This window comes from Camellia sinensis, chromosome 9, assembly GCF_055761805.1.
Source record: "Camellia sinensis isolate YWXY chromosome 9, ASM5576180v1, whole genome shotgun sequence".
Taxonomy (NCBI): Eukaryota; Viridiplantae; Streptophyta; class Magnoliopsida; order Ericales; family Theaceae; genus Camellia; species Camellia sinensis.
The window spans coordinates 55,950,846-56,022,934 of NC_138969.1; the positions used below are offsets into that span (position 1 = coordinate 55,950,846).

At 34.2% G+C, this 72,089-nt stretch overlaps 2 protein-coding genes across 2 annotated transcripts; one reads left to right on the forward strand and one right to left on the reverse strand.

Annotated features, from left to right (window-relative positions):
* The first annotated feature begins 9,119 nt into the window (after positions 1–9,119).
* Positions 9,120–10,636, forward strand: LOC114261431 (small ribosomal subunit protein mS78 (rPPR3a)). The gene has a single exon (XM_028201707.2). It carries the CDS (start codon positions 9,232–9,234, stop codon positions 10,387–10,389), a length of 1,158 nt encoding a protein of 385 aa, XP_028057508.2. The 5' UTR covers positions 9,120–9,231; the 3' UTR covers positions 10,390–10,636.
* Positions 10,637–12,381: 1,745 nt separating this feature from the next.
* LOC114290333 ((3S,6E)-nerolidol synthase 1) lies at positions 12,382–59,727 on the reverse strand. Its single transcript, XM_082889024.1, has 10 exons — positions 59,636–59,727; positions 59,395–59,431; positions 51,130–51,189; positions 50,958–51,053; positions 18,458–18,668; positions 17,968–18,340; positions 17,500–17,718; positions 17,240–17,378; positions 15,333–15,581; positions 12,382–12,944 (listed from the first exon to the last, which is right to left on the reverse strand). The coding sequence occupies exons 1-10, from the start codon at positions 59,725–59,727 to the stop codon at positions 12,672–12,674; spliced, it is 1,749 nt and encodes a 582-aa protein (XP_082745150.1). The 3' UTR covers positions 12,382–12,671.
* Positions 59,728–72,089: the final 12,362 nt, after the last annotated feature.

Below are 72,089 nucleotides of genomic sequence, written 5' to 3' on the forward strand. Positions count from 1 at the left end.
ATAAATCTAGACCATCAAATTTTCTTGTAAGTTTTGTAACTGTGTAACCCTAATCTTCTCTTCTCTCACTCACTTGCAAGTAAACAAATTTTTTGCAGCTTGTTTTGCATTGCAAGTGTGGAAACCTAAAAATGCTGATGACTTGTAATAAAATTAGTAAAAAATCTTATTCATGGTTATGCTTCTTGTTTTTCACCAATTCGTAAGCTCAACAAATCCTAAAATCAATTTTTTCAAAGAGATGTATGTTCCATTTAATTAAAACAACTATGGGTTTGTTTAGCTTATACCTTTTTGCAAAATGAATGTGAGTCAATTGATTGATCATGGCCTGTGCTTATTGTTTGTTTACTTCTGGAAGTAAATTGGATAGATAGACTGTAATTTATTTGGGATAAATCATTTGGAAAATAATGATTTCATGATAAGAAATATGTGATTTTATGATTCAAAACAATATTTAAAAAATGGGGAGAAAAGGCCCAAAAAGAACATTTAAAAAATGGGAAAAAACAAACCCAAAAATAAATTTTTAAACGAAAAGCCCAATCTGTGAACCGTCTGTACATCCGCAAACTCTATCCGTACAAATCGCAATCTGCATTGCAGGCGGTTGTAGGTTCAAAATTTTTCAAACCGCAGACATGCGAGCAGGTCTAAACTGTAAACCGAACCGTCAAAAACCGATCTGCGAGCATCCCTACTTTGCACTATAAATCATCTTGAGACCGTGATGCGGCACTATATGAATCCGACACGATTATATTAACATAGAATATAGTCAACACTGCATGGAACACTCGTTGTGAGTAATTAATTGATCAAACAGTTGTGTCTAATCTGTAGTGGTGTGATCACAACCCTGGATTGAGTAAGCACAAAATCATTTTTACAATGCAATGGATCTAATACAATGCAATAGAGTTCCATCCTTGTAGATAGGTTAAGAAAGAACCTTTGGATCTAATATATCAATGCTTGCATCATGAATATTGATTGTTCTAATTATTTTCTTATTTGTTATGTTTCTTTCATTGAAGATTGTCTACTATAATACTTGTTATTATACAACCAACCAATTGTGTCGGAATGATATTTTTTACAGATCCATGCCATTCTTTGTAGTATACCTAACAAATCAGGAGGTGTAGCCACAATAGCACCATGTTTCTATTTGTCTATTGATCATTAGTAAATGAGAGATTAGAAATATATATATTAACTTGACAATGAGCATTCATTTGATCTTGGGTGTTTTGTGCAGTATATTATAAGTTAAAAACTGATAATCCAAAAGAAGAAGTCAAAAACATTCCTTATCGAGCTTCTAGAAATTAATTTTTTCAATTTATTTAAATTACTTTACCGAATATGCCACAATACATTATACTAAACAATCTACTACAAACTCTAACAATAAAATAAAATAAATTATAATCAAACAGTCCAAATGTCATTTTAGAAACCTAGGGTTCCTATAATTACCCTTTTATTTACAAGACTACCCATCTCTTTTTCCAAAACCCTAAACCTCTAGAAAACTTCCAAACAATAAACACCAATAGCCACAAACCCTCATTAGCTCCATACTTGTTCATTCACCATAATCATGTCTTCACTCTCTCGCCTCATCCACTGGACCTTCAACACTTCTCTCTCCTCATCCTCTACACCTTCCCAACTCAATCCCAACATCGTTAGATATCTCTCAAACGTCCTCTACAAAGAGCGCAACCTTAAGAAACTTGTTGAGAAATTCAAGAAATCCTCCAAGTCCGATCGCTTTCGAACCAAAATCGGCGTCTATGAATCCACCTTCCGCCGCCTGGCCTTCACCAAATGCTTTCGCTGGATTGAAGAAATCCTCGAGATCCAAAAGAAGTACAGAGACGTTTCCAAAGAGGTTTTCATTATTCAACTCATTTCACTTTATGGGAAATCGGGCATGTTCAAGCAAGCCTCTAAGGTGTTCGACGAAATGCCTGACTACAATGTGATCGCACTGTCAAATCTTTCAATGCCCTTTTGGGTGCTTGTGTCAATTCGAGGAAATTCAATATATTTTTTCTAAGAATTTCAAGGAGATCGGGACGCATGTTACTATAAGCACCCTTTATCACTATTCGGATACATTTATTTTAATCAATATCTTCTCTATTTTTTTAAAAAAAAATGAAATGAAAAAAGTTGGAGTACTTAATAAGGTATTCCATGAAATATTCCTTTAAATATAAATTATGAAGAAATATGTTAGCATACAATGTGGCGTTTTTTATGGTACAATTTATAGTATGCATCGGCTTGAGACTGTGATGTGGAATACAATCAACACAACATGGCACATCGATAGTAAGTAGTCAATCGATTGAACAATTATTGTGTCTAGTTTAGAGTGGTGTGATCCCAGTCGTGCATGAAGTACATAGATGCAATAGACTCTGGATTTATAACTTAAAGAGGTAATTATGGCTTATTATAATTTAGAAATCTGTGCTAGACTCACTACAGGAAATGACACATTCACCGACTAAAATATTAGTCGCCAAAGCCTCATATTTTGGTCGCCGAAAGTCAATGGCGACTAAAAATTTTTGTCACCCAAGTAGTCAGGAATAGCCTGTCGGCGATAGTATTGGCGATTAAATTATAATTTGGTCACAAATTTAAAACTTTAGGCTACTAAACTGTTATTTGTTGCCAAAGGTCACCTTTTGGAAACTAACATATTAGTCGCCGAAAGTTCTCACACAAAAATAATTCAACTATTAGAGACTAAAAGATTTAGTCGCCAATATAAATTTTTACCACAAATAATAATACATTTAGTCACTAAACATTTTAGTCAGTAATATAATAATACATTTAGCGACCAAATACTTTAGTCGTTGTTAGTTTTAATGACTACATATTTTAGTCGCCAAAAGGCTAGATATTTTCATTTCATTCTTTTTTACGACCAAACATTTTAGTTGTGGAAGGATGCCGTGTTTTTTCGTGACTAAATATTTAGTCAGCAATAGTTTCTTTTCTCATTCTGATTTTTTTTTTCCGCTACTAACTGTTTGGTCGCCAAAAGCCATTTTTTCTTTTTTGCTACTAAATATTTAGTCAGCAAAATCTTTGCTTGCATTTTTGGCTACCAACATATTTAGTCACCAAAAACTATATAATTTTTTTTTTAAATTTAATTTCTCAACCACCTGTATTTATTCTATTATTAGTGCAATCTGTACCCTATATAAACAAAATAATCCATGAATACTTATTATATTGTCAACCATTCGACAATATGCACATATTTCACTTCCAACCATCCAAAAAATTCATATTGGATGTCAAATTCTAAATGTAATAGAAATTCCACACAAACCAAGTATAATCCAACCTCAAAAATATAATTCAATACATAACAGGGGATTAACCAAATTTAATATCCAAAAGGAAATATGTACCATGCCAAAAGAGTAATCTGTACCATACCAAAAATTTATCCGTACTGCCCCAAAAACTAATTTGTACTATGACCAATGGTAATCTATACCACGCCAAATTTTAGATATGTATCATGCCAAAAACATAATTTTTACGAACAATTATAAGGACGGAGGTATAAAAATAATGTCTTTCGTACTTGTCAAAAAAAGTTGTATCTACAATTCCACGTCAAAAATCAAATATAAAAATAAAATTAATCATTAGTATTGTTTGATATAGCTTCTTAAGTAAAAATAACTTAACTAAGTTGAAAAAAATAATTATTTAAAAATTAGGAGAGAGGTGTTTTTAATTTGTACTTCCTAATTTTCACTTTTAAATTAGGTAGAAACCTAAGGGATCCTATAATTTACCCTTTTACTCTTATTAACAAAACTACCCATATACTAAAACTTTAAGGTAGCGTTTGGTTTACTTTCAAAACTCAACTCTATTTTTAAATCATGATTTAGATCAAAACTCATAACCAAATAAAATTTTAAAATACAATTCAAAATTAATTTAAAAACTTCTCTCTTCTCTTTTATTATTATTATTATTATTATTATTATTATTATTATTATTAATCAATCATTTTTCTCTCTCATCTCTCCTCTCACATCATCTCATATTCTATACATCAATCAATAAAAAAAAAAAAAATTATAAATCATTCCAAAACTATTTTCAAAACTCATAATCAAACAAATTTTGTTTTCAAATCATGATTCAAAAACTCAAAACTTAAAACACAACTGTACACTTAAATCATAATTTTAAAACTAAACCAAATGAACCCAAACCTCTACAAAACTCCCAAACAATAAACACTTGCAACCACAAACCTCATTAGCTCAATACCTCTTCATTGACTAGAATCATGTCTTCTCTCTTACGCCTTATCCACCGGACTTTCACCACTTCTCTCTCTCTCTCTCTCCACACCACCCCAACTCAATTCCAATGCCATCAGATCTCTTTTCTCTCTCCCTCTCTCCATACCACCCCAACTCAATTCCAATGCCATCAGATCTCTTTCCACCGACCTCTACAAAGAGCGCCGCCTCAAGGAATTCGTCGAGAAATTCAAGAAATCTTCATAAATACATTAATTAGAGAGTAATGCTACGTATACCTAATTTTTTACCTACTGTTTTAATCTTATGTAAAAAATTACATCAAGGAGATAGGGGCACATGTTACTATGTAAACACCCGTCTAACACTTGGATCCAATTGTTTTAAGGGAAAACAACAATATAGAGTAGGTTTAAAAAAAATTACAGATTAATGATAAAATTTATAACTTTTAATACTTAAATTGTTTAACTTTTTCGTGCAATTATAATTGTTTTAGAAGTTAGCACTGAATTCTAATTTCCCCTTATTTTAATCATTGCCTCCTCTAATTTGGGGTGGGGGGGGGGGGGAGATGGGGAAGTTAGAGCACTTAAAGATGGTGTTGCATGAAATATTCTCTTGAATGTGTAATTATGAAGGATGCAAGCAAGTACGTATTGTGGGATAATACGGCAATTTGATGGCGTACTTTGCACTATAAATCATCTTGAGACCATGATGTGGCACTACGTGAATCCAACATGATTGTATTGACATGGAATACAGTCAACACTGTATAGCACATTCGTTGTGAGTAGTTAATTCATCAAATGGGTATGGCTAATTTGTAGTAGTGTGATCACAACCGTGGATCGAGTAAGCACAAAATCATTTTTACAATGCAATGGATCTAATACAATGCAATAGAGTTCCATCCTTGTAGATAGGTTAAGAAAGAACCTTTGGATCTAATACAACAATGTGCTTGCATCACGAATATTGATTGTTCTAATTATTTTTTATTTGTTATGTTTCTTTCATCGAAGACTATTGACTATAATACGTGCTATTGTACAACTAACCAATTGTGCCAGAATGATATTTCCTACTGATCCATGCATTCTTCATCATATACCTAACCAATTGGGAGTTATAATCATAATAGCACTAGTTTTTACATGTTTGTTGATCATTAGTCAATGAGGGATTAAAAATATATATTTGCTTGACAAAAAGAGAATGAACATCCATTTGATCTTGGACGTTTTGTGCAATTTATTATAAATTAGAAAATAATCTAAAAGGATAAGTCAAAAACCACCCCTTAGCGAGCTTACATAAACAAATTTTTTTAATTTATTTAAATTATTCTACCGAATATGCTACAAACATACATTATACCAACTAGGGTTGGACATAGGCTTATTCGAACTGCCCAACCCGAACCGATCTGCATACAAATGGGCGATTTCGCAGACACAATGAGGATGGATGCGGTTTGGATTATGATATTATTGTGGGTTGCTGGTTTTACCCGCACCTGCAAGAACCTGCCCGTACTTAGACTTTTTATTTATTTATTCATTTTTTAACCTGGACCATTGATTTCATTCATCGCATCCTAGATATTTTTTATTTTTGAATTTTGAATGATTTTACATTAATTGTATTGTTGGGTAGTGAATGATTTTGATGATTTAGTATAGGATTTTGAAAAATGTGATTGTGTTAGTTTATGATTTTATTTAAAAGTTTAGGATTTTAAATGATTTGCTTGTGTTAAGAATTGATTTTGTTGTGTTTTTAATTTTATAAGTTTTAATTCATTAATTATTAATGTTGAGCATTTTAGAAAATGAGGGAAAATGATCCAAAATAAATATTTACAAAACGGGAAGAAAAAAAAAAGTCCAAAAAATAAATTTTTAAAGAAAAAAGTTCAATTCTCAAACCGACCGCACATTCGCGAATCCTATCCGCACAAACTGCAACCCGCACTATGGGCGGTTGTGGGTTCAATTTTTCCCAAACCGCACATATGCGGGCAGGTCCAAATTGCAAACCAAACCGTCCAAAACCGAACCGCGAACACCCTAATACCAACCAATCTAACACAAATGCTAACAATTAAAAAAAAAATTATAATCAAGTCTGATAAACTTCATCAAACAGTCCAAATGTGATTTCAGAAGAGTGCTGTTATTAGCTCCTCATACATTATTTTGAACCCCCCAATTTTTAACTTTTTTTTTATTAAAATAATAACCTCAAATAAAATAACTAAAAAGGACATCATTAATTTTGAGACATCTTATCTCACAATTAAACCTACACACTCATTATATCATGAAGTAGGAGTTATGAGAGCACCCACCTCCATCACCACTCATTCATCTTCCCTAAATCCCATCTTCAAAACCTACCCACTCTCAAAACCTTGAAAACCCTTTGACGGCAATATTTCGACAGTAACTGTGGCAACTATTTGACTACCTACATTTCTCCGACAATGACAATGAGTGGAAGTTTTTTTTGGGAACTACAACTCCATAAGACGAGAGGATTACAACAATAAAAGGTTAGAGGAGGTTCATAACTTTGATGTTGTTCTTAACTTAGAGAAGATTCATACCTTTGATGCTGTTCTTAGCTTAGAAGAGAATGGCCTTGCAAGGGTAAATTTCTTTAAAAAAAAAATGACAAAAACAATAAAATATGTTCATCATTTGTTCGGGACTAAACTCTCAAACATATCATTGAACTTCGAGAACACAGGCCCGAACATTGTTTATTTGTTCGGGAATCCTGAACAAATAAGTAATGTTTGGGAATGCAGATCCAAACATGAAAATTTTTTAATACATTGAACGGTCGAAATTGTTAATGCTTGTAAAAGTTTTCATTTTTTCAAGTTCGAGAATACAAGCCCGAACATTACTTAGTTGTTCGGGAAGGCATTCCCGAACAAATAAGTAATATTCGAGAATGCAGGTCTGAACATGAAAATTTTATAACATATCGAACGGTCAAAATTTTTAACGCTTGCAGAAGTTTTCATACTTTCAAGTTCGGGAATACAAGCCCAAACATAAAAATTTTTTAACACGTTGAATGGTCAAAATTTTTAACACTTGCCGAAGTTATCAAAAATAGCCCAAATCTATTATCAGGTTCAAAATTTATTCATTCATCGCATGTGTTGCTGCGTAATTCTCTGCTAAACTCACAAATTTATAACATCCATAAACAAAACCAACCAAACCAATTATTATAATTTTTTTTCTTGTAAGAGAAGAAATTATTACTAGAAAATTAAAAAATTATGTATATATATAGAGAGAGAGCATACCAACTATGAAAATAGTGGATGAGACAGTAGAGATAGTAATCACAATGGCTCTTCTTCTTCTTGATAGGTTTTGTTAGAGTTTTTGGAAGAAGATTTTTTTAGGGTGTGGGAGTGTGCATTCAATGAGTGAAATGTTTTCACAAATATAATTTTGATATTATTTGAAAGGAAAAAGAAATTTTAAAAATTTCAAAATTTATAAATAAAGACCTAAAACTATAAAGGATTCACGAATTGCTAATAACACCACACCACGCTTTCAGAAACGTAGGCTCCGTTTGGTAGAGCTTTGTAACTATGATTTGAGAATATGAGTTGTATTTTGAGTTTGTGTGTTTTAGAATTATGATTTGAGTGTAGAAAATTTATTTGGTTATGGTTTTTGAATAAAGTGTTGAATTGAGTGTGGAATTGAGTGTAGAATTGAGTTTTGAAAGTTTGATTTGACATGTGAAGTAAGAAAATTTGTTTGGTTATGAGTTTTGAAAAGAGTTTTCAAAACTTAATTCAAATTGCTATAACCCATAACAAAACATATTACTTTCACATTATTGAAAATTTTGATCAATACTCAAAACCAAACTCTTTTTAAAATTCAATTAAAAAAATTTATTATTAACAAAAAATAACATTAATCAATTTTTTAATTGAAAATACTACAAAGGAAATAATTTTTTTTCAAAATAAATATTCAAAAAATTTAAATAATAAATATTTAAATAATTTAAATAATCTAACAAATTTAATAAGTAAAAAATTAAAATAAATATTCAAAAATTTTAAATCGTAAAAATTTAAATAATTTAAATATTCAAAAAATTAAAATAATTTAAAATTTTAATATTTTAAATTTAAAAACAACTCTACATTCAAATCGTAACCAAACACATAAAACAAAACTCAATTAAAAAATTATTTTTAAAACTCATAACCAAACACATAACTCGAAACTCCATGCTACTTTCACAACTCTACACTCAAATCGTAACCAAATACATAACAAAAAAATTAAAATATTTAAAAATATTTTTATAAAATAGAGTTTGAATTTATTTTTATAAAATATTTTAAAATTTAAAAAATTAAAATCGTAATATTTAAAAATTAAAATATTTAAAAATATTCAAAAAATTAAAAATATTCAAAAAATTAAAAAAATTAAAAAATTAAAAAAATCGTAACATATTTAAATATTAAAATATTTAAAATCTTAACAAAATTAAAATATTTTTAAAATATTGATTTGAATGGAGTTTTGAAAAGAGTTTTGAATTATGTGTTTGGTTATGAGTTTTGAAAAGTAATGATTATGTTTTGAATTGAGTTTTGAAAAATGAATGTAGAATTATGATTTGAAAATCCTAAACAAACATCATACTCAAAAGTGAGTGTGGAACTAGATTTTGAAAACTCCACCAAACGGAGCCGTAGGTTCCTATAATTACTCTTTTATTTACATGACTACCCATCTCTTATGCCAAAACCCTAAACCTCCGCAAAACTTTCAAACAATAAACACCTGCAGCCATAAACCCTCGTTAGCTCCATACCTCTTCATTGACTACAATCATGTCTTCTCTCTCTCGCCTCATCCACAGGACCTTCGCCACTTCTTTCTCCTCCACACCTCCCCAACTCAATCCCAACGCCGTCAGATCTCTCTCCAACGACCTCTACAAAGAGCGCAACCTCAAGAAACTCGTCGAGAAATTCAAGAAATCCTCCGAGTCCGATCGCTTCCGAACCAAAACCGGCGTCTACGAATCCACTGTTCGCCGCCTCGCCTCCGCCAAACGCTTCCGCTGGATCGAAGAAATCCTCGAGGACCAAAAGAAGTACAGAGACATTTCCAAAGAGGGTTTCGCTGTTCGACTCATTTCACTTTATGGGAAATCGGGCATGTTCGACCAAGCCTCTAAGGTGTTCGACGAAATGCCTGACTATAAATGTGATCGCACTGTCAAATCTTTCAATGCCCTTTTGGGTGCTTGTGTCAATTCGAGGAAATTCGATAAGGTTGATGGGTTTTTTCGTGAATTGCCGGAGACTTTAGCCGTTAAACCTGATGTTGTTTCGTATAATACGGTGATTAAGGCGTTTTGTGAGATGGGTTCGTTGGATTCGGCTGTTTTGATGGTTGATGAGATGGAGAAGAATGGTTTGGAGCCTGATTTGATTACATTTAATACACTTCTTGATGCATTTTATGGGAATGATCGGTTTTCAGATGGCGAGAAGATTTGGGCTCGGATGGAGAAGAAAAGTTTGGTTCCTGATATTAGAAGTTACAATGCTAAGTTGGTTGGATTGGTTTCTGAGAAGAAAATGTTGGAAGCAGTTGAGTTAGTTAGAGAATTTGAGACGAAGGGGTTGAAACCTGATGTATTCAGTTATAATGCTTTGATTAAGGGCTTCTGTGAGGATGGAAATTTGGAGGAGGTTAAGAGGTGGTATGGAGAATTGGAAAAAAGTGAGTGTGTTCGAGATAGAGCCACTTACGGGACCCTTCTTCCGTTTCTCTGTGAAAAGGGAGATCTTGATTGGGCTTTCGAACTCTGCAAGGACATCTTTGAACGGCGAAGCCTTGTTGTCAATGGGGCAGTGTTGCAGCTTGTGGTAGATGGGTTGGTTAAGGAATCCAAGATTGAAGAAGCCAAGAAGCTTGTGCAGATGGGGAAGTCGAATAATTATTCTCGCTATAAACTACAATTACCTTCAGACAAGTAGTGTTATTATTGCCTCCTTGTTTGATCTTTGTATGTTATATCCTTCCTGCTAGTTGTTTTCATTTGGACAAATGCTATTGCCTTTTATATTTCTTGTTTGATCTTTCTATGCTAGTTAAAACGAATGTCTTTCCTGTGGTGTTTGAATGATGGTTGAAGAGGCAAGGAATTTTTCTTAGCTGTGAAGGTTTAATAATTATTATTTTTCTCAAGTTAATTCAAAATTTAGATGAATGCCTTTCCTGGAATATATTATAGTGAGGGTTTTTTTTTTTTTTTTTTTCATTGCAGTTATCTTGTTAAATGTGATATATTTTTCTTTTATTTGTCTTTGACACTAAACCAAATTAAGAATACAGTCCAAGGATATGTATTATGTCACAAGCTACTGTATATATTGTAAATTGACTTATAGTTGTTGTCACGTATTGCATGGTATCACTTTGTTTGGATGTCAACAAATTTGGGTGTTCTCCTTATTTTTTATGTATGACATTTATTTATTTATTTATTTTGTTAAGAGTTTGAATAAAAGAAATAAAATATTTACATACAAGGGGCATACATGCCCTAGCCTTACAAACAATGAGCAACAGACACCTGACAAGAACATCCCTAATAAAATATATGATCAAGTATATCCTAAAACCCCAATAAATGACCTATTATCTAATCAGGAACCAACGGAGGTTCCAAAATAAACTAAATACGTAGTTGATACCAATCAACATACAATCAATCTATAACACTCAAATTTCCTCAAACAAAACACATTACAATTGAATTTCTAACTTGATACCATTCTAGGATTTCAACAAGAAGATTGCATGACTAGAGATTTTCTTCAATGCAATCTTTAAGAATGTCTCTGAATCTGCCCACGTTCGCCACCTTGGCCTCAAAGCTTATCAGAAACACACTTAGCCGCCTCCTTGCTGCACAAAAGTTCTCCTGCATTTGAAGACTTCTTCAAATGAGGAGATACCCCAATTGAATTGTGAACACAGTCAAATCTTTAAATGCCCTCCTCGCAGTGTGCATGAATTTGAAATTAGTAAAGCTTCTGATAGAATTATTAGAGAAGTTGTTGGTTAAGCCCGACAGTGTTTATTAAAGCATTTTTTTGAAATGTGTTCCTTTGGTTTCATTCTTACAATGATTGATGAGATGGAGAAGAATGGATTTAGAGCCTAATTTGAGCATCTCTAAGGTCCTCTTTAAATGAAGCATGTTAGCTATTATAACTGGCTGGCATTAGCATATTTTAGTCACTCCTATGGGCTAGCTATCACAATAGTTATATTAACAAAATTCTTCAAGGCTAGCTACATTTGAAGAGCGAGCCTAATTTGATTAGCTTATATGCAATAGATATTTTTGAATATGGATTGACAAATATACTCCAGAGCATTTTAATATTAAAATGCAAAATGCACCTAACACCCATCTCTTGATTTTATTTATTTGTTTTTATTTTTATTTTTTTATGGGAGTGATAGGTGCTTGGATGATTATGGTACTTCCCAAGAATCAAAATTCTTGATCAATAGAGGAACAATATGACCAGTTTTGATTACACAGATTCCTTTCTCAATGATGCAGAGAAGGTGAAGGGAGAAGGTGATTGTGTGGGCATATTGATGGAATAAAAGATTGTTGTGCCTAATGTGAGAAGTAATGATGATTTTCGTATCTTTTGGCCTCCTTGTCTGAAAATTTGTTTAGTTAGCAATTTAGGTGATTGGGTGAGGATTGATGGAAGAAAAGATTGTTGTGCCCAATGTGAGAAGTCACAATGAGTGATTTTATATCTTTTGGCATACTTGACTGAAAAATTGTTTAGATAGCAATTCTGTTACCTAGTTATAATGTTATCATTTTCTCTAGTTGAAATATTCTAATGGTGTCATTTTTCTTTGCATTTTGAATCCAAGACTTAAATTTAAGCCATGATACAAATAGACTGTGCTTGAATCTTGGATTTGAGAAGAGATTTATGAATAGAAAAGAAAAGTGAATGAAATAAAAGCTTCACACTTTCCTCCACAAATTCTTTTTCAAATCCTAGATTCAAACACTACTAAGAACCTTAGTAGATTGGAAGTAACAACATCTTTTACCTTGTAACATAACTACTACATTTTTCTTGCATCTTGTTGGATTATACACTTATTCCTCACCAAACAACTAGTTTATGAGCATTACAGGTGCTAGCTTTGTGGCATCTACAGCGAAGAACGTGCAGAGCATCTAACCATGCTGACTCACCTAAGGTAATTTATCTTAGAACATAGACTTCATGTACTCCTCAAGGACTGGGAGGTTTTGTTTGTCATCATAACTATACATCAAAGGAACCATCCTTGCAATGTTAAGAGTACCCTTTGTGAAAGCTGGTGAGAATGGATTTGGAGATAGGCATTCCTTGTTGAGGCTCTTCCATGCTTGTGATATCATGTGAATGACTTGCTTTCTTGCAGTGTCAACTGAGGAGCAATTGTTCTCCTTCATGTAGCACTGTACATAGGACCCATCTTTGCCATCTTGATTCTCAACCTGTCATTTAAAGTAGTGGGACAAGCTTTATTACATCTGAAATAGACAATCACAGATGGCCCATCTTGACAGAAATAAAAAAGGAGGGTTGTACCTCTCTCAAGTTGGTCATCTCAATTTATTGGTCATCTCAATTTAAGAGATGGTTGGGGCTTAGTAAACTCGTTTGAGGATTGATTTTGATGATTTGAACCGTTCACTTTGTAAGACTCGTTGAGTAGAATATTCATACAAAAAATTAAGATAATCAGACATTGGTAACTATAAGTTTGAATTAAAATTTTGTTACAAAAAATGGATGGCTATTTTTAAAATTATATTTGTCATCCATTTTTGTAAAATAAATATGATTCAAATATATAACTATCGATATTCAATCATTTATTTTTTCCACATAAATATTCTGCAAAATGAGGCCTAAATAGTAAATGATCTGGATGACTAAAAAGGGTCTCAAAATGGGTTTAGTAATCAAAACGCTCTCTTAAATTAAGATGATAACTTGAAAAAAAGACTAAATCCGAGAAAGAAACTTGCATTTTTTTAGATTAATCTCGGAGTATAGACACATGGTATTTCATAGTATTATGATTGGTGGAGAATGTAGGTAATTGGGTATTGTGTGGGGTGATTAGAGAACATAAAAGGACATATTAGATGATAATTAATTAAGTTGGTTAGGGAATACAAACGTGTCGTACTCCGGGAATATTTAGTAATTTTCCACAAATAATTGACTTTATAAAATAAAGGTTGAATAAGTGAGGGGAACGATCTCATTGGTAGTGGGGTATGTATCATTGTCTGACATCTATGGTGCCCATTAATATAGAATTATTGATTATAAAATTTAAGACCAGTTTTGAAGAGAAGAGATGTTTTTTATTGATTACAAAATTTAGGACCAGTTTTGAAGAGCAGTTGTTTTTTGTTTTTTATTTTTTTCCAGTAATAATTCATATGGTCATGCATTTTTAGCTATGAAGATTAAAATTTAGATAAATTACATTCACCTCTTTTAAAGTTCAAAAAAATATAATTAATTTTATATTTTTGATATAAATACATTAGCTTCTCCTCTAGCATGGTTAAAATAAACGAAACTAATGTCAATGTTAAGTAGACACTAAAATAAATAAAGATAAATATATATTTTAGTATAAGGAATGATAATATTATCTTTTTACATTTAAATAACTAACGAATTATTGATAGAAAAAATAATGATGATGGGTTGGCAAATTTTCTTTCGTTTTTGGTTCACTTATTTGTTTCTAGTGGTTGTGGTGGTGTACGCAGCAGCAGCTCAATCAGACAATTAGATCTGGGTCCATAACCATTGGGCCATGTAGCCCAATGTGACGACCAGTGTCGGTGCTTGTTAGGGGCTCCTCACCACCCAATATCACTCAGTTAGGCCTAGAAAATTTATTTTAAAAAAAATATAATATGTAGTAGAGATTCATTTAAGTATAGGTTTCATTATACAAAAAATTAAATTTGAATCTAATGCTAAAATTACTTAATTTTCAACATAAACTTCATGACAATTTTTTTTTTTTTTTTTTTTTTTTTTTTTTGTGTGTATATTTTTATTGAAGGCTGAGCCAATACCTTTTGTTTTAGATACTTTTGGTCCTTGCTGGTGTAGATGCAAGCTGAACTAGATATGTTTTTTGGTAGCTTTGATTACAATGAAAATTTTTCATTTTATGGGTCCATGAAAAAAAAAATTTTAAAAACACAGAAAAATAGGCATAAAATTTTAATATCCTGTGAGTCATTTGAATCACATATATATATATATATATATATATATATATATATATATATTAATGTATTTAACTCATCCAAATCAAAATCAATTAGTTATTAATATAGTAACTTTTAACATGTGGAGGTAATAAAGAGAAGAGAGATGAGAGATGAGAGATGAGATAATAGACTAGGGCAGAGACTATCCAAGACCCAGCTTTGTACTATGTTAAAACATCTAACTCAAAATCAATTAACAATGAGTATATAGGCTAAGCTATTTTATTTATTTATTTATTTATTTATTATTATTATTATTATTATTATTATTATTATTATTATTATTATTATTATTATATGGCTTATGAATGCCACATAGGAGAAGTCTAACATTTTGTACAACCTTCATATGTTCCGAGTAGTTTTTATTTAGAATAATGGTTGAAGTTTCGTCTTAATCATTGAATACACATTTTTTTTTCTTTTTGAGCATATGTATCAAGTAATTGTGGTGAATAAAACTTATACGATTGATCAACTTAAAGTTCGAACATATGACATTGCATACGACATGACAAACTAGTGATAGACAATTCATAGAAATTAAAGAAAAAGGATAGAGATTGTTGATACCTTGGCACTTCCCAAATCATCCCAAAGACGAAGAATTGTAGCTGTAGAAGTCACAATGCCTGGATTGTCATTCACAAGATTGACATTTTGCTTGGTTATGTTGTGACCTAGTAGAAAGAACATGTGTGCTAATACCACATGTACCCCTGAACTAATCACACCATTCTTCAAGTACTCTTCTGGTTTTGGCAAGTGCCCTGAGGCAAACCACTTTGCTTCTACTAAGAAAGCATTGCATAAACTTGCCCACTGCAACAACAAACAATCAAGGACTTGTTATCAATTCTTAGATTTGTGAACGGATTTGTGTACCAAAAGGAGAAAAAAAAAAAAAAAAAGGAAAAATTACATATCAATATATTTTTTTAAAAAAAGTTATTTTCGAGTTCGCCAATCAAAAAAAAAAGTTATTTTTGAGTTTTTGAAAACGATTTCAAATAGAAAATGAAAATAGGAGTTTTTGAACATTTTATTACTTTCCTTTCCAAAACTTGAAAGATAAAAATAAATATAAAACAAATAAAAACAACAGCAACAATAACACACTGCAACAAATTAAGATTTTAACAATGAAATCACTTTTTAGAATGAAAGCATCTTAGTGGCCAAAAGAATAGTCATTGCATTTTTAGTTTATTTAATAATGAGTTACTAAATTTTTTAGACCAAAATTTTCGTTTCAAAAAGTAAGGTTACGTTTGGTAGAATTTTGTAAATATGATTTGAGAGTATGAGTTGTATTTTGAGTTTGTGAGTTTTAAAATTATGATTTGAGTGTGGAAAATTTGTTTGGTAAAAGAGTTTTGAATTGAGTGAGGAATTTTTGATGTGACATATGATATTTGATACAAAAATTTACAACTTATAACCAAACATACAACTCAAAATTCTATTAAAACACATAAAAAAATTTAAAAATTCGGAAAATATTTTTTTCGAATATATAAAAATTAACATAAGTAACAAAAAAAAAAAAATTTACTGTTCTAGTCAACCGGTGGGACGACCGGTTAGACCAAATTTGAAAAAAAAAATTCCGAAAATCGCGCCTGAGACAGAGTGTTTTGTGCAGAGTTTTGGAAACGTGATTTTAGAACTCGTTCCAAACATCATATTTGAATGAGGGTGTACAATCATGGTTTGAAAACACAACCAAACGCAGCCTAAATATTTTGATTCGGAATTATTATCACTAAAAGTGAATTTATTAGCAATATTTTCAAAATTGTTTTTAAAGGGTTTCTTTTATTTATTTATTTATTTTTTTTTGGATTTCTCGGGATGGCCTTTTCGTGACAATTTTGTCTTCTAATATTTTTCCAAAAAGTTTTTTGTTTTGGAGGTGAAAAAAAATTTGATTTTAAAATCCTTATATGATGTAATGACAACACTATGCCTTACTTTTACTTCATTTATAGAAATCTTATTGTCCTAGTAAACTTGTCACTATTTTTCTGGTTAATATGTTTGTTTGGTAGAGATTGAATTCGTGTAATATAGGGCCCAAATATGAATGAATCTGAGGCACCTCGTTTGGCAAGTGGGTTTTTTAGTTAAAAAGTCAAAAAATCACTAAAAAAATTTAAAAGTCAACAATTCATACAAAAAAGTCAAAGATTTCATTTTGTCTTTATTTTTTGCACATTTTTTCATAAAAAGCCAAAAAGTTATCCCAAACACACTAATTTTTTTTATATCATATTTTAGCCAAAAAGTTAAAAAGTTACTAAAAAAGTTTGTTCCCAAACGAGGCCTAAATTGATATTTCTCTATAAAGTTCAAGATAAAACGTCGAATTTTTAGTATTACAATTACTCTTCATTTGTATTTTCACTCAACAAATTTAAAATCCAAATACAAATTCAGTTTGATAATGTGAATGTACAATTAGCTAGGAATGTTTGTACCGTTCTTCTAAGAGAATCTATGGGGTTCCATCCATGTTCTCTGTAGACCTTGTAAGCAATATCGTTTGTAATGTCATCAAGAGCCTTGAAACAAATCTTCATGTAATCTGGTAGTTGCTCCACAGCACCAAGTTCCCATCTGTACTATCCAATAATTATTGATCAGTATAAACTTTATTTTAAACAACTATATCTCTAATGCATTCACATCCACAATATAATTGAATAGTCTTCTGAAAATAGAGGGTGATGATGCATACCTATTGACAGCTTCTGTGAAGAGAGTGAGTTCTTCAAGTGACCCATATACATCAAAAATATCATCTATTAAGTAGATGAAAGAGATGGGTTTTGTGAGCTCAACTCTTTGCTCTGAGAAGCTTGGATCTGTGAGTGCTGCCATAGGCCACATGTACCATTTTAGAGGCTGGTCTCTAGCGAACTTCAGTTCACTCGCCAAACCCGTGTCTTTCCACCACCTGAGATCATAAAACTACAAATTAGAGCGGAAGAATCTTCCTATTTGAACAAACTTAACTTGCCTGTCATTGAAAACAATTTTGTTTATTCACTTGACACGAGTTAAAAAAAGTGAGGTGGTAGTTAAGGTTGTAATTCTTACTATTATAACTAATCAGTTAAGAGAGTTTTGTTTATCTACTTGTTAAGTGAGTAAACAAAATTAGACTCACAATAATCTTTGCACTAAATTAAAAACAAAATCTTACTCTGATACTTGAAGTATTTCTTTTTGGTGTGTGAATTGAACCATGTTAAAATCCATTTTCGCCAGTTCTTGCAAGACATTTTCCCATTCACTTGGGTTCTTGTCATCACTAAGGAAATCTCTTGCCATGAACCTTGCTAGGCTCTTGTGATGGGGATTTCCCAGTGTGTTGCCGACAACTCGAGCTTGATGATGAGAAAGATGTGGCATCAACCCATTAAGGACTTGGGTACTAAAGTCAGCGGCTTGATCAAGAATGTCTTCTCCTTCTATGCTTAGCTGTGAGGCTTCATACAAACTCATCAAACCTCTCATATCTGCAATTAGTTCTGGTTTGAACTTTCCTTTCTTATCCTTAAAGTTGTTAAACACATCTGTTCCATTACCAATTTTCCATTCAATTACACTTATTTCAAGCACAAATAATACTGGTAAAAAAGAATTTTAAAAAATGATGTTGGGTAGTGGAAAAATAATGAAAATTCACGTACCCACGGGCACATTGTACCCATCTTGCCTATGTAGACGAAAGCGAGTAGAAACTTCATAAAGGTCATAATCAAGCGTAGTAGCGTTGGATTGCGTATATTGGCTTTGTAGAAGTGCTTCAATCTCTTCTTGGAAATGGTAATCGATGCTGTTAGAAATTGGGCGTCCATGTGGTATGACTCTTTGAATCTTTTGAACTTGAACCTTTTGAACCTTATCCATGTAAGTTTGAATTTGAATTCAAAACTTATTTGGATAACCATTCAGGGTATCTATATCTATCATATCAATAGATATGGATAGATGGATAGATAGATATTGGTTGTTATATTTGATTATATATTTTATATATAATATATTTAATAGATCAGATACGTATATCATATATATGTTATGTGGTTTTTACCCATAACCTTTTTTTCCCAGACTCTCTCTCTAACTCTCTCCCAGAAAACAATGATCAAGCCATTTTGCACTGTGACTTGTGTGGGTGATACTCATTTTGTAGTATCACTCTACTACTGGATTCGTTGGCTGATCAGATTTTGGAAGCACGTGATTTACCCACGAGATTGTGTCATTAAGGTATGATCCGAATTATTTTTATCCCCTGCGTTAATTTATTATACTTTATGATTTACATTGGTATCAGAGCCTATATGGGTTTTTTCGTGCTTATTTTTTATACATTAAAATATGTGTATTTTTTTTATATAAATATATACACATTATATGCATAAAAATTAATGGAGGAGGAAGACGAAGTGCACGGTTTTTTGCACTTCAACTCTCATTGATTGAGAATATGATACACTTCATTTTTATGTTCATTAAATGTTATTTTTAATGCCATAAATGTTTTTATTGTGAAAAATGGAGTCCGGCAGTACAAAAATCGAACTAGAAAACACCCTGGAAGGCGGAGCGTGGGCCTCACGCGCCACCTGACGCCGTGGGAGGCTTCCACGCACCTCCACGCGCTGCCACGCGCTCTCACGCGCCTCCGTGCGCTCTCACGCGCCACCATGCGCTGTTTTGCGCTTTCCACACGCGCGCCCTCCGCGCCACACACGCGCGCCGCGTGCTGAGCCACTCTCCGAGCCGCGCACTGAGGCGCGAGCTAAGCCGCGTGCTGTTTCTTCTCCGTCGGCTTGGCTGCTGATGTAAGGGTCTGTTTGTTTTGTTTTTAAATTCAGAATTACGTTAAATGGTCATAATTAATTCGTTATAGCTTTGTTTTAAGCGTGGTTAGTACCGTTAGACTCAGAATTATATTTTCTATCTTTTGTAAAATTTTGAAAATTTTATGAAAATAAAAAGTATTTTTCCTGCGATTATAATTCATTATTTATGCTTTAAAATGCTTCTGGTATTGCATAAATTATTTTCTGGGGTTGAATTTTTTATTGTAGACTTCTAAAATGTTTTACTGTAATAATTTTTTTAGTTTATCAGATTCTGAAATTTTTTATTTCTAATTTAATGTGTGTTTATTAGTTATTTAGAATTCCAGAAAATTTCAGAAAAATTCCAGTTTCTGTTATGGCATAATTTGAATATTAAATACAGCATATTATTTTTTTTAGGGTTTGTAATATGTTGTGATTAGAATAGCATGATTAATTGTAATTTATTTTAATTCCGTTATTAAATGTAACATAGCATGTATTGATTGTGAATCTACATTATGATGCTGTTGTATGGAATTAAAATTTTTTTTATCATGCTTTTAGACATGCCATAGTCAGTGGGAGGTTATTCGGTTGAGAGAAATCTTTGTAGATTAACTCCTAAAAATCATATTTTGCGCATAAATTAAATTAAATTTTGGATAATTGTCACCTGTGGCGCAAGAGATGATTACGAGCATAGCGGATTTTCGATCTTGCGACTTGTGTAATATTGTCACTATTTAATTTAGATTTTTGTGGCAAAATTATATTATGCTAATCAAATTAATGCCAATGCGAATTTCTCTCTAAATTGACTTAGCTTATGGAAGTTAATTGGTTGACCTAGACTTAGTAAAGATGTTCAAATGTGAACAATGTAATCCCATTCTTTAGATGAGCAAAAGTTTTGGAGACTTTAGGTCAAGTCTTAATTGAGCCAAAGTAAGGAAACATGACTCAAAGTCGCCGTGGTTTTATTGCCTTGTTTGACATAATAAAAACTAATGTGTGCGCTATGGTTAGCGACACGCTACGTAGTTTTGGTTGGCGAGTTTTGGAGTTATGAAATTAGTAAGCCCTCAATAGATCTGTATATGATCTTGACTATTGAGCTGCGCGGATTGACTTTGTAATTTGACTTGTAAATAATGTTACATCATTAGATGAAGTAACATTCAAGAGTCATGTCATCCAAGAAATGCGGGCTTAAATAAATTAGTCATTAAGTGTAAGACGAGTAGCCAGTATGAGCAGTGTTTTGCTCTCTACCTAATTATTGAGAGTGGATAGAGCAAAATTTCATGCACTATAATAGTGTGCGTTGAGTTAACACTATGTGAAAAGATTAGCACTTAGAAGCTGCAAAATTTATTAACACTAAGTGAAAAGATTAGCGCTTAGGAGCTGCAAAATCTATTAGCATTGCTAACTTGTCTAAGACTAGACACTTACTATTTCCACACTTGAGTGTGAGACATGAGGAGGGGCTTCTTTGTATGATTCTTTAGCTAGGCTAACGTTTTTGAATGATGTTTACCACTAAGCGCAAACGTTGCAGCATAATAATGAAAAGGTCAAGGCTGACAAGGTTGTTATGACTCTAAGAATTTGACGCATGGCTCGTGAGAGTATTGTGTTGAATTAGACTCTTTAGCCTAATTCGCGCTTAAGTTACTTCAGGAGCTGTCATAGTTGATAGCTTATTCTCTCATTCTTGTGGATAGTAGAATTAATTGCAAGTAACTATGAAGCGAGAAATAGATATGGCAAGAGGAGTATCGTCATCTTTCAACTAGATACAGTAAAGTGTATGGAGAATAAAATTGACTCGAAGGTGCAGGGGATTAGCACTTACTAGTTAAATTTGCGACTTAGGCGCACTTGATATCTCCATGACATCCTTTTATGATCTAGTGAATATGAATTAGTCGTGAGTCATTACCTAGTTGGACCTAAACCTTTAAAACTTGTCTTTGAGAACTCACACATTAAGATGATTGGAATTAGTTTATGACATTGGTCATGAACCAGTGGCTTATTATACTTAATCACATTAATGAGATGATGACACGATGGTTTGAGTAGGCCTTCTCGGGCCCACTCGCTTATGACATCCTGCTATCATGTGAATGTGTAACTTTGTTAGCAATGGGTGCGCACAAATAAGTAGGAAAGCCGTAGAAGGTCATTTGTTTTGGCACATTTAGTCCACTATGATATTTGTGACTAGATATGTGTAAGGGTATGATAGCTAAGCCTCAATCTTGACACATTTATAGATTACGATACGCATCTGAGTCAAGACTATTTGATCTCCCATAAGTCAAAAGTTTTGAGATGATTTTTGACATAGCACATATGAGGTTGAGATCAATGAGATAATAGCTTTCGTGCCTTTAGTTTTGACCAAGGTGGCAAGTATCTATTTGAGTTATTTTAGAAAGCTCTGTGAAGAGAGATAGATGCTTAGAAAATTAATTATTCCTAGTACTCAACAACACAATGGTGTAGTAGAGATAAGGAATTAAATATTGTTAATGTTAGGTGGGTAATGGCGCAAAATGTTTCCCAATTGGGAATTGCACTAGTTTGTTGCCTATATCCCTAACTAAGTGCCCTCCATATCAGATTTTACACTCCATTTGAGTAATGGGTTAGCGGAGAGCCATCTATGGGCGATCTGTAACCGTTAAGCAGCTTATCTTTATTTTACTTCTCATAAGATTGCAAAGTTAAGACCTAGGGTTCTATAGCGCATTATTGTATGCTGTCTTGTAAACACAAAGGGTCGTGTGGCGCATTATTGTATGCGGTCATGTAAACCCTCCGGGTCATGTGCATATAGGTAAGCAGCTTTGTGGTAGTGTAACTGAGTCACATAAAGTTTTATTAGTAAAGGTGACGTGAATAGAGTTTTTGGAACTCTATAAGATAGAGAATTCTAAGCATAGCGCTCTATGTAGCCTAGTTGAGAATGGAAATAAATTTCCAATATCCTAGGGACAGTGGGAGCGATGTGCCTACTAATGTATTACTCCATTAGAGAAGAATACTCTACATTCTTAGTTGTGTGGTAGCGAATGTGAAAATTTTCCACGTCATCACTGGGTGATTGAGAGGGAAACATTCATGATTGCTTCGCAAGATGATAAAGAGCCTAGGATAATGCCTAAGGCTCTAGTCCCCTATTTTTAGAAAGTGGATCAATGTTGCGCAGTTTAAAACAAAGTCTTTGAGGATTAACCATTTTTATAATTTGGTTGACTTTCCATTATGACGCAAAACTGTTATAAAGTTATGCGTAATTTGGATAGTCATTGTTGAGGCATAAGCCTCGCTAGATACCGAAAAGTCGCACCATTGAGGAAAGTGTAGACCATGAGAAGACTTCCTCCTGGGGAGTGAGGTTATTTTGACTTAGGCTATGATTGACATAAGTTCGGAACATTGATTTGTGGACATTGTGACCCAACTTTCTCGTTAGAGAATTGGATAAGTAGATCCGTAGGGATTTACCTTCTACTTTTATGGTGAAAAGTTAGGAGCGCAAAAAGGTTGCTAGTTCTAATAAATCTTTTACAGCCTAAAACAGTTATCCAAATAGTGGTTCTTAGATTTCGTCAAAGCCATGATAGGCCAACGATGATCGATGAAGACCACTGAGGCATGATCAATGGTCCAAAAAGAAGTTTTTCCTTACTTAGTCATTATGAGCTAGGAATTTATAAGGTTGTCGCCACCTAGGGTAGGCAGTCCTCTATTTTAGATTGATGGACATGGGTGATGTAATTTATATGCTCGAATGTACGATCCTTAGGGATTGTTTTGGGAAAATTCTCGGTTTGTCTTCGATGACTTACATAAGGAATATCCTAGAATGATTCTAGATGCAAAATTGCAAACCCATTGACTTACCTATCGGTAAAAGCCAGAGCCTTAGTTATTGAGTGAATCTTCGGATTGTCTTTGGGAGAAACAAATGACCTATATTCCTTGATCTTTTCTTTGTTGTGGGAGCCTAAAGTACGCTATGTGGGCGTATTCGGCATGATAAGTGTTATCTTTGGTAAATGGTCAACTAAGTTGTTTAGACATTGACCTTGCTCATTAGACTGTGGATAAAATGCTTTACTAGTAGCATATTAATTTGCTCCTTGTAAGATTCAATGCGCTAGTTGGGCGCATCTGCGCTAGTTGGGCGCATTAAGAATGAACGCAAATTGGTCACCAAAATATCTTTAGAGAGGTTATTGCGCAAGAGGTAGTGATCTTAAATCAGTTCATGGAAGGCACGCATGGTGGATTCCGTTGTATATACTTATCGCAAGAGGTGCTGATAAGGCTTATGTTTGGAATCTAGAATTGTGATCTTGAATCACTTCATGTAAGGCGCACATGGTGGATTCCGTTGTATATACTTATTGCAAGAGGTGCTGATAAGGCTTATGTTTGGAATCTATAATTGCGCAAGCTATGGTCAATTTTTTTTTAAATCGATCACTTATTTTGAGATGATGGGATGTTGACACTATTATGGTTTGTGTCATAATGATTAGCAGATGATGATGTCAGCAGGCAAGATTGGCTCACTCACATGAGCAATCACCCTTGGCGCTTGGGAGCGAGCAAGGATGAGACTAGTGGTTTATTTTTATTTGGAGCCAAGAGAGGCTTAAATAATCCACTATGCATGTCGCCTTGGTTACAACCAAGATGAGGTCGTGTTAAGGACCAAACATGGATGTTAGTACCCACTTTCCATGTTGTGCCTGTTATGATTAGCCAGATGCGAGATTTCATTTGGCGCCTGGAAGGCGAGCAAATAGAGAATTTGGGTTAGGCACTAGAAAGCGACTAGACTAATATCTGTATGGTATATCGAGTATGACGTCACTCTTTATGGAAGAGTTACTCTACCGTAGCATGTATTTATACTATATGTGCTTGGTGACCGAGTAATGAGGTGAGAGAATGGATCCCTGTTTCCTCACCGTGTGAGTCTTACGTGTCATTATTGATATGACTTTCATTTATGTACCCTTTTGTGACTATTGACTATGTCATAAGGTAAGGGGTTGATGTTCTGCTACTTTGGTATGTTGTCTGAGGTCATGTATGATTCGGCCTTAAGGGACATCACTGGGAAAACGGTCAATCCTAAACTAAATGGCAAGAGGGCAAAGGGAAGATCATGTAGTATTACACCACTGTTGTATATTCACTGCCGACAACTCACATCGCTCTGTATGAGAGGCTAATTGAGTGTGAATATATTGTAAGAATTGAGAGGGTCAAACATGCTCTTTTTGAGGGATTAGAGATGTTTTTTGGACCGGTGTAATTAGATGGGTCTGGGGTATATGAGACACTATTTTTGTTCTTTTTGGGTTGATGTCTCTATGCTGGCTCATTTTTGAGTTTCTAGTATAGAGCTCCCACATGCAGGTGTTCTCAGCAGTCGCACGGTGCATTGGCTAGTATGAGATTGTTCTTTTTTGGGGAGATTGAGATAGAGATGTGGCAGTGTCATGCCAACTCATGTACGAGTGGGAGATGTTAGAAATTGGGCGCCCATGTGGCATGACCCTTTGAACCTGAACCTTTTGAACCTTATCCATGTAAGTTTGAATTTGAATTCAAACCTTATTTGGATAACCATTCAGGATATCTATATCTATCATATCAATAGATATGGATAGATGGATAGATAGATATTGGTTGTTATATCTGATTATATATTTTATATATAATATATTTAATAGATCAGATATGTATATCAGATATATGTTATGTGGTTTTTACCCATAACCTTTTTTTCCCAGACTCTCTCTCTCTCTGACTCTCTCCCAGAAAACAACGATCAAGCCATTTTGCACTGTGACTTGTGTGGGTGATACTCATTTTGTAGTATCACTCCACTGCTGGGTTCGTTGACTGATCAGATTTTGGAAGCACGTGATTTACCCACGAGGTTGTGTCATTAAGGTATGATCCGAATTATTTTTATCTGCTGCGTTAATTTATTATGCTTTATGATTTACAGATGCCTAGGCGTTGGAGGGTATCGATCATGAGCAAACCTTCTAATGGGTTCTCTCCTACTTTCTTCAACATCCTCTTAGCTTCCTTCAATTTTTGTTCATGCTTTACACAAAAGTCATCCTGCAAATAAGATCCACATTGTTAGCTCAAGAAAATCAAGATTTTCGAAGATTAGTCATAAAATTAAAAAAGAAAAACTTAACCGTGAAGCTGCGATATCTAGTTTGATAGTCTTTGTGTATTGAGGGGTTGCAAATTAAAGTGAGATCATCACCAATGCTCCATTTGTGGGTTGTAAGTGTACTAGATGATGCAATGTGGAAGAGACTAGTCTTGTTGATTTATGGGATGTTGTTTGGAGCAATGGGAAGATGTGAAAGAAGAGATGCACAGTGGAAGATTGGCATGATGAGGACAATGTTTAGGAAGTGTTTTTTTGTTTTGTGTTTTATGTAAGTACATGGTGATTGATGAGCTTGAATAAGTAGTAGGGGTGGGCGCGGGTCGGTTGCGGCTACGGAACCTCCAATCCGCCATCCGTCCGCCAAATTGGCGGATTAGAGAAAATCATTCTACATCCGTCCGCCAATCCGGTGGATGTGGATTGAGCGGATTGGCGGTTTGGTGGATGGATGCGAATCAGTTTGGCGGTTTAAAATTTTATAAATTTTCAACATAATTCAACTTGTGCACTTCCTCAAAAAAAAAAAAAAAAGAAAAAAAAAGAAAGTATTTCAATCAATGACTTAAAAAAATATTACAATCAATGTATACCACATCCAAAGAAAGAAAGTTTGAACTTTAGAATATCACAATCACTGCATGCCTCATCCACATATTACAATCAGAGCATGATTCATCCATATAAAGTATTAAAATATGTGGTTCGTAAAATATAAAAATAATTTAAACCTTAAAGAAGGTGCTTAAGTGACACTAATATCGTTAAGCTACAAGTACTCAGTAAAATCTCTTTCTTGGCGGCGAAGCAAGATTAGTTTGAGTTAAAGTTGGCCATTTAAACTGATGAAACTATTAGTTGTCCAAGCTAATTAGGTGCTAGAACAAAAGAGAGAAGGTTGGAGAATGATGGAGATTGTATGTCTCTGTATTGTTAAATCTATATGTGTTTTTGAAAACAAAAACCAACCAGCATATATTATATTTTTTATTTATTATTTTTAGATTTAGATTTAAAAACTAAAAAAATATAGATAAATAATACGTTTATTTTTTTCAATTCAAAAAATATATTCAAGTTGAAAACTTTTTTTCAACAAAATATTTAAACTATTTTTTAATTGAAAACACAAACAAAATATTTAAACAAATTGAAAATACAAAGTCTTATAAATTAATAGGGGTGCTCACGGTTTGGCGGTTCGGTTGCGGCCAAAGGAATCTCAAATCCGCCATCCATCCGCCAAATTGGTGGATTGGAGAAAATCAATCCGCAACCGTCCGCTCGTCATCACGCATCCGTCCAAAATGCGGCGGATCGGTTCGGTTCGGTCAGTTTTGGCAGATCGGTATATCCGCTGCTCACCCCTAATAAGTAGTGAAGAAGAGGACCCCTATTTATAGAACATGTTTAATTGCTTCCGCGTTTATAATAAGACATGTTTAACACATTTTCAAAATGTGATCTTCACTATTTGACCAAGAGTTTTGTTTTTTTAGAGCATCGTAATAGAACTCTAAATTTCATTCTTATCTATTTTCAGAGATTAGTGGCTCCTTATACCTTTCCATTAGAGCCTTTAAATACTTCTCTAAAATAAGAATTGCTACAGTGACTCTCGAGCTCCCTTATAATTTAATTTTTATTTTATTTTTTTGCTTTGTTTTGTTTAGGGACTGCAATACACATTTATGATTTTTATTTTTTTTAAATTTACAATTAAAAAATATTTTTTAATAAAATAGAGAAAAAGAAAGGAGTTTGTTAATAGAAAAGGGAAATAATAGGGAGTCTATTGGGGAAATAAATAAAAAAGTGATTCTTAAAATAAGGAATGAATTTTTTAATAATATTTTAAGGTAAAATTTAGGTAATCTGATAGAGATGCTCTTAGTTTTCAATCCGTAAGAGAAAATTACCACCCAAAAAAAAAAAAAATTGAATCTTATAATAAAAGAAATTTTTTATTTTATTAAAATTTCTTTTATTAATTTAATTTTAATTTTTTTATTAAAATTATTGAACATGTATATTTTAGACATTTTTCGAATATCTACATTTAGTTAAATGAGTAAAATACTATTTTCGGTCAATTTTAAAAATAGACAAATAATTTAAATTAAAAAAAATCAAAACATTATAGTTTAAATTGATTAAATTAAAAATTAATGGTTTTTTTTTTCAAGTCATTAAAAAAGTCAGTCGTATAAAAAAAATTAAATTTTTATTTTCTCTATTTTTTACATGTTTTTCATAAAAATTAAAAAATTATTTTCAAACATGTTTATACTTTCACCCATATTTTTGTCAAAAAATAAAAAAATTATTAAAACAACCGCTTCTCAAACTGACCCTACGAGCATCTCCATCAAACTAATTAGAATTTTATTATATTTTGAATTAAAATTTATTTTTTTCTATTTTAGCTAAACTCTTTATTCTTTTTTCTATATTATTTTTATTGATTTTAATTTAGAATTATTTTTTATTAAATAAACACAAATAATTTCAATATATGAAAAAGTAAACTCTTTTAATGTTTGACCAAGTGAAATCAGTAGTAATATTTGTTGAGTCAAAATTACAAAAACTAAAATGACTAACTTCATAACTAGATTGATGGAGGTAAAATATAGTAATATTTAGTTACTATTTTAACTAAAAAGTAATAGTAGCTAGTTTAATGGAGATATTCTAAGTATGTGTTTAGATCATAAATTTGAATAGGAATTTAGAAAAGAAAAAGAAAAAGTGGTGAGATGTAGTTGCAATATAACTATATTTAATTTAAATTTTACTTTTTTTTCTCTTTTTCTTTTCCTTACCAAATCTCTACTGAAATTTTATAATTCAAAAACAATCTAAGTGTTCTAACTTCTAATATTTAGGCCCTATTTGGAAATTAACTATTTTAATTAATTTTTTATTAAAAAATGTAAAAAATATAAAGAATAATATGACAACTTATAATAATTTTTTAACTTTTTAAACCAAATTCCAAACGGGTCTCTAGTTGTGAACTTTTTGAGCACTCGTTATCAAAGAATTCACTTTCTTGTTTTTTTTTCAAAAGGTTAACAATATAGTTAAATGAATCTGAGTATATAATAATGAACCTAATTCATATTTGGGCCTTCAGTTCAGAAGTCAAATCTGATTTTGTTTTGTCCAAAGATTCTTGTGCAAAATTATTCAGTTTATAAGGATATGATTTTATAAAATGACCTAATCATTCATCTTAGACTCCATTCTCCTTCACGTGTAGAGTGTAATTTGGGCCCGGCCTGCCTTTAGGCCTTGTGGGCTCCCGTCATTTTTCGGAACGGATTTTGTGGGCTTTTTTTCTTTTACAAAAATTAAACGATAGATATATTACATATAGATTATTTATAAGGGATAAAAAAAAAATAAAAGAAAAATTGTACTATAGTTAAGATCAATGAAATGTTTAATTATGTTTCATGTGGTGGTATTTAATTATGTTTGACTTATGTTTTTTTTTTTATTATGACTAAAAAAGTATGAAATTATGTAATTTTCTTCTTTTGAAATGAATAATTATATATATATATATATATCAATGAAACGAAATATTACAATCATTAAATTAAATAGATAATATTTATTTAATGATTAACTTTTATTTCAAAATAAAATAAAATATTACGAAAATTTATATCATTAAATAAAATAGATATAGATTATTGATGATGATAGAGAAATTACATCACTATAGGCCAAGTACATCTCAACTAGGTTGGCACCTACTAACCTACCAATTATTTGCATTATACTTTACCTCAATAATCTAATAGATACATTACAAAATAAAATAGTGAAAAAAAAAATGTTGATCAATCATCGGAGGAGGCAGACAATTCACTCACGTTACTCAATGATATATCATCCAAATTGCTTTGAATTCTCTCATTTCACTATAATTTTGTCTTTCTCATATGCGCATGCATATGATCTCTCGATATCATCGGTGCCTCAACCATTTGAGGTGAAAGTTTGCTGTGATAATCGCTCAACACTCGTCCACCTGCACTAAAAGTTGTTTCAAAAGCAACTGTAAAAATAAGAACGGTACAGGTCATCTGTGAAAGTACAAGCCACATAAGTTGATTTTGTTTCCATCAATTCAAAATATCAAAATCATCGTTATCATCCACTGGTGAGCTATCCAAATAACGTTGTAATTAAGAACTACTTACACTTGTATATTGAGATATTCTTCTACTTTTATTGGAAAAAACATTTTTCACATCAAGATGAGGCTGGTGTAGTGTGTGTAGGTGTATTTACAAATATAGCTTCCCTATATTCTTTTACTAATTTTGCGTATGTTTTCATAATAGGGGAAAATTGTTTTTCTTCAATGAAAATAAGATCTAAAAATTCTTGTAAACCAATTTCTATACCCCTAGAATTAATTACTATGGCTAAACCTAAAAGATGAGGCAATAGATTAAAATATTTATCAAATCTTTCTTTCATTGTAGTAATTATGGTTATATAATATTCATTACCCTTATATTTTGTGAAAACTTTCATTATTTCTGCTAACATATATAAAACAAATGTTGAAGTATGAATATACATATATATATATATATAAGAAAATAATTTTGTTATAATATCAAAAACTTTTAGAAAATCTCTATATAAGACTACTTAGTGCCAATTAAATTATGTAGGAGTCAGTACTCCTCCTGTTGATGTTGTAAAAAATAAACTTATTGCTTTTATTTGTTTACAAACTCTCTTTAACATAGTATACGTTGAATTCCACCGCCTGTTTATATCCAAAATTAATTTTTAAGAGGCACACCTTCTTGTTGACAAACTTTCCTATATTCTGAAATTCGATTAACAAAAGACAATAGTAACAACCGCATGTTTTATTACCGGTACAGAAGTCTCATATACGTGCATAACTTCTTCAACAATCAAGTTTAAAATATGAACACAACAACGAATATGAAATAAATCTGTAACGCCCTCAAAAAAAATAACAATAAACCCACCAGATAAGACATGCATTTTACATTTAAACTAACCACATTCCTTTCATTCATTAGAATTCCGTTACATAAGTATTACATGTTAATCTCATAACAAAATGCCCTACGGGCTTACAGCTTTCCAAGTTAACACTTGGTTACAACAAAGGGTTCTAACTCGTTTACACATTAAGCCCTTGGCTTGAAATTACATGTAATAAATCAAAGTAAAACGACAAAACTATGCCCGCCACAAGCCTCCCAGCTATGTCATTGGAGGTGGCATGCTTCCTGCACCTGAAAATGATATTCCCATATAGGGTGAGCCACAGCCCAGTAGAAATACACTAAACCAACCTTGGACAATGACTAAAACATTAGCAATTGATAGTTGGTCAACACTGATACAGTCACAAAAATAACATATTTATGTCAACGACTTACAAGTCCCAATTACTTTTCATTTTCCTTTTAACAACAGATAAGCATACTAGCTCTATCATCATTTCCACAGATATGTATAAAAACTATATCTCACATTCAGATAAGCATAAAAGCTATATCCACATTCTCAACAGATATGTATATCAACAATATCCACAGATAAGCATACAAGCTGTATCCACACTTCACTTCACAAAGATAAGCATATGAGCTCTATCTTCACTTCTCTAGACAAGCATATGAGCTCTGTCTACGGAGTACATCCCCTATCTCCTCCAAATACCTATCCGGTTTAGAGGTCCATCCCCTATCTTCCCCTAAACCGCGGAGTACATCCCCTATCTCCTCCTCTACACATAACATATATAAACACATTGGTTCTATATACAATCACACAATACAAACAATTAATGTATTCTAGCAACTGTCAAGTTCCATAACATATTCCATTGATTAGTTTCAGTTTGCCTAATCAACATACATTGTCTACAACAATCACGACTATCCTCCACCGATAGCCCCAAGCAGTTATTTCTAAAACAGAAAATAAATGCGCAAATGGATATTCAATCAACATTTCATTTCCTCATTTCTCACCAATTAATTATTCCAATTAATTAATCAATGTAATTAGGCCATTTTCCATAATTACCATTTCAACCCTTAGGTCCCATTTTCTTCAATGATTCAGCAATCATTCCATTTTTTTCATGCTAAACATGCATCTAGGTTTATTATGAATAAAACCCCAACTTTTGTATAATTGCACAAAAGCCCCAAACTTTCACAAAATTACCAAACCAAGCCCAACATCTCAAAATACCAAAATTTAAAGACAAAACCCATAGAGAGGAGTAGGTTATCCCTACCTCAAATTCGGAGTCCCAAAGGAGAAGACGACAAAACCCAACGTGCTCCAAAACCCGTGATTTTCAGATTAAAATGAAGCCCTCGACGATCAACAACTTTTTTGTAAAGGCCAAAGGTGAGTAAATCACTCCTACTAGATCAAAACCTAGAGAGAAGGTAGTATCTAGAGAGAAAGACTCAACAATGGTGTTTTTTGGAAAAGTAAGAGAGAGAAGAGAAAGTGAAAAAGTGATTTGAAAAGTCACAATTTCGGGACTTAAACCCAGTCTTCCGCTCGAGCGTAAAACACCCCGCTCGAGCGGCCACTCACAGACTTCCGCTCGAGCGGCCAACCTCCCGCTCGAGCGCAGAATGCACTCGCCCAGCACTTTTGCAGAACCAGGCCTCCGCTCGAGCTCCCAATCCCTACGCTCGAGCTCACAACACTGCACAACAAGATACTGGATGGATGTAATCTACGCTCGAGCGCCAACACCTCCGCTCGAGCGTACAGGCCAAAAATCTGGGCAACTAGTTTTGGTTTCTAAACTCAACCAACCTGTAACAAACCCGCTCAACACATCCTATAACTCAAATACAAAGTAAGAAAGGATGTAAACAAGATAATAAACAACTACCAACATCCATGGACACATGTCCGGATCACTATACAACAAGGGTAAACCCGGGATCGCTATAACCTCCCCCCCTTAAAGAATTTCGTCCCCGAAATTAAGCACAAGTTTTCAAAACAAGTTTTTCTCCCTTTTAATCAATGTTACACTTGAACATTCAACAATTCGACCCATTACCGGTCATCCCATCCCTTTAACAAGAGACATATCACAATATGTAAACCACATATGTATTATCAACATGCATCAACATTATGCACTATCTTTCCAATTTCAACAATATATTCAACACATATAGTATCACATTCAACTTCCGTATGAGGCAAGTTCCAAAACATACTTCCAATAACCAAAACATTTTCAATGTTTCACAACTTAAGACATATATAAAAGCTCTTAAGTTCAACAAAATGTAAAATTTAAATACAAGATTACATATCAACAAACAAGTCCGGATATTTCTCACGGACTTCCAACTCACGTTCCCAAGTGGCTTCCTCCACTCCGTGATGTTTCCACAAGACTTTCACCAAAGGAATGGTCTTGCCACGCAGGACCTGATCCCGCCTATCCAAGACCCGAACCGGTCTCTCCTCATACGAGGCATCCTCATCTACCTCTAAATTAGTCCAATCCAACACATGTGATGGATCTGGTTCATACTTCCGAAGCATACTCACATGAAACACATCATGCACTCCGGACAACTGCGGCGGTAAGGCTAACCGATAAGCAACCTCACCTATCCTCTCAAGGATCTCAAAAGGACCAATAAACCGAGGGGACAACTTCCCACTCTTCCCAAACCTCATCAGACCTCGCCTAGGTGATATCTTCAGAAAGACATGATCACCTACCTCAAACGCCAAAGGCCTCCTCCTACGATCGGCATAACTCTTTTGTCGACTCTGGGCTGTAACAAGCCTCTTACGGATAAGCTCAACTTTCTCTGTCGTCTCCCTAACCAACTCCGGACCCAACAAAGGTGCATCACCCACCTCGGCCCAACAAACTGGAGACCTACACGGTCGGCCATACAAGGCCTCAAACGGTGCCATACCGATGCTAGACTGAAAACTGTTGTTGTAGGCAAACTCTACCAATGGCAAGTGCCTCTCCCACGTCCCACTGAAGTCCAGGACACAACCCCGAAGCATATCCTCGAGGATCTGAATAGTACGCTCGGACTGCCCGTCAGTCTGAGGATGATAGGCCGTACTAAAGGTTAACTTAGTGCCCAAGGCACTCTGCAAACTCTGCCACAACCTGGCAGTAAAACGAGGATCTCTATCTGAGACGATCGTCACTGGGACCCCGTGCAATCTCACTACGTCCCGAATATACAAGTCGGCAAGATGATCTACCGAATCTCTCACGCGCATAGGAATAAAGTGCGCCGACTTAGTCAACCGGTCTACAACCACCCAAATAGCATCACTACCCCGCTGAGTCCTCGGAAGACCTACAACGAAGTCCATAGTGACATGCTCCCACTTCCACTCGGCAATAGGCAAGGGTTGCAACAAACCCGCTGGCCTCTGATGCTCGGCCTTCACTTGCTGGCAAGTAAGGCATTTCGATACGAAGACAGCCACATCTCTTTTCATACCCCGCCACCAAAACTGGCGACCCAAATCCTGATACATCTTAGTACCTCCCGGATGCACCGCAAGGCGCGAATGGTGAAATTCTCGGAGTACTTCCTCTCGGCAAGACTCCGGTACAAACAAACGGTCTCGGTATCTCACACTCAGGTCGGGATATACCGTCAAACCCTTTTCAACTTTCCCACTGGAGATCTTCTCTCGGAGGGATTCTACCTCAAGGTCACCTCTCTGTGCCTCTAACACTCTAATCATAAGTGTAGGCTGCGCAACAACAGAAAACAAGGCCACAGCCTCGACAGATTCGCCCAGTAGCAAATCAAACTCGCCAAGTGCTCCCAACATCACCCATTCCCGGATGGATATACAAGCTACATCACTAATGGTCTTCCTACTAAGGGCATCGGCCACAACATTGGCCTTTCCCGGATGATAATGCAACTCAAAATCATAATCCTCGATGAACTCCATCCACCTCCTCTGCCTCAGATTCAAGTCTTTCTGTGTAAACAGATACTTCAAACTCTTATGATCCGAGAATACCTCGAACCTCTCACCATAAAGGTAGTGCCTCCAGATTTTCAAGGCAAAGATCACAGCTGCTAACTCTAGGTCATGTGTGGGGTAATTCTTCTCGTGTATTTTCAACTGACGTGAGCCATAAGCTACCACTTTTCCCTCTTGCATCAACACACAACCCAAACCCTCTCGTGAGGCATCACAATAAACCGCATAACCCAACCCTCTCTCCGGAATAATCAACACCGGAGCGGTGGTCAATCTAATTTTCAACTCTTGGAATGACTTTTCACAAGTCTCACTCCACACAAACTTGACTCCCTTTCGAGTCAGTCTAGTCAACGGTGACGCTAACCTGGAGAAATCTTTCACAAACCGACGGTAATACCCAGCTAATCCCAGAAAACTGCGGATCTCAAACACACTCTTAGGCTGTGCCCAATCTTGCACTGCCTCAACCTTGGATGTATCAACAGACACCCCTTCCCCGGATACCACGTGGCCTAAGAATTTGACTTCCCTCAGCCAGAACTCACACTTCCCAAACTTGGCATACAGCCTATGGGCTCTAAGTAACTCAAGCACCACTCTCAAGTGTTCCTCGTGCTCCTCCTTAGATGACGAATAGATAAGGATATCGTCCACAAAAACAACCACAAAGCGGTCTAAGAACTCCCGGAAAATCCGGTTCATCACGTCCATAAAGACTGCCGGTGCATTGGTAAGCCCAAATGGCATCACCAGAAACTCATAATGGCCATACCGCGTACGGAATGCCGTCTTCGGAATATCTTCCTCCCTGACCCTCAACTGATGGTAACCCGATCTCAAGTCTATCTTAGAGAAACAACGGGAACCCTTCAACTGGTCAAACAAATCATCTATACGGGGCATAGGATACTTATTCTTAACCGTAGCCCGATTCAACTTCCGGTAGTCTATACACAATCTCAAGGCACCATCTTTCTTTTTAACAAAGAGGGCCGGTGCTCCCCACGGTGAAACACTAGGGCGAACAAAGCCCTTATCGAGCAATTCCTGGAGCTGAACTTTCAACTCAACCAACTCTGCTGGAGCGAAACGGTAAGGTGCCATAGAAATCGGCGCCGTACCAGGCACTAAATCAATAGAGAACTCTATCTCTCGGTGAGGTGGCAAACTAACAAGATCTTCGGGAAAGACATCCGAATACTCACAAACCACCCTCGGTAACACAACCTGGGTCTCAACACACTCGCTACTCTCAAAGCTAGCAAGTAACCCACTAAGCTCACTTCGCCCTCGCGAATCAAACCCCGGTGGCAAAACACTACCAACCCGGTCTCCCAAGAAATGGAACCACTCCCCGCTCAAGGTACATAACGTGACCCTCTGGCGGTAGCAATCAATAACAGCCCGGTATGACGATAGCCAGTCCATACCCAAAATAACATCAAAACCCTTCATGGGTATGACAACAAACGGAAAAGGAAGCCTATAATCGGCGACCTCAATATCACATCCTCTAACACCCTGTTTCAGAATCAACTCACCACCCAAAGGCGATACCACACAAATAGGAGATGCTAACTGTGCTAACTCCAATTCCAAAACAGATGCAAATGCAGCAGATACAAAAGAATGAGATGCACCCGTGTCTATCAACACATTAGCAACTGAGTTGCAAAACAGAAAAGTACCTCTCACTACTGATGGAGCCGGTACTAAATCCTGCGCGGTAACAGCATACACGCGCCCCGTAGGCCCCTGGTCTACCTGCTCACCTCTCGGAGCAAAAGACTGCTGCACAGACTGGGATGACGAAGCTCCCGGATTGGCCCTCGAGGCCTGCACAGACTGAGCTGGCTGAAAACCCTGCGTCTGCCTAGAACCAGACGCTCCCGAAGTGGCACTCAACTGTGGGCAAAACCTCTTCATGTGCCCAGGTTGTCCACACTGATAACAAATCAAGAGCTGCCCCCTGCCCAAACTCTGACTCGGCGGTCTAGCTGAAGAAGAAGCAGCTTTCTGACCCCCACCCTTCTGCGGGCAAACAGAAACCTTGTGACCCAGCTGGCCACACTTGTAACAAGTGAATTCTCCCTGACTGCCTCTCCCCGAGCCTACACTAGGCACTGGAAAGGTCGATCTAGAGACTGCACCCTGAGACTGCTGAGGGTTAGAACCCCTCTGCCTCCTGCCATCACTCTGACTATCCTGGCTCCTCTTGGAGCCTCTCTGACCCTCATCCTCCTCCTGCATCATAAGCTCCATATGAGCTGCAGCATCCACTAGGTGTCTATACTCTCGAATATAAGACCCACCAACTCTCAACTTGAGGCCCCGCCTCAACTTCCGCTCAAACTCATAGCAACGGCGTTCCTCAGACGCCACCAGTTCAGGTGCAAACCTAGACAGACTGGTAAAAGTAGCCTCAAACTCGGCCACTGACAAGCCCTGCTGATTAAGCCGGCTAAACTGATCCCTCAGCTTCTCCCTTGCTACTGCAGACAAAAACCTCTCCTGAAAAGCATTCACAAACGCCTCCCAAGTACCACCAACACGAGCTTTCTCGTACTTCCACCATTGACCCGCATCTCCTTTCAGTTGAAAGGATGCCAAGGTCACTTTCAGTGCTCCGTCCTCGATGCCAAGCATCTCAAACGTCTTCGTTGTCTGTTCGAGCCATTCATCTGCCTTAAGCGGCTCTTTAGGATCCCCGATAAACTCATCCGGATTACACCGAAAGAACTCCCTCTTCAAGAAAGAAGGCCCTGTCTCAGCTGCCTGATTCCCAGCCCTAAGAATACCCAAAGCTCCTGCTATCTCTCTGGCCAAGGCACCCATAGCCTGCTGACCTACTGGCTCGGCCACATTGGCCTGCCCAACTCCCTCCTGCACTGCCGGAATCTCACCCTGTAACGGTACTTCCTGCCTCGCAGGTCTACCACGCCTAGCACCTCTTCCTCGTCCTGACATCCTAATAAAGGCAACACAGAACGTTAGCACATTCATAAATGTGCCGAAACTAAACACTCACGTCCTAGTGCATGGACAACTGTAATTCACTCCACATAAGCACATAAACACATAAGCACTTACGAACTTCATTTCCGGATAATGATAGTCCCGAGACGTTACTAGAGTTCCGGTTAGAAACAGCATTGATCAAGTGCTTTTCCAACAAGACTCCCAGAAACTCAAGGATCCAATCAACATCCTAGAAATTAAATCCCATACCCACATAGTCACATAAGCATGTTATCAATTGAGCACATAGCATATGATACTACATCTAAGTCTCTATCAAGCGAGACAAACCCATTGTGATCCTAATCACTTCCCACGTACCCAAAGTATTCGAACCCGGTACGCTCTGATACCAAGTTGTAACGCCCTCAAAAAAAATAACAATAAACCCACCAGATAAGACATGCATTTTACATTTAAACTAACCACATTCCTTTCATTCATTAGAATTCCGTTACATAAGTATTACATGTTAATCTCATAACAAAATGCCCTACGGGCTTACAGCTTTCCAAGTTAACACTTGGTTACAACAAAGGGTTCTAACTCGTTTACACATTAAGCCCTTGGCTTGAAATTACATGTAATAAATCAAAGTAAAACGACAAAACTATGCCCGCCACAAGCCTCCCAGCTATGTCATTGGAGGTGGCATGCTTCCTGCACCTGAAAATGATATTCCCATATAGGGTGAGCCACAGCCCAGTAGAAATACACTAAACCAACCTTGGACAATGACTAAAACATTAGCAATTGATAGTTGGTCAACACTGATACAGTCACAAAAATAACATATTTATGTCAACGACTTACAAGTCCCAATTACTTTTCATTTTCCTTTTAACAACAGATAAGCATACTAGCTCTATCATCATTTCCACAGATATGTATAAAAACTATATCTCACATTCAGATAAGCATAAAAGCTATATCCACATTCTCAACAGATATGTATATCAACAATATCCACAGATAAGCATACAAGCTGTATCCACACTTCACTTCACAAAGATAAGCATATGAGCTCTATCTTCACTTCTCTAGACAAGCATATGAGCTCTGTCTACGGAGTACATCCCCTATCTCCTCCAAATACCTATCCGGTTTAGAGGTCCATCCCCTATCTTCCCCTAAACCGCGGAGTACATCCCCTATCTCCTCCTCTACACATAACATATATAAACACATTGGTTCTATATACAATCACACAATACAAACAATTAATGTATTCTAGCAACTGTCAAGTTCCATAACATATTCCATTGATTAGTTTCAGTTTGCCTAATCAACATACATTGTCTACAACAATCACGACTATCCTCCACCGATAGCCCCAAGCAGTTATTTCTAAAACAGAAAATAAATGCGCAAATGGATATTCAATCAACATTTCATTTCCTCATTTCTCACCAATTAATTATTCCAATTAATTAATCAATGTAATTAGGCCATTTTCCATAATTACCATTTCAACCCTTAGGTCCCATTTTCTTCAATGATTCAGCAATCATTCCATTTTTTTCATGCTAAACATGCATCTAGGTTTATTATGAATAAAACCCCAACTTTTGTATAATTGCACAAAAGCCCCAAACTTTCACAAAATTACCAAACCAAGCCCAACATCTCAAAATACCAAAATTTAAAGACAAAACCCATAGAGAGGAGTAGGTTATCCCTACCTCAAATTCGGAGTCCCAAAGGAGAAGACGACAAAACCCAACGTGCTCCAAAACCCGTGATTTTCAGATTAAAATGAAGCCCTCGACGATCAACAACTTTTTTGTAAAGGCCAAAGGTGAGTAAATCACTCCTACTAGATCAAAACCTAGAGAGAAGGTAGTATCTAGAGAGAAAGACTCAACAATGGTGTTTTTTGGAAAAGTAAGAGAGAGAAGAGAAAGTGAAAAAGTGATTTGAAAAGTCACAATTTCGGGACTTAAACCCAGTCTTCCGCTCGAGCGTAAAACACCCCGCTCGAGCGGCCACTCACAGACTTCCGCTCGAGCGGCCAACCTCCCGCTCGAGCGCAGAATGCACTCGCCCAGCACTTTTGCAGAACCAGGCCTCCGCTCGAGCTCCCAATCCCTACGCTCGAGCTCACAACACTGCACAACAAGATACTGGATGGATGTAATCTACGCTCGAGCGCCAACACCTCCGCTCGAGCGTACAGGCCAAAAATCTGGGCAACTAGTTTTGGTTTCTAAACTCAACCAACCTGTAACAAACCCGCTCAACACATCCTATAACTCAAATACAAAGTAAGAAAGGATGTAAACAAGATAATAAACAACTACCAACATCCATGGACACATGTCCGGATCACTATACAACAAGGGTAAACCCGGGATCGCTATAAAATCACCATCAACAAGTAATTGTAAAGTTGATTTCAAACGAGTTACAGTCTGATTGTAATATGTTGCATTATCTAAACTAATGATAAATATTTTATTTTGCAAAGCCCACTTATATAATACATTTCATATTTCTATCCCAAGTGAATGACCAATGTATCAAAGTTCAACTAATCTAAATGAAATGTTTTTTTATTTAATTTTCAATCTTGTCAATAAAATATGTAATGATACACTGATATTCTAAATCATTAGTTGACTACAGATCAAATATTAAACAGACTCTTCTATTCAATTTTTTTAAAATGTCAAATAATTTGTGACGATCAGGTACGTAATTTGTCTCGTACCTCCTTGAATTACGTTGGGTTTGCCTTGGTTAGAGTGTCAAGTTGTAATACGAGGTTTGTTAACTATGGAGTTCGTTGTGTTGAAAACTTCCTTCCAAAACCTATCATTCTTATTTATTTCAATCCTGAGTATTCGCTTGTTTCGGAAGGTGCGAGGTTGGGTTCGGAGTGTCTTAGGTTGAGCTGGAAATTTTCTCGCCTGAAGGGCAGAACCGCATGCGGGGGCTTCGGTCGTACGTGCGGGAGAGGGACTGCACGTGCGGGAGGTGAGGCTACAGGTGCGGAAAATAGGGGTTGGTCGAGTGCTCTACTGCATTTATGCAGGTACGGAGTGGAGGTGCAGGGAGAGAGTGCCGCACGTGCGGGAAGTAAGCTCCACACGTGTGGGACTCCGCTGAGTCTGAAAATTCTTCTTTTCTCTCTGTTTGGGCTGAGTGTATATCACTTTTCCATTATATCTCTCTCTCTAAAAGCACATTTCTCTTCTTTCTCTCTACATTTACCTATACAACACAACATCAAAACCTTGATTTCTTTAAAACCATTGGATTTTTGACCCAACATCTTTCATTAAAGTTGGATAACTTCTTGAGGGCTTCATTGTGTGCGGTGAAGATCAGGTTTCGTCACCATTGGATTTGGGGCTTTCATCTCTTTTCTTCTCCAAAACTTGAGGTAGGGATTTTCTTAGAGTTATATATATATATATATATATTTTTTACAAGGTTGGTTGATTTTTGAACTCTTTTGGATGAACTTGAAATTTGATTTTGGTTCAAGATGTGTTAGTAATCTTAAAAGTGGGTTTACATCTTGTCTTTGTTTAAAACTTCTTGGGAGTTTGAACTACATTGTTAAGGAAAGATGTTTTTGGAGAGAAAATTTTCAAATGATTTGGGTGTGTATAGTTGTGGTTAGAAAACCTAGAAATTTGGGGGTTTTTAAAAGATGTTGAGAACCCATGAATGACATTGTTACTATTATATTTCTTTTTGTGCCAAAATGAACGAATGATTGAAAATTTTCTTATTTTATATACAAATGATGAATTTCATGGAATATGATAATTTTTTTATCTTGGAAGTTGTTGTTCAAATGCTGATATAGTCTTGTGATGACTAAATTCTTGGGAATGCACAAAGTATGAGAATGTTTTTACTCATTGATGGATTTAAATGAATATGTGGCTATTTTGTGAATTGACATTGAAAGGAGAAATGAGAATTTTGATTATTATGGAATTATTGTATGAGATAATTGAAAATAGAGAAACATTATGTGGCATTGATAATTGTGGCATTTGCATATCTATTCAATTGGTTGTTACAAATTTGAATTGAGTTTGGAAACTTTTGCTTTGAGAAAATAAGGTTTGTGAATAAATTTTTCATGGAATTGTTTTGAGGTAAATACGTTGGTAAGTCCAGATAGGAGGTATAGATGAAATTGATTAAGTTGGCCTGATTATCCGGGGTGAAAGACCGAAAACACGCGCCGAGGAGGTACCACTTTCCTTCCGATTAGCTACCGGTAAAGTGGGGTTTTGGTAATGCTAATTATGCCTACTTGCAGACACCAACCTAGGGATTACCTGTGTCGTATTTACCGCCCCTTGAACTAAATTGAAAATTTTTGGATTGTTGAGATTTCAAGATATCATTAAGCATGATGATTTTCAAAAGATAAGGACTGTGATTTTATTTCAAAAAGGCATAGCATGGCATGTGCATTTCATTTTTTGAGACTTGTATAAAATGTATATACTTTTTTAAGAATGTCCTACTAGGCTTTATGCTCACCCTATGGAATTTTGGTGCAGGAAAAGATGCGGTGATTCCGCCGAATTAGGGCGTGGATGTATATGTTGAGAGCACAAAGCTCTTGTTTTGTTGTGGTATACTTTGCTAGCCAAGGGCTATAATTGTATGGGTTTGAGAAACCATTTTTGTATAACCGGGCTTAAGCCTTGAAATTTGTAAGCCTTTGAGGGTATTTATTTATTTTTGGATTGAATGTACTAGAAACCATTGAATCTATATTCGCATGTGAAATTATTTTGTATGAATCCCATGATCATGTAATGCAAAGTGTTAGGGATTTATTCTGGTTTATCATAAGGAGCCATGGTTATTGTATTATCTTTTGCATAAATTTTGGGGCGTTACATAATTCACTTTTAATATCCTCAAATTTCTTTAAAATCTTATTTCTAATAATATTTCTTGAAAAACCTTGATATTGCGGTGTAAAACCTCCGTGAATCATTTCTAAAAAATTGGAGCATTCACTAGTAGTAAAATATTATTCTTTTTTAATAATATAATCAATTACATAATTTTGTGCACATATAGGATCATATAAAAATATTCAAAAATTACCAGTTGATGATCCCCCTAATTACATTTAAGTTCTAATATCAGATTGTGGACTTTGTAAATGTTTGTTAATATGCATTTTTAAATGACTAGTATTTTGCAGATGCAATACTAAGTAAATGTGAAAAATATTTATATTTTGCTTTAATTGTAATTGTACCATCAGAATTATTTATTGATACTCTTTCAATGTGACGCCCTCAAAATTAACCCATTATATATATCATTGGCATGCATTATTTAAAGAAAACACTTTAAGAATTCATTATAATATTCATCAGAATCTTACTAAACAAAAGCATTATATGTAACATCAAATTAAATGCCCTACCGGCTTACATCTTTCCAAGCCAACACTTGGACACAAAAGTATGAGTTCTAACTCAAATATAAATAAAGCCCTAGGCTTGAGTGTTTACATGTACTAACAATGAAAAACAAATAACTAAAAATAATCTTCAAATCCAAGTCCTTCCAAGCTAAGTCCTTGGAGGTAGCTTATCACCTGAACCTGAAAATGATGTTCCCATAAAGGGTGAGCCACAGCCCAGTAGAAATATACTAAACCAAATATAAGCATTGAATAAAGCAATAACATTCAATAGATGGTTAACCAAGATAATCAATTACATCATTATCCAATCTCATGACACTATTGTAACGACACGTTTCACTTTCCAACATTATCAATATGGCTCAGAACCTGGCCAAACTTACAACAGTGAATTATATATATATCATATTCACACTCTTCCAATGTCTACAAACAAATGAGACTCAAGCTCAAATCAAAACACTTCATACTTCCAGATTGATACACATTTTAGTGCTGTATCAATAAAAACACTTCTATATAAATAAGCACACATAAAAGTGATGCTAATGGAGTCCATCCCCTATCTCCTCCCAAACAAAATCCGGTTTAGAGGTCCATCCCCTATCTTCCCCTAAATCGTGGAGTACATCCCCTATCTCCTCCCACACAAAACAATGTATGTAAACACATAACATATAACACACAATCAATACACATAATGTCTGTATTAATTCAGCAGTCAAAATGAATGACTCAACCAATGTGATTAGTTTCAGTTATCCCTAATCCACATGCAGTGTCTACAACAATCACAGCTATCCTCCACCGATAGCCCAAAACAGTTATTTCTAAACTGAAAATAAATATATCAACAATTCAATGGGTGAGTGATTTAAATTATCCAACTACACCACTTAATCGATGAATTCCCCAATTCCCCAATTCCATGAATTTAACCATATTTCCCCAATTTCCTTTAATTAATTATACAAATTAACTTATTAATACAACTAGGGTTTTTCCCAAAATTACCAAAGTATCCCCAACATATCAAAATACCAAAACTTAGAACAAAACTTATAGAATAGAGTAGGAAATCCCTACCTCGAAGAAAACCACCCAAATGGAGAAGACAGAGATGAATACCCAAATACCAATGTGCTCCAAATCGCCAAATGTTCAGATTAAATGAAAGCCCTCGACTCCCTCTATCTTTTTAGTAAAGCAACTAGGGTAGAAACACACTCTAAATAGATCAAACCTAAGAGAGAAGGTGAGTAGGGTGAGAGAGAAGTCGGACCTTAGGGTTTGGAATCAAAAGAAGATGAAAAAGACTGATCAAAACCCGCTGCTGCGTATAATTAAACTGGACAGGCTCGCTCGAGCGAAGACTTGGTCGCTCGAGCGACCAGACACAAGAAAACCTCGCTCGAGCGAAGAAAATCTCGCTTGAGCCAAGAATGCAATACTTCAGGTCTATACTAGATGCAAACTCTCGCTCGAGCGACCAAACCCCGGCTCGAGCGAAGAACCAAAAACAACAGCTCGCTCGAGCGACCAACTCCTCGCTCGAGCGAAGATCCAAAATTCTGGACAGCAACACTTGGTTTCTAAACCCAACCAACCTGAAACAAACCTGCCCAACATATCCTATAACTCCAAATGAGAAAATAAGGGACAACAACAACAATTATACAATGACAAAATCTACGGAACCTAAGTCCGGATACAATAATCAAATGGAAAAGACCGACAACAACAATTATACAATGACAGAATCTACGGAACCTAAGTCCGGATACAATAATCAAATGGAAAAGACCGGGGTCGCTATATTCAAAATGCTCTCAAACACTGTCATGCCCTTAAATAATGATGTTACTATTGGAAGAGAGATATTAGGTACATTAAAAGGAGAATCAACAGATTCATATTGTGTATATGCATCAATATCGACATAAACATTAGGAATATTATGATCCATAATAATGTAAGTAAAATAATATATATGAACTAACATTTAATTAAAATGGGGACTTACGTGTAAATCCTAATAGGTGAACTTATTGTCCAATAGATCCTGTGAGAATTAATAGTGTTTTTCATCAAACATTATTAAAAACTATCACTAATTATTAATTTTCAACGGCAGTTTCAAAATTGCTACAAAAAATGTCACTAACTATAAGATTTAGCAACAGTTTAAAAAAAACGATACAAAAAAAGTCGCTAATTTTCAACTTTCAGTGACAGTTTGAAAAATTCATCATAGAAAAACGTCACTAATTGTAAGTTTTAGTAATAATTTATAAAAATCATGGGGAAAAAAGTCACTAATTGTTAATTTTTAGCGACATGTAAAAAATCGTTACAAATTTTTTTTTTAGCGACGATTTTAGTAAGACTTATTTTCAATAGGACTTGATGGGGATTGTGTCCAACTATTAGGACCTATTGGTAATTTATCCTAATTAAAATAATGAGTAAACAATAACAATTAATATATGTTAAGAAATAATTAATGTAAAAAAATGAGTAACTAATAAATATTAATTCAAATAATTAATGTTACGGACTGGTGAATGCGATACAAAAATTAGCTTCTTCTAATAAAAGTTTCTTCTTACATAATTGCAATATTACTACAACAAAAAAGGCCTTTGGTGACAAACTGATTTTGTCTCCAAACATCAAATTTTTGTCACTAAAGTGATCTGTGACGAAAATTTTTTGTCACCACGTTTGTCGCCTATACGTTGTCACTGAAAGTACCTGGTGACGAAAAATGTTGCATTTTTCATCTTCAAATGTTGCATTTTTCGTCCTCTATAACATCAATTTCATCACTAAAAGTAGATAATATTTTATTTTAATTGTTTTTGGCGACGAAATATTTTGTCACCAAATAGATTTTAGTGACGAAAGTTTTCCTCACCAATAATATAGATTAAGGTGACAAAAAAATTTGTCACTAAAATGAGTAGAAAAGAAATTTTTTCAATGACAAAAAATATTTTGTCACCAAATATTTCAATTTAGCGACGAAATATTGAGGAAATGTGACGAAATTATTTGTTTGGAACTATATCATTAGCGAAAAAATTATTTGTCATGTTTTTTGAAAACTAATAGTGACATTTTTATTTCATCGCTAATAATAATTAAAAAAATTTTAAATGAGGGTACTATTTTCAAATTAAAATTCTTTTCAGTAAAAATTTCCTGCGCATTTCAATAACCTGTTCAATAAAATATCTATTACAGATCAATACAAAAATCCATTCATTTTCATAAGCATCACAATTGAATTTCTGCACTATCCACAAAAATACAATATCAACTGCATGCGGATTACCAAACATGTCTCCTAATATCTACAAAAAACATGTCTACTAATATCCACAAAAATACAGCATGAACCGCATGTAGATTACCAAACACATCTCCTAATATCCACAAAAAAACATGTCTACTAATATCAACAAAAATGTAATATCAAGTGCGGATTACCAAACATGTCCTGTAATACCAACAAAAATATAAAATTTACAACGCAACTAAAATACATGTAAGGTAATATGAACAAAAACACAAAATGACTTAGCTTCTGCTCTCCAAATTGCCAAACATGTCCATATCAAATCTCGAATCTGCAAAAAAAAAACAAAAAAACAAAAAAACAACAAAAAAAAAAATGAAGAAAGAAGAAGCAAGTTAGACAATTATTATCTTATCACTTAAATATACAATTTAACATGCATTTTTTGACATAGTTTTCAAATCGGGAGTCTCGTGCTAGTTCCATAAGTTTCCACAACTTACATTGGTCCCTCCCGAGGTGTTTGAGGTGTTCCACGGACCTTCCCATGCATATTACACTATTTTGGCCCCCAATGGCCTATTTACAAGCTTAAGTGTTGGAAAAATTCATTTTTGGACTTAGTTTTCAAACCGGGAGTCCTGTGCTAGTTTTGTAAGTTTGCACAAGTTACAATGGTTGCTTTTGAGGTGATTGAGGTGTTTCCTAGGCTTTCTCGTGGTTGTTTAATAATTTTGGCCCCCGATGACCTATTTTCAAGCTTAAGAGTTGGAAATGTGCATTTTTTGACTCAGTTTTCAAATCGGGAGTATCGTGCTAGTTTCGTAAGTTTTCACAACTTACATTGGTCCCTCCCGAGGTGTTTGAGGTGTTCCTCTGGCCTTCTGTGCCTATTTTCAAACTTAAGTGTGAAAAAGTTCATTTTTGGACTTAATTCTCAAACCGAGAGTCCCGTGGTAGTTCCGTAAGTTTTCACAACTTACATTGGTCCCTACCAAGGTGTTCGAGGTGTTTCTCGGGCCGTGTTGTGGCTGTTACACGATTTTGGCCTCCGATGGCCTATTTTAAAGCTTAAGTGTGAAAACGTGCATTTTTGGACATAGTTTTCAAATCGGGAGTCCCGTGCTAGTTCCGTAAGTTTTCACAACTTACATTGGTCCCTCCTGAGGTGTTCAAGGTGTTTCCCAGGCTGTCTCGTGGTTGTTACACAATTTTGGCCTCTAATGGCCTAATTTCAAGCTTAAGTGTGAAAAAGTGCATTTTTGGACTTAGTTTTCAAACCGGGAGTCCCGTGCTAGTTGTGTAAGTTTTCACAGCTTACATTGGTCCCTCCCGAGGTGTTCGAGGTGTTCCCCAGGCCATCTCATGGTTATTGCACGATTTTGGCCTCCGATGGCCGATTTTCAAGCTTACGTGTGAAAAAGTACATTTTTGGACTTAGTTTTCAAACCGGGAGTCCTGTGCTAGTTCCGTAAGTTTCCAAAACTTACATTGGCCCCTCCCGAGGTGTTTGAGGTGTTTCTCGGGCCATCTCGTGGCTGTTACATGATTTTGGTCTCCAATGGCCTATTTTCAAGCTTAAGTGTGAAAAAGTGTATTTTTGGACTTAGTTTTCAAACTGGGAGTCCCGTGCTAGTTCCGTAAGTTTTCACAACTTATATTGGTCCCTCTCGAGGTGTTTAAGGTGTTCCCTGGGCTGTCTCGTGGCTGTTACACGATTTTGGCCTCTGATGGCCTATTTTCAAGCTTACGTGTGAAAAAGTGCATTTTTGAACTTAGTTTTCAAACCGGGCGTCCCGTGCTAGTTCTGTACGTTTCCACAACTTACATTGGTCCCCTCCCCGAGGTGTTTGAGGTGTTTTCCTGGCCGTCTCGTGGCTATTACACGATTTTGGCCTCCAATGACCTATTTTCAGCTTACGTGTAAAAAAGTGCATTTTTGGACTTAGTTTTCAAACCGGGAGTCTCGTGCTAGTTCCGTAAGTTTCCACAACTTACATTGGTCCCTCCTATGGTTTTTGAGATGTTTGAGGTGTTTCCCAGGCCGTCTCGTGGTTGTTACACGATTTTGGCCTCCGATGGCCAATTTTCATGCTTAAGCGTGAAAAAATGCATTTTTGGACTTAGTTTTCAAACCGGGAGTCCCGTGCCAGTTCCGTAAGTTTCCACAACTTACATTGGTCCCTCCCGAGGTGTTTGAGGTGTTCCTCGGGCCGTCTCGTAGCTGTTGCACGATTTTGGCCCCCGAAGGTCTATTTTTAAGCTTAAGTGCGAAAAAGTGCCTTTTTGGACTTAGTTTTCGACTAGTTCCATGCCTACATGTTGGAATAGTGCAAATTTCAAAGTAGTTTCCTAATTGGGAGCCACGTGCATATTTCAGTGTTTGTGATGTTTCTCGGGTTTTTACATGCATAGTTCACCATCTTTGTTGAAGAAGAAATTTCTACTAAATTAACATAGAAACATAATATACTATCCAAGAAGCTTGTCCATCAGAATCTGAACTTTCCCGTGATTCCTTTCTGCCTCAAACACTCGATGATACTTTGTATCTTCTTGCTTTGTTTCTTCTCTGACTTTTCAAACCTTGCAATTTGTTCATTTTGTTGTGCTATTTGCAGCTCGAGGCGTTAAACATAGTCACTATTTTCAGCAGGTGCAACAGTTGTATTCACAAAAGAAGAAGGCCTCATACCGAGTCCTTTCACATAACCTGGCCTTGGCTGAAGCACCTTGACTGACAACTCCTCTGGGGTCAAGGGGATTGCACTAGTCTGCGAGAGGGGTTCTACTTGCGTCTGTATAATGTTGTCTTATTAATTTGAAATAAATCAAACAAGTATTAGTTATTCTACCCTACACAGCAAAATAAATAATATTATCAAAATTGAAAGGCATTGCCTTGTACATATATAATTAACTTGACTCTCCGATGAAATCCATTCATGCGTGTCCGAATTCATGTTGACTAGAAGTACTTATCAATTAGCAAGCACCCATAGATATACGTATACATACCCACAAATGCAATTGCATATTTGTTGTCTAGTCATAAATATGTCCAACCTTGTCCTTACAATGATTTGCCATTATACAGAAGTTTTTATCAATGGCTAGTCCTTTCACATAATCTTGTTATTGCTAGTCATGTCTTTTTGCTCCATAGTCATGTCTTTTTGTTCCATAGTCAATGGCTAGTCATGTCTTTTTGCTCCATAGTCATCTTGTTATTGCTAGTCCTTTCACATAATCTTGTTATTGCTAGGTCATGTTCAAGAGACATGACTATGGAGCAAAAAGACCATTATACAGAAGTTTTTACATTGCATGAACTAGCAATAACAAGATCAAATGTTCTTGTATATTCCAACAACTTTCAATCCTTTCCTTCATATTCTCATTCGAATTTTAATTGAATTAAGATCTACTCAGAATCACTTTTACAAGAGAGAGTGAGAGAGAATTGACATCGAGAAAACGTTTGTGGAGTGCATTTCTGAAAACTATTTTTGCAAAATTTCATAGAAACAGCCTGTTAAAACTACTTAAAAATTAAAATAGTATTCTGTGTATTGAAGAACTTGCGCCAAACAAAATGACCTGAAAAGAAACAGTGTTCAAATACATCATTTTCAAAAAATAAAAATAAAAATGTAAATAGCTAAATTGAAACCACAACGAACAGCTTTTTGACAAAAGGGGGGTTAAAGTCACACTAGTAGTGGTATGCAACACAATTATTACATATCATGATTGACAGTCAAATAGTTAGAATATATGCAATTGACCTGTATAAATTTTTTCTTGTGTGTTTTAGTTCAACAATGGAATCATGTAATTAGGTTGTACTATATAGATGCCTACACAATTATTGCATGTCATGATTGATGGTTAAATAGTTAGAATATATGCAATTAGCCTATATAAATTTTTTTCTTGTGTGTGGTTATTTTTAGTTCAACAAGGGAATCATAACCTAGAGGCCTGCAATTGAAAACCATACAAATAGAGAAATGCTATCAATTCCATAAGTACTCAATCACGTTTCACATCTATTCACAAAAAAGAATTGTACCGTTTTTTTTTTTTTTTTTTTGGTGGGTGTGAACAGATTTTGTTGATCCATCAGTTTTAAGCATTTCATCTCATAATCACTTCCCCAACAAAAAGTAAATCAATAAGAAAACTTTAAGGTGCCAATGAGTAACTCTGAAGTCAGCCTAAAAAAATTTTACACACTGAGCATGCAGAGGAAAACAAATTATACTATTGATTAATAGTAAAAAATAAAAAAAAAATAAGCAGAAAGTTTTACACTCACTTCACTTTCATCATCCAGAACTCTTTCCATGAGATAAAGATCACAGAATTTTGTAATCTCCAGCAGTAGCACAGAGGATCTTACAGTCGCTTGTTTCTGCTCAGAGCAAGGTAACCATAATGTCAATGATTTTCTAATTCAGGCACAAAATTTAATTAATAGAGAATGTCACGGCCTGAAGCTCCTCTGGACTAGTTTCCTCAAGAACCACTCCAAGTAACCGGCATGTTACCTGGAAAGGAAAAACAATGAAAGCATTAGAATCATAAATTGAGTTAAAAGACACAAAGGATATTCTATCTTCCAAGTTCCTAAATGCAACTCAGATAAATGCAACCAAATCATGCATAGGTTGTACAAGTGTATCTTCAATAATTACATCACCATTAGTATTTTTGTTGTCATCATTATTGTTGGTGGTGGTGGCAAAGGCTCTATTATTATTGTCCTCAAGGAGGTTGAAAATGCATTAAATTTAGTATTGGGTACACTACTCGTGAAATAAAATAGCCAAACACAAATCAAATAACTTCAAGACGTGAGGATGACAACAAAATTATCCATCAAACTTTAAAAGATCCAAGCCAAGGGGGTAAATTAAATTACAAAAACTACGACAATCTCATAGTGAGGTATTAGTTGACAAGGAAAAAGGGTGTACTTAATATTTTCTAGAGAAAAATTAACGTGTCTAGTTAAAGATGCAACGTAATGAAAAGCATAAATCAAGAGAGGTTCAAGTATATCAAAAAGGAAATCATGAGAAAAATCAAAGATTAAAAAAGATAGAACCAAAGATTAAAGTAAAATAAAGAATGCCAAAGAACAAATCATGGAAAAGATTAAAATGATTCCCATGTGGTATCAGAAGACCTATTCTTCATTCTGCTGAGCTTCCCAAATTCTACTTGGCAAGAAAGATCATTTCAAAGACCCCATTGGTGAACCAAAAATGTCCATCAAAATTTTAACATCATTGGAAAATAATCAATTTAGAATAATTGAGTTCTATGATTAAAAGTTGACTTGCAAAATTTGTCGGGAGCATGCACCAATCAAGAAAATTAAAATCATCTAATTTCTTAAAAAAGAAACATATGCTCAAATTGATGAGAAAAGGATAAAACTTCCACTCACAACAGGAACCGGTTCTATCAAAAAATGACAAGCAATAGAAGTATAAAACAACATCATCTATAAACGAGAGACCTCTATTAAATAAGAAAAATACAAGAAAAACTAAACAAATTACCTTCCTTCCTTCACTTAAAAATACAAGAAGCAAATAATATTAATTGAAAAAATAATATTTTCTATCTCATTTTTATATTTTTAATCCATAAATTGGTGGTTGATAGGCAATCATCAATCATGTTAACCAACACCCGTGATCTGGTTATTGAAGATTTCGCCGCTGGCCAATGGGAAATAGTTGCCAATAGAAAAAGAGATCCACACAAATGGGATCCATGAACTTGCCAATACAAAATCTTATATAGCCGAAGATATCTCATCACATATATCTTTATTCTTTTCTTCAGAACACTTGCATGTGTTTGGGTTCAAGGAAAATATTTGGAATTTCTCACAAACACTATACTTAGGTTCTTGACAGACACTGTAATTTTCTCCTTCTCTATTCATCTACTTTTTTGTCTTTTCTTTTTTCTTTTTTTAAATTCACTTGCACATGTTTGGGTTTAGGAAAAATCTTTGGAATTTGTCACAAGCACTACTTGGGTAGTACTTTTTTTCAAAGATTGATCACTACTTCAGTAGTACTTGACACAGTAATTTTCCTTCTTTTCATCTACAATTCTTGGCAGCCAAACAATAGCAAAAAGAAGGGGGTAAAGCAAAGTCCTGTGTGTAGTGTGCACACAAGTCCTGCATCTATATATATACACAGGTAAGATTGGTATCTGCAACAAGCAAAGACCAGTTGGGTTACCAATCATGAAGCTATTTTTTAATTGTATTTGTGTTGGCTTATTTTTCCTACGAAGGAAAATATCATAAATGCGAGCGTGCCAGCAAGGATTGAAAAATGCTTACAGATTAAATTCAAGCCAATTATCAAGCGATTGCATTGACGGTTCTTTTGCCTCAACAAAGAGGACTTCAAAATTGCCAAGTGTAGAAAAAAGAAAAATTAAAAGAAGAAAGAGAGAGACGGAGAAAGACGATTGAGTGAACAATCAAAGTAATCATTACTTACCTCTACTCCTATGCTTCGAAAAGGAAGTGCTGAAAATAAATGCTTCGAAGTATAAATCTATGTTAAACTACTCCTAAAATAAGGAAAATGACAAGAAATATTGAAATCAATTGTCTTTGATTTGAATTCTGGATCTTTTACAATGTAGCCATTAATGGCTATTTATAGAGGAAAAAAATACAGCAACAACTACTTAGTAACTACTCATTTCTTTCATCTTCATTCTTGTCTTGCCATGTGTCCTTCCACTCATCCACTTTGTCCTTCATATTCTCCATCATCTCTATAACTTCTTTTAACTTCCAAATGAATAAGAGGATGCCACGTGTCTTGAAAATAATAATAATAATAATAATAATAATAACAACAACAACAACAACAACAACAACAACAACAATAATAATAATAATATTTTATGGTGCCAACATTACCTCCCGCGGCCCTAAAAAATGATATTTATTTAAATTTTTGAAGGGCCGAACCAAGCACATGACTAATCCAAACTTATCAAAAAATACTTAAAGATGATTGTTTTATTAGTCATTTCATCAAAACTAAATTTTGATGTGAACCACAAATCCAAAAAGGATTTTGAACACCAAAAGTCATGGTATAGTGTGACCATGAAAATTCATACTTATTGACATTTTGAAAAATGTCAAAAATTTTGAATTCATGAATAGTGGCTTGTTCATTATTCTTGACCATGTTTGTTTTAAAAACAAGACTTTCGCCGAATTGATTTTCATAATTATTTGGTAAAGTGGGTTGCTTTTCCATGTTAGCCATTAATGGCTTATGAAAATCACCCATAGATATGTTGTTTTCATGACTTGATCCTCTAAAAATTGGTTTTTGGACCCCCCCGAGCCTTGCATGGAACATCATTCTTAGCCAAATTTGGCTCAAGAACATTCTCTTTCGTTATGTTAATTTCATAATTTGGCTCTTTAAAAATGGGCTCTTGAATCCCCCGAGCTATTGATGAAATCAACTCTTTGCTTTTGCTATTTTTAACCATGGAAAAATTCTGAAAAAATTCACCAATTCCGGCCATTAAAGCCTCAGTTAAAGACTTGGTAGTGAGAGTTGATAACTCATCATTCCATTGGTGAATTTCCATATCAAGTTGATGAATTTCTCCAATTAAATGGTGTCTTTTTTCTTCCATCAAATAATATTGTAAGGGATGAAAGTTTATTTCATCAAGAAAATGGATCTCTTCTTGAAAATCCAAAATTTTTTGTTTACGCCAATAGGTTTCATCTAGGCTATTTGAAACGAACAAATCCAATTCATTTTTCATTTCTTACACTTGACGTCCCACTGGGCGTGCCAGAAATTGTTGGCTTATTTTTCTTACAAAGGAAAATATCATAAATGCGAGAGTGCCAACAAGGATTGAAAAATCCTTACAGATTAAATTCAAGCCAATTATCAAGCGATTGCGTTGACGGTTCTTTTGCCTCAACAAAGAGGACTTCAAAATTGCCAAGTGTACAAAAAAGAAAAATTAAAAGAAGAAAGAGAGAGACGGAGAAAGACGATTGAGTGAACAATCAAAGTAATCATTACTTACCTCTACTCCTATGCTTCGAAAAGGAAGTGCTGAAAATAAATGCTTCGAAGTATAAATCTATGTTAAACTACTCCTAAAATAAAGAAAACGACAAGAAATATTGAAATCAATTGTCTTTGATTTGAATTCTGGATCTTTTACAATGTAGCCATTAATGGCTATTTATAGAGGAAAAAATACAGCAACAACTACTTAGTAACTACTCATTTCTTCCATCTTTATTCTTGTCTTGCCATGTGTCCTTCCACTCGTCCACTTTGTCCTTCATATTCTCCATCATTTCTATAACTTCTTTTAACTTCCAAATGAATAAGAGGATGCCACACGTCTTGAAAATAATAATAATAATAATAATAATAATAATAATAATAATAATAATAATAATAATAATAATAATATTTTATGGTGCCAACAATTTGGTTCTAATGCTCGATTTTCTCAGCAGACAAACAGAGAAGAGAAAATTTCAAAAAAAAAAGAAAAAAAAAACAATCTTGTATCAGAAACAAATATACAAACACAAGGGTATAAAGGAAAAATAAGAGAGAAGCACAGATCGATTACAAATCAATCAGAAAGTCTATGTAAGAAAATAAAATGATAAAGATTAAAAAAAAAATCAGAAAGTATGTATGAAAATTAAATGATAGAGATATAGATATAGACATAGATATGGATTCTTCACTAGAAATAGAAATGAGGGCAGTGAGTTGACAAATTGCAGACAACATTCGATGAAACACGACTGATTAGAGGAATCCAAAAAAAAAATCGTTGTATATTGAGAGAGAGAGAGAGAGAGAGAGAGAGAGAGACTGACCTGGTAAGCACAATGGTAGAGCCGAAAGGGTTTGATGAACTGATCGGAAGTGAGGAGTTGCAACAATGAAAAAGGAAGGTCAATCGATCGATTATATATATATACATGAACACAGAGAGAGAGATTGAGAGAGAGAGAGAGAAAGAGAGACACTAACGTGGTAAGTTCAAGGTAGAGGCGAAGATAAAGAGCGGCAAACCCAGGGGACACAGTGAGGAGATGGTGGGTAGGGCTTGATGAACTGAACGGAAGCTCAAGGAAATAGGAAACGTTTTTTTTTATTAAGGAAGAGGGCAACAATGAGGGAAGCTCAAGGCTCAAGAAACATATTTTTGATTTAAGAATTTCAAAATGACTTAGTTTTGTATCTTCAGCAAAGATAAAAATATTGGCCACAAAAATAGTTTTGTCACTAAATGATATTAAAATATTAAAAATTATTGGTGACAGAAATATATTCGTCATTAATAATTTTATAATTGGTGACTAATTTTTTTGTCACCAAAAGTCTATTAATTTTGGCGCCCTCCCAAAATATTAGCGGGAAAATATTTGGTGACAAAAAAAAATATAAATAATGACGAAATATAATTTCGTCACCTATTTTTTTTATTATGTTTTAGATTGGTGACGAAATTTTATTTTTGTCTCCAAAAATGGTACATTTGGAGACGAAATATGATTTCCATCATTAAAAGATACGTATTTCGTGATAATTCTTTTTTTCATCATTAGTTTTCATGTCTAAAGACTATTTTTGTTGTAGTGACTACAAGAAAAAACACTTTCAGCGACTAACATTTTGGTCGCTAAAAGTACCATATTTGGTCGCTAAAACCTTTTCGTGACCAAAATATGCCGGTCTCTAGTTGGTCGCTAAAGCCTCGTGACGGATAGTTTTCTGTGACCAGAAAAGCCTTTGGTTGCTAAAAGTGACCATTTGCGACCAACTTTTTTGGTCGCGGAAAGTCCAATTCATAATATCCAAAAGGGAACTTTTAGCGACCAAAGATAAGTTGGTTGCTAAAAGTCAGTGCCTTGACCCAAAAAAAATGATTATTTTGTGCTGCCTGGCACTTGAACTCCCAACCAAGGAGTCATCATGCACCCAATCCACTCTGCCAATAACATGCTTCTTGTTTATATTTGGCAGAGAAAATATATAACCCATAAAAATTGGGTTACATATTATTTTATAAAACTTTTAATGCCTAAACAGAAAAATTGCATCTAATTACAATAGTATCTTTTTTTTAAAAAATTTATCCCTCCATAACTTTCTGCGACCAACTTTTTTTTTTGATTGCCAAAGGGTAATCTTCCGCGACCCAAAAAGCCTTTGGTTACCAATAGGTATACTTTCTGCGACCAAATTTTTTTTTGGTCGCTAAAGGCTATACTTTTTGCGACCAACATTTTTTTTGGTCACAAAAAGGTGATCTTCCGCGACCAAAAAAGCCTTTGGTCGCCAATAGGTATACTTTTCGCGACCAACTTTTTTTTTGGTCGCCAAAAGGTGATTTTTCGCGACCAAAAAATTGTGGTCGCCAAAAGTTAGATTTTAGTCGCAGAAAGGTGACTATTTGTGTCCAAAAAAATAGGTGGTCGCTAAAAGTGTTTTTTCTTGTAGTGAGCCCAGAGTCCCAAGCCGAGGGCAAGCCTTGGGTGGACTGCAAGCTCATGAACGAAATTTATACCCTTATTCACGCGATATCTGTTGCAAACAAACTTACCTTAGATAGATCAAACAAACCTATTTCTCTTTCCATTTTTCTCTCCTCCTAAACCAACCCCTACTTCTCTCTTCTCTTCTCCTCTTTCTGCCTAACCAAATCACCATCGACAAACCACCACTACTGACTATCATCGCCAGATCTTCCGTCTCATCTGCTCTCTTCTCTCTGCGATCTCAACCTGCCACTATCGCCACCATCGTCGTAGCCGCCACTGCCGCTACCCAGGCCCGACCCTGAGATTTATGAGGCCTTAGGTGGGCTTTGAAAGTGGAGCCCTCCTACATATATTTTTTTATAAAAAAATTACGAATAAAATAAAAGGTTACCAATAATTTTTTTATTATTTAGTAGCTACAAAAAGTTTCCTTACATATGTAATCATTAAAATTTATTTTCATCTATTCAGATACAAAAATATCATTACAAAGACTTAAAATAAAATAAAATAGGGCCTTGTTGTTTTATAATTTAACAATAATCAACACAAACAACATAATTCACTGATATCTGATAACGAAATGATTATGTTATTGTAATATGATATCTAATACTACAATCATAATCCACACAAATTACAATCCACTAATTATTTGATAACAAAACACAAATTATTGGGAAAAAATTGGGAGAAAAAATTAAGGCAAAATTATTCAATTAATTTATGACAAAGAGAGAGGGCAAAAAAAATAGGGCAAAGAAATTTAAGGAAAAGAAATTATGGTAAAATTATTCAATTAAAATATGATAAAGAGAGATGGCAAAAAAATTAAGATGAAGTTATTTATTCTATTAAGTTCTTGACATTAGACTCTATTTGAACTCATTATATCATATATATTTGTTTGGACTAATTATATAAATTTTTAATTGGGCCTAACAATGATTATATATATATATATATTTAATTTGGCCCAACAATTTTTTTTTAGGGGCCATTTAGATTGGATCTCAAACAATAAAAAAAGTATTGGGCTTTGAACTTTTAATCCAATATAAAACTAATAAGTTTGGGATCCTATTTTGAGCCAAAATTTAGCGGCCATAGGCAAAGGGCTTAGTGGTCTTAGCCCAGGGCCGGCCCTGCCACCAATGCCACCACGGAGTGCGATGGAAACCCCGACCTCTCTCTCTGATCTCAGCCCTCTCTCTCTCTTTCCATCTCTTCTCTCTCTTATCTCTCTCTTAGGTTTGGTGCTCTCTCCCTTTGTATCGAAACCACGACCCGGTCAATCTTGCTCTGGTTCTCGACCTTGGATTTGAGCCATTATTCGAAGAAATAATAGTGAATATTAGTGCTATCACATCCGAGGCCACGAAGCCACCTTTTCTATTCCGTTCCGGCAAGAACACGTTGTCTTCTTCTGTCGGTTCCATCACCGACTCGCTGTCAGCAAAGAACGAGTCAACCTAGATCTACTGCGTTTCGTCCAACAACCTCGACAATGCCGCCTTATGAAACTCCTGCAGGTTCTTGCTTCGATCATCATCGGTGGTCGAGTCCACCGCATCCATAGTCATCTTCTTTAGTTCTTCGTCTGATATAGAGATCTGGAATGAGATTTGAAATGCTAGGGTTTTGATCTAAATTGGTGGTCTAGGGTTTCGATCTAGACAATATAATTGAATCCTCACCTTTCTCTCTCGAAGGTTAGGGTTTCTGTTTGTTTTTTGTTTTTTGTAGTTGATTGTTGTTGTGCTTGTTAGTGGTGGAATTGTGAGGGAGAACCCACTACGTTGTGTGTGTATGTGTGTGTGTGTGTGTGTGTGTGTGTGTGTGTGTGTGAGAGAGAGAGAGAGAGAGAGAGAGAGAGAGAGAGAGAGCTTGGTCTTGTTCTGATGACCACTGATTTCTTCATCTTCTTTTTCTTCTTTGATAGTACTCGGTTTTGTTCTTTAGTGGCATACACCTCCATCTGAAATAGATAATATTGGTTGAAACTACATTATGTGCCTGCTTGGTAGCACTTAAAAGCAGCTTAAAGCTGCTTTTAGCTTAAATTAAGTTACTTTGGTGTGTTTGGTAAAACTTAAAGGGATAAATTATAGCTTTTATTAAGCTATTTTCAGCTTAATTTTCTAAGCACCTGAGGCGGTGCTTCTGGATTCAGCTTATACGGGAAGCTGAAATGAGAGGATTAAAATGACTAAAATGCCCTTCAGAATTGATGCTAATTACATGTATGCCATGTATATAAACCATTTCTCACTCATTCTTTCTCTCTCACACAAACGAGAGTGGCGATTTCCGGCGAGCTAGGGCGATTTCCGGCGACCGAGCTCTCTCTCTCTCTCTCTCCCTTTCTCTGTCTCTCCCCCTTCGCGAACCTGTCTGTCTTCCTCTTCACGATCGCGATCTGCACCGTCTCTCTCCCTTCGTGAACCCGCCTGTCTCCCTCTTCGCGATCGCAATCTGCCATCGCGATCTACACCATTGCGATCTGCCGTCGCGAACCCATCTGTCTCCCTCTCCCCGGCGTGAACCCTAGTGCCGGTTGATCTGCACCATCTGCCATCGCGATCTGAATGAAACCCTAGCGTCGGTTCATCCCGCCGGAGCTAGGGTTTTCATTATTATTTTTTTTTTTGAGGATTTCAGTGTTTTTTTAATAAAAAAAACAAAATAATTAATAAATAAAAAATAATAATTTATGCTAATTAATTGAGACTAATTAATTTTAAATGAAAAAAATGAAAAAAAATTATATTAATTGATACTATTAATAAGAATATTGATGAATATACGTAATTGATGGAAAAATTAATAATAATTGATAATATTAATATATGTAATTTGTGTAATAATTGATGAAAAAAATTAATACTGATGAATATATGTAATTTATATTAATTGATAATATTAATTGATGGAAAAATTGATAAGTTAATATAAATTGATGAATATATGTAAATTGATAAATTAATATAAATTGATACATTAATATAAAGAATAATAATGATACATTAATATAAAGAAAAAATGAGATATTACTAAAAATAATTAAAATGAATAAGAATAATAATAATAATAATAATAATAATAATAATAATAATAATAATAATAATAATAATAATAATAATAATAATAATAATAATAATAATAATAATAATAATAATAATAATAATAATAATAAATTGGAAAAATTGATACATTAATATAAATTGATAAATTGATGAATATATGAAAATAATATGTAATGAAATCACAACATTAATATAAATTAGAACATGAATATTAATTTTAATGAATTAATAAATCAAAGAAAATTAACAAGGAAATAAGAGAGGGAAAAAAATAAAAAAGAAAACAAAATAAGGTGAAAAAGAAAAGAAAATAAAATGAAAAAGAAAAAGAAAAAAATGTATTATAAATGAAATCACAAATTTTATATCCTATAAGGGCAAAAATGACAATTATACAGCAAAAAGCTATTTTACAGCTTATTTACCAAACACTACCCTGCGGCTTAAATCCATAATCCCACAGCTGCACCAAACAGGTTACCAGCTTATGTTCACAGCTGTAAGTTATAATCTGTTAAGCTATAATCTATAATCACTTTCCCACAGCTCTACCGAACGGGGCCTATATGTTCTTAATTGTGTCCAAATGCTCTTTATTGTCTTCTTCATCTGATGAGTTGTTTAACACTAATTTCTCACAAAAATGGAGCAAATTCACACAGATGAGTTGTTTAACACTGGTTTCTCACAAGTGAAGAAAATTCACACAGATAAAAGAATATTTCAACAAATAATTTTAGCCAATAGATTTTTTTAAAAAGATAATTTTGACAGATAAGAATTTTAACAGAAAGATTTTTTTTATACAATTTGAACATGTAGGATAAAAAAAATTTCAACATAAAATGATAAAATTGAAAAGTAAATGTCCCTGAAAGCAAGAAAGGGACTTGTCATCCCAACATTTCACATAATGTGTCATCTCACCAAACACAATTATCCAGTGGATCACACACCTTATGTCATCTTTAGATTGGATTTATCAACAATTTTCTCTTCATATTATAAGTCATTCCTATTTATCGAACATGATCGTCAGTTAATTTTTAATAATTTCCCAATTATCAAAACAAACAATAATTGTTGTTTAATGACATAATTCATTTGTCAAATATATATATATATATATATATATATATATAAATACTTCATTTTTCTCGAAATATTAGTTTCTTATTCTATTTTTCATTATTCCAAAATATTAGTCTCTTTCAAAAATTAAGAACTAAAATAAAATAAATTTATTATTTTGCTCTTCTTTTAAATTTATTAATATTACTTTTTAAGTGTAATAATTATACTACTAAATGATAGTTTTGGAAAGTTATATTGTTGAAGTGTAATAATTTTGGATCAAGTACCAATAAATCTTAAAATGTGATCTTGTGAACTGTTTAGTCCTCCATTTTTTCTTATGAATCCAAATGTTCCATTAAAATGAAAATTACATAAAAGGTGGTCACTTACATGTTTGGGTTTAATTGTTTAGGGATAAAAGTGGGTTTCTCAAAATGCAACACATTTGGATAATTTGCACTATAGAAGTTTTAGATTTTCTCTCATTCTAGAACAAATCCTACATTACGGACAAAAACCTAACACTCTAATATAACACTCCAATAATGTAACATTTTAATGTAACACACTAAAAAATTCCTTGGTATACTTTTTCTAAACGTAACAACATAATACTAAAAAAAAAAAAAATTGGTGTATTTTTTCCAAACGTAATGCTCCAATGTAACACAAAAAAATAAAATAAAATCCTTCCCAAATGTAACACTTCAATCAGTGTGATCCCAAACGCAACACTCCAATGTAACATACTCATATGCAACATACAAAAACACTAAAAAAATTTACTTTTTCCAAACGTAACACTCACAGTCTGAAATTATATATTTGCCTAAAACTTAATAAGAAATATTTGTACTCCTTTTGGAATGGTTTGAAGAACCTCACATTCTTTTTTTTCTTTTTCTTTTTTTAGTGTTACATTGGAGTGTTACGTTTATGAAAAGTACACTAAGAAGTGTTTTTTTTTTTTTTTGGTTACATTGGAGCGTTACGTTTGAAAAAAGTATACCAAAGAGTTTTTTTTATGTGTTACATTAGAATGTTACGTTTGGAAAAAGTACACTAAGGAGTTTTTGTGTGTTACATTAGAGTGTTACACTACGGATTTTTTTAGAGTATTATATTAGAATGTTACATTTGGAAAAGTACACTAAAGAGTTTTTTGTGTGTTACATTAGAGTGTTACACTAAATAGTTTTTTTGAAATAATATATTAGAGTGTTACGTTTGAAAAAAAAAACACTAAGGAGTTTTTTTGTGTGTTATATTAGAATGTTATAATAAGGTTTTTCTTTGTGTGTTATATTAGAGTGTTACATTTGAAAAAGTACGGTAGAGAGTTTTTTTATGTATTACATTAAGGTATTACACTAAGATTTTTTTTTTTTTTTTACTGCTACATTGGAGTATTACAGTTTGAAATTATACATTGGCCAAAACTTACCAAGTAGATTTTGTACTCCTTTTGAAATGTTTGAAAACTCTCACATCCTTTTGGAATGTTTAAAGAATCTATATTTTAAATCATTTTTATATTCTTTTTGAAATATTTTTCAAATAGAAAAGATTTTTATATAAAAATTCATCCCAATATATTGTGTACCTTACTTTTCTAGCACAAAAGAAAAAAAAGAGAAGGAAAATAATAGAAATAAGGGTATAATTGTAAATCTAATTTTTAAATAATATATTAAATCTATCTTTTCAAAATTAATGGGACTAATTGGTCTATAAGAAAATTCTTAGGACTAAATGGATCACCATTCCTCAAGGTAGGATTTATAAGTAAATTTTCCAATAATTTTACCATATATATATATATAAAGAAGTGATCTCCTAAAAATAATTAATATTTTGGGACGGGAAATTTTGTTTATTTATTTTTTTTTCCAAACCATATGATAACTTACAAGAGACTTAAATCAAAGACATTCAAGGGAGAAAAATTTATATATATATATATACTAGTTTAAAAAGGCACGTGCTATTCTTACAGTATATTTCAGCTTTATTATTTTGATAATTTTTTAAAAATTTGAATATTGTTCTATAAAATTGAATAGATTAAATCATTAAATACATAATAGAAGTATGTAGCATGATATGTATCATTTTTTTGATTTATTATGCACTTAATGATGTAGACTTCAATTCTATTACCATATCGTTTTGGATGATTTATGAGTCTTTAACATTTCTTTCGAATTTGTAAAAAAAAAATGTAACGCCCTCAAAATAATAACAATAAACCCATCAAACAAGACATGCATTGATATGTAAAAGTTCCACATTCTTCCACTTATCATAGTTCCATTACAAAAGTATTACATGTTAACAACAAAAGCAAATGCCATATGGGCTTACAGCTTTCCAAGTTAACACTTGGTTACAACAAAAGAGTACTAACTCATACAGATTAAGCCCTTGGCTTGAATTTACATGTAATACATCAAAAAGTAAAACGACAAAAGTATGTCTGCCTCTTGCCTCCCAAGCTATGTCCTTGGAGGTGGCATGCTACCTGTACCTGAAAATGATATTCCCATATAGGTTGAGCCACAGCCCAGTAGAAATACACTAAACCAACCATGAACAATGACTAAAAGATTAGCAATTGATAGATGGCCAACACTGATATGTTCACATAAATCACATATTTATGTCATCCGACTTATGAGTCCAAGTTACTTTCCCTTTTTCCTTTTTCAACAGATAAGCATGTTAGCTCTATCATCATTTCAACAGATATGTATAACAACAATATCCACATTCACAGCTAAGCATATAAGCTATATCCACGTTCTACAACAGATATGTATAACAACAATATCCACATTCACAGATAAGCATAAAAGCTATATCCACACTTCACAAAGATAAGCATATGAGCTCTATCTTTATTTCTCTAGACAAGCATATGAGCTGTATCTACGGAGTTCATCCCCTATCTTCTCCCAACACTATCCGGTTTAGAGGTACATCCCCCATCTTCCCCTAAACCGCGGAGTACATCCCCCATCTCCTCCTCTACACATAACGTATACAAACACATTGGTTCTATATACAATCACTCAATACATACAGTTAATGTATTCTAACATTCCATTGATTAGTTTCCGTTTGCCTCACTACAACAAAAAAGGTCTATGGTGACGAAAACACGTGACGAAAAAATATTTAGTCTCCAAATATGCATGTTTTAGTGATGAAAATAAGATTTCGCCTCCAATTATATTATTTTCAGAGACGAAAATCAAATTTCATCACCAAATGCTTAAAATCAAATAAAACAATAGGTGACAAAAATTTTATTCGTCTCTAAATTTTATTTTTCGTCACAAAACAATTTCCCGCCCTTGGAAAATTTGGTGGAAGATTTGGCGCCATTTTGGAGACGAAATTTGTCCTCACCATTGTAAAAAATTTTAGAGAGGAAATAATTTCGTCTCCAAATGTATTATTTTTAGAGAGGAAAACCAAATTTCGTCACCAAATGCTTAAAATCAATAAAAAATACAAGAAATCTAGGCTATTGTGACAAAATTTGGTGACGAAATTTTTTTGTCTTAAAATTTAACCCAAAGATGACGAAATATTAATTTTGTCGTTTGTTTTAATTTTTCTCAAAAGTATAGGAGACGAAAACAAAATTTCATGTGCAAAAATGAGGCGCCAATTTCATTTGCATTGGCGCGAATTATTTTAGCTCATTGGAGACAAACATTTTTGTCACAAAATATAATTTTTTTTGTGACGAACATAATTCGTCGCCAATAAATTCCATACCTATTAAACGATGTTGTTGCATATTTCCATTTATTAGGCGACAAATATATTTTTGTCTGTGAAGGATAAGTTATGGAAGACGAAAATATTTTGTCACCAATAAACACTCCATCATGCAGACAATGCCATTTCATCTTTCTATTAAATAAGGGACAAATATATTTTTGTTTCAGAAGAATAAGTTGTGGGAGACGAAAATATTTCGTCACTAATAAATTCTAATTGATTGCATGACGAATATATTTTTCGTCTCATAGGGTTAAGTTGTGGAAGACAAAAATATTTCATCACCAATAATAAATTCTTTGTTCTGGTATTGAAGGATACAAAAATATTTTATCACTAATAATTTTTCTTTATTAAAATGCCGTGGTTTTGTGTTTCAAAGCATTGGAACTGTGACCCCAAGAGATACACTCTGATGCTTATCACTCATTTTCATGTACAAGGACTTTGAAGTCGTGACCCAAGAAAACACTTTCTACAAACCCTCATTTCTCTCTCGCACTTGAGTCTACTTTTCTCTCACAAGTATTGAAGTCGTGACTCAAGAAGACACTCTGTAAACCATTTCTTCTATTTCGCGCTAAAGCCCCTCTATTCTATCTCACACTAAGCCCTTCATGCATGCCAGCATTGAAGCTATTATCCAAGAAGGCACCCTATGCAAACTCAATATTCTTTCTCACAGTAAAGGCCCCTCTTGCACGCAAGTAATTTTTCTCATTGTCTGAACCAACTCTACCCTTTCCGTCTAGAGCACTCATTTAGAAAAATTGAAGGTCAAAACCTCTCTCCACCAAAAAAAAAAAAAAAAAAAAAAAAGATAATTAATGTAGTTATTTTTTTGTGAGAAAAAATATAGAGAAACAAATAATAAAAAATTTGTAATTTTCAAAATTAATAGAAAACTTTACCTTGTTTAGTATGGAGTTTTCAATAATTAATTTTTAAAATTTGGTGATAAAATTTATTTTCGTTTTAGAACGTAACCCAAACATGACCAAATATTACTTTTGTCGTTTCTTTTAATTCTTCTCAAAATTATAGGAGACGAAAAAATAAATTCGTCGGAAAAAAAGAGGCGCCAATTTTTTTCTTGTTGGCGCCAATTATTTTAACTCATTGGAGACGAACATTTTTGTCACAAAATTTAAAGTTTTTTGTGACAAAAGGAATTCGTCACCAATAAATTCCAAACTTATTAGACGATGTCATTTCATTTTCTTATTTATTTGGTGACAAATATATTTTTTGTCTAGGAAGGATAAGTTATGGGAGACAAAAATATTTCGTCACCAATAAACTCTTCATGCTCATTTTATCTTTCTGTTAATTAGGCGACAAATATATTTTTGTCTCGGAAGGATATGTTTTGGGAGACGAAAATATTTCGTCACTAATAAATTCTCCATGTGTCGTATTGCATTTTGATTGATTGCGCGACGAATATATTTTCGTCTCATAAGGTTAAGTTGAAGGAGACGAAAATATTTCATCACCAATAAATTCTCCATCCCTACACAACGTTGTTTTTGTATTTTTGTTGATTAGCCAACGAACATATGAGTTTAAGATGAAAATATTTTATCAGTAATTATTTCTCTTTATTAAAATATCGTCAGAAACTAAGAGACACTCTCACCTTAATCACTTACTTTCACACACACACAAATACTAAAGTCATGACCCGAAAAGACACCCTCTACAAACCCTCATTTCTCTCTCACACTTGAGTCTCCTCTTTCACAAGTATTGAAGCCGTGACTCGAGAAAACAATCTCTATAAACCATCTCTTCTATTTCGCACTGAAGCTCCTCTATTCTCTCTCACATTTAAGCCGTTTGCGCATGCAAACATTATTATCTGAGAAGACATTTTGTGCAAAGCTACTATTCTTTCTCACAGTAAACCCCACTCCACAAAAGAAAATAATAATAATAATAATAATAATTAAACAAGGAAACAAAATACAAGAAATCTAGGCTATTGTGACAAAATTTGGTGACGAAATTTTTTTTTTGTCTTAAAATTTAACCTAAAGATGACAAAATATTAATTTTTTCGTTTGTTTTAATTTTTCTCAAACGTATAGGAGACGAAAAAAAAATTTGTCTGCAAAATTCAGCCGCCAATTTCGTTTGTATTGGTGCGAATTATTTTAGCTCATTGGAGACGAACATTTTTGTCACAATATATATATATATATATTGCAACGAACGTAATTCGGTCACCAATAAATTCCCTACCTATTAAACGATGTCGTTGCATATTTCCATTTATTAGGCGACAAATATATTTTTGTCTAGGAATGATAAGTTATGGAAGACGAAAATATTTCGTCACCAATAAACACTCCATCATGCAAACGATGGCGTTTTATCTTTCTATTAAATGGACGACAAATATATTTTTGTCTTGGAAGAAAAAGTTGTGGGAGATGAAAATATTTTATAGCGACCCCGGTCTTTCTCCTTTTGGTTGTTGTATCCGGACTTAGGTTCCCTGGATTCTCTCAATGTATAATTGTGGTTGTCATCCTTTATTTTCTCTTTTTGAGTTATCGGAATGTGTTGGGCAGGTTTGTTTTAGATTGGTTGGGTTTGGAAACCAGGTGTTACTGTCCAGAATTTGGATTGGTCGCTCGAGCGAGAGTTTGGTCGCTCGAGCGAGGGTTGGGTTTTGTGTCTGGTGGCTCGAGCCAGGGTTTCTTCGCTCGAGCGAGAGTTTGCGTCTAGTTTAGACCTGAGAGCAGTGTTTCTTAGCTCGAGCGAGCATTTCTTCGCTCGAGCGAGTCTTTCCTGTGTCTGGTCGCTCGAGCGACCAAGTCTTCGCTCGAGCGAGCCTGTCCAGTTTAAATAGGCAGCAGCGGGTTTTGATCAGTCTTTTCATCCTCTTCTAGTTTCCAAACCCTAGGTCCGACTTCTCTCTCTCTAAACTCATCTTCTTTCTAGGTTTTCATCTACTTCTAGTGTGAATCCATCTTAAGTTCTTTGTAAGAAAGATAGAGGGCGGCTTGGGCTTCATTCTAATCTGAAAAATAGTGGATTTGGAGCACTTGGACTTTGGGTCATCTTCTCCATTTTTGTTCTTCGTTCGAGGTAGGGATTCTCCTTGTTTCTTTTCAATACTTCGTCTATAGATAGACATGTGGTAGTTTTTGTATTGCATAAAAATGGTATCATGTTGGATTTGTGAAAATCATTGGGACTGAACCTGGGGTTGGTTGTTGAATTTGGGTTTATTATCATTAGTTGTGGTTTGGGCTAATTGGAGTGTTAATTGCATGTAGTTGTTGAAAGGAGAGGAAACCCTAATTTCTTTTATTTGATTTAATAAATTAATTGAGGGGTTTTGATCTTTGGGAAAATACTTAGGTATTTTGAGTCTTAATTGTGGTTATTGTTGTTTGTTGATGTTAATTGGGCCTTTTTGGTCAATATTGAGAAAGAGGAAGGAAAGACCCTAAATTATTGTTTATGACTTAATGTGCATAATTAGTTTGAAATGGCTTTGAAAAGAATGTAGCCAATTTAAATGAAGTATGACTTTTGTCCATGGGAATGATTTTTGTGAAAACAAAGGAAGTAGAATTCATTTTGTGAAATGGGAAAGGTATTTTGAAACAAGTATAATAAAATTGGAATGTTGTATCTTGAGTATTGAACACACTTGTGTGGGGTATAGCTTTAACTACCAGGTTCATGTTGTTGCTGAGTTTTGTAATCTCATGTTAGTTGGGTCTGTTAGTAGATGTATAATATGCATGCATCTGGAGATTTTGGTCATCAGTGGAGGATGATAAGGTTGTGTTGAATTGTTGTGTATATATTACACCATTGTTGATTGAACATCATATGTAATGAAATGCTGAATTACATTATATTTGTATACCGGTTGGGGAGAAGAGAGGGGTTGTACTCCAGTGTGTGTGAGAAGATAGGGGATGGACTCCACACACTTATGTGTTCAGCGCTTATAATCAGAGGTATCATACCCTTCCAGCTAGCGCCTGGAGAACTGACGCGCTGATAATCTAAGGTACCATACCCTTCCAGCTAGCGCCTGGTAAACTGGTAGATTGTGGTGAGAAGTGTATCTTTGGCTTACTACACATATAGCTAGTAGTGCAGTGTTGTTTTGTTATTGTTTCAGTGTATCTGGAAACATTGTGGATTGTATTTGTTACAGTGTTGGAGGGACGAGTTGACTCATTGATTGATTTTATGTATGTAGTTGAGTTGTTCTCTTTTTATAGAGGTGTGCATGGATAATTATGATATGATTGGAATTGTATTGAAATGCCAAATATGTTTTGAAAAGGCATATCTGTTGTATGTGTGGCAAATGAAAGAGTAACGGGCTTAATGAATCTATTTTTCTAAGTAGTTGTTAATGTTATAAAGATTGGGAACGTGGGTTAAACAAAGGAAAAAGGAAGGAGAAATCGCTTATAGCGGTGAATTAAATGATTGTTTTCAAGAAAAGTTCATATATATATTCATATATATATTTTGTATAAACTGTCACATTATTATTCTAGTATGAGAATGGGTGTTCATGATCATAGCTATCTGTAATGTTGTTATTGTTAAGGAGCATGTTGAGTTCTCTACTGGACTATATGTTCATCCCACATTGTTGAATCTTTTTCAGGTGTTTAGCAGGGTGTGCTACAAGTTTGGATCTTCTTATTTGTTGGCCACGGGGCCTCAGTTATGTTGGCGGAATGCCATTGTTGTAAAGGGTTACACCCTTCTTCTTGTACTTTTAAAGATGTAAGCCCAAGGGCAATTTATTAAGTTAGTTCATGTAATATTTACTTTGCATACGAATGAGAGTATTGTTAATCACTTCTACGGATTGAATGTATGAGTTTATTTCCGCATGTTATCTCTGAAATTGAATTAAGTTAAAGAATTTGGTAATGACTCCGAGTAATAAAAAGTGGGGCGTGACATATTTCATCACTAATAAATTCTGATTGAATTAAGTTAAAGAATTTGGTAATGACTCCGAATATATTTTTCGTCTCATAAGGTTATGTTGTGGAAGACAAAAATATTTCGTCATCAATAATAAATTCACTGTTCTTGTATTTAAGGAGGCAAAAATATTTTATCACTAATTATTTCTCTTTATTAATATGCTATGGTTTTGTGTTTCGGAGCACTGAAACCGTGACCCCAAGAGACACACTCTGACCCTTATCACTCATTTTCATGTGCATGGACACTCAAGTCGTGACCCAAGAAGACACTTCCTACAAACCCTCATTTCGCTCTCGCACTTGAGCCTACTCCTTTCTCACAAGTATTGAAGTCGTGAAGCAAGAAGACACTCTGTAAACCATTTCTTCTATTTTCGCACTAAAGCCCCTCTTATATGTCTCACACTTAAGCCCTTCATGCATGCCAGTATTGAAACTATTATCCAAGAAGGCACCCTATGCAAAACCGACTATTCTTTCTCATAGTAAAGGCACCTCTTGCATAAGCACTTTTTTTTTATTATCTGAACCAACTGTACCCTTTCCGTCTAGAACACCCATTTTAGAAAAATCGCAAGTCAAAACCCCTCTCCACCAAAAAAAAAAAAAAAAGAAAAAAGAAAAAAAGAAAAAGAAAAAGAAAAAAAAAGATAATTAATGTAGCTATTTTTTGTGAGAAAAAAAAATAGAGAAAAAATTAATAATAATTTTTTAATTTTCAAAATTAATAGAAAACATTACCTTGTTTAGTATGGAGTTTTCAATAATTAATTTGTAATTTTTAATCTATATTTTTTTAGTGAACATTTTTTAATATTATAATTTTTTTTCTTTTTAAATCCCTTTAATTTAGATGAGGGAAAATTACAGAAGTTGTCCTGGTACTTTGGTCCTTGATATAAATGGTATGTGCCATATCTATATCTATATCTGTCTATAAGGAAAATGTAGTTTAACACTTACAAGCCTTGTGGGAGCTTCAATATCCCAATCTTAATTTTCTAAATTTTTGATTTTAAAAAAAAAACTCAGCATTTATTGACTTCTCTTAACCCACTTTTTGACTTCTCTCATATTTACTCCTAACATCCATTTCAACTTCTCTCATATACTATGACTAGTAATGAGATTGTTAAATTATTTTTTATAAAAAAATCTTTAAAAAAAATAATTTGTATATTAAAAAAATATTTAAAACAAACATAAATTCTTATTAAATCTATCTATCTATCTATCTATCATCTATCTATACTATATATTAAGCAAAAGGGGGGGTTTTAACCCCCAATGCTTGTAGGAGTTTCAATATCCCAATCTGAATTTTCTAAATTTTTTATTTAAAAAAAAAAAACTCAACATTTATTGATTTAGTCAAAATTCCCTGATGAGCATTTATTAACTTTTTTCAACCCACATGTCTTTTCACATGCCTGCATTTATCAATTTGGTCAAAATTCTCTGATCAGTATTTAAAATCCCCTCATACAAATAATTATAGATACAATCCGTGTATAGTTACTACAGTACTCTTTTCAACTTCTCTCATACACTATGGTTAGTGATAAGATTGTTAAATTATTTTTATAAAAAATCTTAAAAAACATAATTTATATATTAAAAAAAATCTAAAACAAATATAAATATCTATAATTATCCCGTGCATAGCACGGATGATAGGCTAGTATATTATATAAAGAAAAAGGGTTCCTAACTCATATGTCTTGTGGCAGTTCTAATATCCCAATCTTAATTTTCTAAATTTTTGATTTAAAAAAAAAAACTCAGCATTTATTGACTTCTCTAAACCCACAAGCCTTTTTGACTTCTCTCATACCTACTCCTACACCCTTTTCAACTTCTCTCATACATTATGGTTATTCATGAGATTGTTAAATTATTTTTAT

Bases quoted from the DNA above. Each gene is read 5' to 3' on its own strand.
- LOC114261431 (XM_028201707.2), top strand. From the start codon at position 9,232: ATGTCTTCTCTCTCTCGCCTCATCCACAGGACCTTCGCCACTTCTTTC.
- LOC114290333 (XM_082889024.1), bottom strand. From the start codon at position 59,727: ATGGCAGATTGCGATCGCGAAGAGGGAGACAGGCGGGTTCACGAAGGG. The intron at 18,669-50,957 runs GTGAGTGTAAAA...TACATGGATAAG, and splicing joins TTCTGGATGATGAAAGTGAA to GTTCAAAAGGTTCAAGTTCA. The intron at 17,719-17,967 runs GTAAGATTTTGT...TTATGATCTCAG, and splicing joins GAAATACTTCAAGTATCAGA to GTGGTGGAAAGACACGGGTT.